The 72,089-nt window shown below is 36.8% G+C and overlaps 1 long non-coding RNA gene across 1 annotated transcript; it reads left to right on the forward strand.

Moving 5' to 3' along the window:
• Positions 1–12,683: 12,683 nt before the first annotated feature.
• LOC116448778 lies at positions 12,684–20,157 on the forward strand. The gene is made up of 2 exons (XR_004242114.1): positions 12,684–12,765; positions 19,357–20,157. It is a non-coding gene; the product is annotated as an uncharacterized LOC116448778 (long non-coding RNA).
• Positions 20,158–72,089: the final 51,932 nt, after the last annotated feature.

The raw sequence follows: 72,089 nt of genomic DNA on the forward strand, positions 1-72,089 counted from the left end.
TTTGTTTATCATTTTCAAGCATCTCTAATACATCTTCCTCCTATGGAAATGTATATATATTCTATATATTCTGCATATAATCTATGTATTCTGGTGATTCCCTGTCAACATCATGTTTATCCTATCCAGAGGAGTCATTATTTCCTATTGCTGCTACTCTGCCAGGGTATTTAAATACCATCTTACCCTCTTTTGATACAGTGACACACTGATGGTGTTCACAATGGCCTTCTTTTTCTGCCAGAAAACCTAAATTTTTTCAACCCGTTCTGGAGGAAAACCTTTGTTCAGGTAGAAAATTCTTTTTAAAGCAGCATAGATGTCTGACTCCATGTTAAAACACATTTTTGCATGGATGGACCAATGAGCTGAATATGTCCGCTCATCATCGAATAGGCTGAATCTCTGAATCACTGACTATGGTCTACTGCCTGCCAGTGCAAGCTGTATGTAAGGTTTATCCACACTTTTAATTTGTATTTCATTGCAGATGATAAAATATTGGTGAGAAATAATCCCTTAGAATCCCAGCTGAAGCATCCTACTTTGACTTCCATGCTGACAGGTAATTTTGGAATCCCTTTTTCCATCATGTTGCACCATTTAACGTTTGCTTTATTGAAGCTATACCATGCTAATTTTTTCCTGACTGTCGTGTGGTACTAATTCAAAACTCTTCCTAATTTCCACAGACATTCCACCTAAATGGTCATCTTTTACCAAACAATATTCTTACGCCTGTTAAAATTACAACAAACCCACTGGACATCATACATGCATAAGAACTATTCATAGGCTATAGAAGGTCACTCCAGTTCTCACAATATCACACTTATTTAATTCATTACTAGTATAAAAAAAATTTATAGGTTCAAATATATCTTTACAGTTGTACAGCACAGTAGTATTTTAAGAGTATGAAGCATTTGACAGCACCCAATAAAGGTAGAAATATGAACAGGGGTGGGTGACATCAAGTACTCCGCAGTACCTATACAGTAGTCTATTAAGGAGTCTATTTCCCTGAATTTGAACTGAGCAGGCTGTTCCTGTTTGTTGATACCTTTTATTTCCTGCACTTCCACCACAAATTTCAAGTTCTTTTAGTATGTGCTTGTGATGCAATAGAATATAATATATAATATATAATATAAAATATATATCCTATAATGTAATGTATCTATAGGAGTTCTTTTTATTTGTCTATTCTCAATAGTAATGTATGAACTAACATTGATGTATGTTCTAGGTGATATTAAATCAACTCATTCTTGTTACAAAGCCAGATTTTTCTTAAATTTATCAATGTGGTAATGCTGCCAAGCCATAACACTAAAGAGTTTGACAGTATAAATCAAGTCCCTTTATCTTCCAATCCATCAGTACATTTCTTTGCTTAAAATTTATTGCCCTGGCAGTTGCAAATATATGGGGGAAGCCAGCTACTGTAAAGATTTACATCCCTAACATTTTTTTTCAGGATAAACAATGCAGAAAGAAATACTCTCAGAGAGAGAAACCAGTTACTTTTTTAGATCAGTTTACTTATCATTCTATTATTTAACTTTAATTTTACGTATTTTTTTTTTGTTTTAACATTAATATTGAATATCAACTTCAACCAGCCTTTATTTCATTTTTAAAAGGACTATTCCAACCATAACTACCCTTATAATCTTCAGAAGAAACTCACCAAGATACTAGCCTGAGGATCTAAGGAAGAATGGGAAAACAGGATTGGGGATTAAGAAAGATGCATTTGCATAGCCTATGGCTATAGTCTAGGTCTTTTTTTAGTAATTAATCAAAACAAGTTGGGAAGTTCTCAATACTGGATAATCAACAAGACAATTTTTGTATCTGAAACCTAATGGGGACCTCACTCTTTGTATTACTTGGAAAAGAAATTATTTCCTGCTTTTGGTGGCTAAGGCTCATTGTTGGATGCTTACAATTGGCTTGTGTGAGAATAAAACCAAACCCTCCATCTATATTCAATTAGTTGAATCTTAATTATTTGTACTGTAGAAGAAAATGCAGGCTTACCATTGTGCAATGTGTGATTGGGGTCTACAGAGGTACTACACAGGCACTGATTTTTCAGACTAATTAGGTGTTGCCACACCCATAATTTCAAGGCCAAGGTAATTTAGGACTTAAAGTTGGGCGAGAAAGCTATTATGCTCCATTGAAGTTTTCAGGATTGCAAAATAATTTAGTTCAACAAATTGAGCTAATGACCTTTTTATTTTGTGCAAAAAGACCCCAAAGAAGAAACCCAACCTCCATCACACCATAGAGCCAACAGAGCCATATTCAAATCTTCAAGCGCTGCTGTCCTTGAATGAGTCTAGAGCTGTGAAATTCATTTTCTTTCATCACAAGTAAGTACCCTAAACACCAGAGAGTTCATCATCTTGGGGTCAAGTTTACTCTGTATGTGTAAGTCATTTGTTTCAAACACATCACAACTCTGCCTCTAGTAAATGTGTCTCCTTCATCTATGGATTCCTATCACATCAGTTGCCTATGAGAACAGTCATACCCACCTCACAAAGGACCATGGTCTCGGGGTTGCTTAAGCAAGTGATGGAACATGATCTCCAGCTTTAAACATGCAAACACTCCCTGTCCCCAGAATTCACCCCAGCATGAGGAAACCTCTTGACAGAAAAAATCTGTTCCCACAGAGAATTCCCACTATTTTTCAAGAGATTACCAACCAAATCTACTTGGTAGGCCGTGTATAGATTAATTTTTCAGCAAGGAACAGGAGTGGGATTGTTTCAGAAGAGAATGAGCCAGGAGCTGGGGTGACAGTAGTATGGGCAGGGCAGTGGCCCCACCTGTGTGGCGTAGTCCCCCAAGATCTGAGCACAGCATGTAGAGTAAATTTTTGATGAAAGGGTACAAAAACTGATAGCATAGAGTTTATTTTGACAGTGGAAATAGTGGTGATGCTCATTTTTTAATTAAAAAAATTAGTGATTATAGCTGTGAAGAGATAACAAAAAATATGCTTTCATATGTTTGGAATGACAGTTACTTGTCATATTTTAACCATCTGCCCAAAACTCAAGTAACTTGTAGAGGTTTGTCACACTACGTAGACAAGTGTGTTTCTGCTTGACCTTCTGTTTGTGTTCTGTTGCCGCTGATAGTTTATCCAGTGCTTCCTATTTATCTTGCAATTTAATTTTGACTACAGACTTTAGTTTGCAACTATAATTTGTAGAAAGAGAAAATCCACTGGGCCAGTAAGTCGTACCACTCTGCAGGAGCTGCTGACAAAAGTTTGGATATTGTTACCCAGATAACATATCATGGTTATTGGTGGAGGGAGCTATACCATGTGCCTTTCATTATTATGAGTTCTACCATTGACGTGCTGCTTACAGAGATATATTTCAAGCAAATATTAAAAAAAAATCATGAAAGATGGACTCTATAGCCTCCAGCATATAGTAGGAGAATAGTTAGAGTGTGAATAAAGACACATGCAAATGAAAACAGGCTCTGAATCCAATTCCAGCTCAGAGGCATCTAAGTTTAACAGATAAATCTTCCCCCTCACTACTGGTTTTAAAAGTCTCCTTAATTTTCCTTTTAGAACTTTTCTATAATTAATAAGATTGTTCTCACAGTTATTCTGGTTTATGTATATTCTGGTTTATGTATATTTTCTTTCTCTGGCTCTGATTTAAAGTGTTTCCATAACAGAAGAAAAATACTTATTGTCTTTAGGGAGTGTTGATCTCATTTACCATGGCAATTTAATTTTTCTCTATTGTATTTTACTTCCTCTTTGGTGGCCATTGCCTAGCCTAGAAAGTTTCATTGCTCATTAAAATTATCCTCATATTTACATGCCTCTAAATACTTTCACATGCAGTTTTTTGCCCTTTCTAGAGTGAAATCTAGTGACGTTTCAAGACTTTTTTTTTTCTTAAGTATGCAAAAAACTTTTAGAAAAGAAAATTGATTGCATAATAGTTTTTAATACTTCATTAGAGAACGTTGGCTGCTTCAGAGTTAAAACTTAGAGTGGCACTGGTTTTAACTAGAACATGCTTTGCAGTTAAGCAGACCACATCTTAAGACAGCTTTTTAATCCCTCTGATAATGACTTTTTACTAAAAAGAATCACCATTTAGCTAACTTCTTTTCATACACATTTCATACTGCAGAAATGGCACTTTCATATAAAACACAGAACTAAAATGAAACCTCTAAAACATAGAATTTCATAGATGTATTTTACTGTTTCACTGACATATCACAAAGTACATATTAACAATTCCACTACAGTCAGTAGCAAACACTTTGTACGGGGTTCTTGTGATCTCTGGTACAGAAACAAGAGGAATAACATTAATCAAATGTCAGTTTTCATCCCAGCAATGCATTTTGTACTAACCAGAGTATTCTCTCTGTGACAATTAATATCCAGGTTATCTTTTGCAATTTTGTACCTCAAAGTGTTGAACATTTGAAAGGAACAATAATAAGTCTCTGTATGTATCTGTGTGCACACCCACACCCCCCCCAAAGGCTTTGATTTATTAACAAAAATTGCAATGCAACTTTATATATCAAGGGTCTACCAAAATCATAGAATCTTTGCAATGTTACCCCAAATTTGCCTAGATTTCTCTGAGGATATTTCATCAAGGTTGTAATCAAATGTAAGGTATAACCTGCTCAGAAAATAAGAATACAAACAATGGATACACGCGTCAAAAGGCTAAAATTGTAGAAGCCTGGAAGAGACAAGCTTATAATAAAAATTGGTGTTCAAGACTTTCCCAGTGTAGTGACCTTACAGTCAGGTGCAGTTTCATCAGCAAGGGAAAAGGAGGACAATGACAAATACAGCCAGGTGGTTATTTTGTGGCACAGCTGTGTTTGAAGCTGTGCTGTGCTGAACTGAGCACCCAGTGCTCACGGCCATGCAAAACCGTCGGTGAATTTGGAAACACTTACCAGCTGTGGGCATCAGGTTATAGCCATCTTGTACTGGAAGAGATAGAGAGCTCCCAAATGTGCTGACTCATCCTTAGTTATTTTTATAGCTATTCTACAGCTGTGTTAGCTACATTTTGAAACATATTCACTTGAAACATGTCATACTCAATCGTTGTTTGACTACATAATTCTGAAAATAACTGTCTTATGAGTATAGCCACAGTCTAGCATTTGATATCTAGACCCCATAGGATGGAAAAAGCTGAAGAGGGAGATCTCCAAACTTGGCAAGAAATACAGGTTATCACTCCTCTTGGGTCTCTACAGTAGAGAAATTGTCTTTCATCTTGTTTCCCTGAGCATCCATGAGGTTCGAGGCAAACTGGTGCCAAATATTTCTTGTACTTCAGCTTATGGATTTTAAATAAGCTTTTAAACAATTGAGTTGCTGAAAATATCAGTGATTCAAGTACTGTGATATTCCAGGTTGTGCTGCCACAAGGACCAAAATGTGAACACACCCAACTTGCCTCCCAAAATTATCACGACAATGCATCAAAATTTTATAGCATAATGTGCAACACATTCATCCTTACATGGTATGAAAGATATTCTCGCTCCTGCATTATGTCCTACATTTACCTAAGATGAGAGGGCAAACTAGAAATTCCAAAGTGTTATTTACCTCCATCCTTTATTCCTTTTAGTATTGCCTTGTTTCACTTTTTTGTCCCTGCTATAGATCATATGCAGGAAACAAGTTACAGCAAGATGGCAAATCGATCTTCAGGCTTCTGAATGCTCTGTGGCTTTCTACCAGAACACCATCATTTCAAAGCCACTTTGAGGGCTCCCTGTGGCAGGAACATTCCTACGCAGCATTGCACAAATGACAGATTTTTCTAGTTGCAAGCAGGCTTCAGAGTGGGAGGAAGGGCAAATGACCTTCCCAAATGGGCATGGTCATCTCTGCATGATAGAAGTCTCTGAAGAGCAAGGAGTTTAACAGTATAATACATTGGCTACGAGAGTAATGCAAAGCAATAATACACTATATCTCTCTGTACAAGACAGGTTCTTTTCAGATGAAATACACACTGAAATAGTAAAAAGATTACTACCAGGTCAATAATAAAAAAAGGGATAACACTATAGAGACTGTTAGAGGAACTGATACAATTCATATTTGGACAAGTTCTGTGATTTAACTCCTCAGGTCTGAGAAGAGAGCCTTTGATTTATAAGAACTGGCTAATATATTTTCCATCAGAATATTTGATTCGGTTTGTTCACTTATTCTTTGCAAAACCAAAAGTAGGAGTTATGGCAACACACTGTTTATACCAAATTCAGAAAACTCAGCCAAGGAGTCTACAGCTCCTCTCCTCACACACAGCCTGTGGTATAGGAAGCCATATCATCCTGTATCACAGGAAGTATTCCTACATCAGAGGCTTCCCACAGTCTGCTTTCTTGTCCTTGTATACTTGACACAGAGCAATAGCTTTCTTACTTTTTGCTAGCTCCCAGTGAGGGTTCGATTCATAGACTATTGGGACTGGAACAGTCTAGGAGAGACCTGGAGCTGGGTATGTTAGAGTTGGTGGTTAGAGCAGTTTCCTGGAATACTCAAAGCAGGTAATCGAGCCCAAAAGTGAGTGTTCTCCACATCAAAGGTCTTGCTGGCTGGTTTTGCAGCTAGGTTTACAGAGAGATGTACAGTCCTGAAGTTAAACTGGTCATTCTGAAATTCACTTTAAGAGTAATTTTGTTGAATCTAATACATAATTAGTCTGGGGAAAGATTAGTTTGGTGTTTACCTCAAAATTATGCTTTTATGCATGTTTCTTTCATTTTTCTGATTTCACTGACAAAGATATCACCTGAAAAGTCAGAGTTAAGACCACAAGATTTTTTTAAAAATCTGACTTGGTGCATCTTAAACCACTCTGTTTAAGTCTTTATCTTACAAAGTTATAAATTATTTGAACTACAACTATATATGTGGAAATATTGTATAAAATGTGGGATTTGAGTGTTAAAATTTTCTGTTGTTTAGACTGCAGCATACTGTCTCATGCTTTCGGTAGTACAGTTCTCAAAGTTTACCTCGATAAGATTGCTTGTACTACAGATAATTGCAGGTGAAGATGTTCTTGGTCTGTGGAATTAGTTATTGCAGATTATCTTTGCAAAATATGCAAAATATGCCATAATGAGACACCTATAAAAAAAGGAATGAAGGAATGTGGCAAGATTTTATTAAAAAACCAAAACCAAAATGTTTAAGAATATGTTTCCTCTTGGAATTCCAATTTGAAAGGTAACAAATTAATACTTTCATATTTAGATTCTGATTATAAGAGAGAATTGATAACTACATTGTTATATTTCAAAAAGCATGGAACAACAAAAGTGCTGGCACATTTTTCCCTATTCTGTGCCTTCTCACTTCCCCAACCTTTCTGATGTCTTTCCAGTTTGGAGCTCCTGCTTAGATAAAACAGATGACTTTCTGGGCCTGCTTCTGCTAACAGCAGGCAGGAGCAACGGTGACTGATTGGTTGAAACATGAGGATTAATGGGTATTTATATTTCATTAAATTTTATGCTCACTGGAGAATAATGTATCACTCGCAGATATTGAAACATATGTCAACCCTATCCACTTACATATAATTCAATTTGACTTAAATGCATTGATCAAATTTTATTAAAGTCCAATATATCTTCCAAAAAGGCCTGCTAACACAATATTGCTGCTTCACATTCATCAGATAAAAGGAGGCAATTGTGTTGTAATTCCATTTATACCATTTTTCGGGAAAAGGAAGATTATTGTGAAGTGAATACTCATTACAAGGTGACTGGTGTTGGCTGAAGGACTTGAGCCTGAGATTATTAAGTGAATTCTCAAGTGGTGCCCTTTAGTTAAAGTTACCCTAGGGTGGGTCATGCCTGTTTTCATCCCCAGTGGAAAAGAGAGATCAGCATTGTTAACGATATTATCCAGGAAAGTTTGCCATGTGAGATTTTGAAAAATGCTAACATTTTGTTTATGTTTTTTTTCTCTTTTTTTTTCCCCTTGAAGCTCAGTTTATGAAACTTGCATAACTGTGATTGAAAAACTACTTTCCAGTTTTTATTCCCCTTTTTCTTTCTCTACATCCCTCCTTTTATTTTAACTTTTGTTATTATTCATACTGAGATGATTAAGAAAAATATGAAATGTTTATTTCTTCACTTCTGCACAGAAAAGGAAGGTGTTTTATATAACTCCCCTCTCAAAACAACCACAGAAATAATGGGATGCTTCTCAAGTGTTTGAGTTTAGACTCTTTCTTGCAGTTTGTACTCCGCAGAATAGAATTAAAAAGAAGAGGTTTTAGCCCTCTTAATGAAAGGAAGTAAAGATTTCAGCAGGGTCTTTTACTCCTCACTCAAACTGTCAGGGTTTGGGATGGTGGGGTTGATACAATGTGTTTTAGCAAGCTCTTAGTTTGTTTCTCATGTTTACTACGGGCTAAACTGCCTGCACTTCAATATAAAAGCGACCACCTCAACACAGGCCCTTCAAAGAAAAGGTCCACTTCTAGACTGGAAAAGAAAGAAATAGCCAGGAAGGATGCTCAAGAGTCAAAATAAGGGAGTCTGAAAGTCTAGGTGCTCTCAGGAGATATAAAAAACTGTATTGCATCATATGGGATTTGAGCACATCACCTGGATTACTGTCCCGTCTCACAAGGTAGAAATAATTTTAAAGTCTGTGACTCTCACTTCAATAAAAACATAATTTTTCTAATGTTAGTTACCCTGGAAAGCTTTCTCCAAATAAGGAGAGTAATTTTATTTTTAACTAAAAACTTCATTTTTAACTAAAGTTTCTCCTTTTAGCCATACTTTTTATTTCTCATAGGTGCTATTTTGTTCTACACTGACTAACAGACTTGTCTTATGAACACAGTAAAGATTGATGTATAGGTTTATTACAGTGTTTCTCCAAAATAATAAACAAATTCAAAATCAATACTTTCACTCAACTTATTTTATATGATCAGAATTTATTTCTATAACTAAAGAAGTGATATATTAAATGAAGTAAATCTTTCAGGACTACTTCCCCAATAGATGTTTTTCTGACCAACGGTAATAAAGTTACTGTCCTGATTTCTAGTCATCAAGCAGAACTTAAATATAATTATTCCATTCTTGGGAAAAAAAAGTGCATTTATACAAACACAGGAATTCATATTGATACATATCAAACAGAGATGAATTAAGTATATTCTTAAACAGAAATTTTATGTAACATAAAATGATGATGATATCCTCCTTTTATAAAAACCCTTGCAAACCCATTAAAAATGCTTTATGTACTTTAAGCAAATCACCAGATTCTGTCAAGATACTTGGTCCTACTCCTCTAAATACATGGTTTAGCTTCTTCCTAAACAAACTGAAAGTACTTTGTTGACTTGTGGAGAAAATTGATTGCTCCTTTTTTCATTCTATTTGCTGGTCAGACCTGCCCCAAACTGGAAACATTATAGTAGTTTGTATACCTGAAAATAATTTTCTCCGTTTTAGATAGTTAGAGACTATCTTGACAATTAGCCTGTTCCTTCATCTGTATACCTTTAGGTTATCATGCATTATAAGCACCAGGACTTTCACAGGCACATTGGCTATGTTTCAGAGATTAACTCTTTTTACCCTACCTAAATTACTGGAATTCCGTTCAGAAACATCTCCTAGGACTTTACAGAGTCAGTGGGTTAATGTGAGTTATATAAGTTCACGGATTTGTGAACACACACATTATCTTTAGAATGCCAATTTTTTTATATACACTTCAGGGAATGAAAGGAAAGGACAAGTAAAATACTTTCATCTTTCATTTCAAGAGATTCTGAAAGTAGTTACCAAGAACAACTGATGCACAGGAAGTCCCGCCTGAATATGAGGAAGAACTTCTTTTCTTTGTGGGTGACCACACAGTGGAATGTGTTACCCAGAGAGGTTGTGGAATCTCTTTCACTGGAGTTACGAAAGGACCACCTAGATACATTTCTGTGCCATGTGCTCTAGGAAGACCCTGCTTGAGCAGAGCAGTTGGACCAGACAACCCACTGTGGTCCCTTCTCACATTACCCTTTTGGTGATTATGTCATTCTGTGATATTTCTGCTACTTAGTCTCCTCTGCTTCACAGGAAAACCACTCTGACAGACCTGCTCCTCTGAAACTGTCAATATCACATAATACTGTGATGCACCTAAAAAAAGTGTGAGAAATATATATAAATGTGATCTGATTTTGCCTCTATTGCTGCCAGTTTCTGCAAAAATATTTAAATAAAAGTCAGTTCCAGACACCTATTATACAGACATTCATTCAAAGAAGGATGGTCATCTCTTCTGAGATTCCTTCATTCCATGGGGTCTGTGATGTTATTGCATTCAGGATGAGGTGCCCTTTTGGCATAAAAAGTTGCTCTTGCCTTTTAATTTTCTTGTTGCACTTTCACGACTTTTTCTCCACTCCCAATCATCAGAGCAAACCAAGCAAGCCAGTAAGTCTGCCACAACTTCTGGAGAAAGGAGTTCCATCTCCCAGTTCCTATGTTCCTCTCTGTTTGGTTTCTGGTCAATACACATACACATAACTGTTTGCAAGAAGAGAATGTCACAGTCATGCATTCTGCTAGTCATAATACATAAGGTTCAAACTCACTCATACTGGCACTTCTGTTAGATGTGCTTTTCACCCAGTCAATCAGGGAACAAAAACAGTAGCATGTGGCTTATCTATGAGACTCTGTCATGTAACATGCAAAACAATATTCAACCAGCCTCAGCCCCTCATCACTTCCAGAGAATGAATATGGAATATTATGTAGGCATGAAGAATTACCTGTGTTCATCCCATAAATTAGAAGTTTGGTTACTGCTTTTGAATAGCATATAAACATTCAAGGAATCTGATCTTGTCATTGATACTCCACAAAGAGTAGGGGAAAGGAAATTTTTAAAAAATATATTTTTTGTAAGTTATTAATTCAAACCTAATCACATTACAATAATATGAGATTTTAATTGAGCTTCATCTGTCTATTAACTGTGGAAAGATCTCACTCTTAAATTTCCTTATTGTCAATTTTTTTGTTCTTAATTCACTTACTGTCATACCACCCATGAAAAAAAATCACTCTACTGTCTCACCAAAATGACTGTAAACTTCTGTTTCCCTGCTTTCTTTGGTGACTAGCACAATGTAAAACAACCACACCCATGCTTCAGAGAATTTTTCCCCACATTTTTAGGGACTTTGAACGAAAACCCGAGAAATCACTGTTGCAGACTTGACAAAGGGAGAAGATGATCATCATGTAAAACAGAGTGAAGACCTATGAGGGGCAAGAGGCAGGTGGTACTCTTTGAAAATACAGGCTGGTGGGTTGTAGTGGTTTGGTCCAAAATACTCATTACTGTTTATCTTCTGTGAGATAAGAATTAGGAGAAACACAAAGCAGGCACCAAACTTGAAAGAATATAAAGAAGTTTATTAACAGACCTAAAAAGAAGAAGAAAAAATTATACCACACGTTCAGAACTCTCCTCCTTCCTCCACTTTTCTCCCTTCTCCCACTGACAATCTAAAAAAAACAACCGTTCAGATGTTCAGTCTGTTTACCACTTCCATAATAACCTTGTTCAGTCCATTTAGGAAGAGGAGTCTCTCTTGCTCATGCTATGAACACATTATCACAACGAGACAGCCGCCCACTTCCAAATAACTTTGTTCAGTCCATTTAGAAAGAGGAGTCTCTCTGCTTGCATGTGAAAACCTTTCCCCAACTTGCAGCTTTTCCCACAACTGCTTTCGAGGGTCCACTCTTGAAGGTTTTTGGGGTACAATTTTAAGGTTGAGTGGTTCAGAAACAAAAGTTCTCTTCACCCATCTCTGGGAGCATTTCATCTCTAAGAACAGAGGCCCTTCTCCTTCCCTGGGAGCAAAGGGTCTTCTTCAGTTTCATCTTTAGGACTACCTCTGGGAGCATCTCTAGGAACTGAGGTTTCTCCTTTCCCATTTGGAGAAAAGCCCTCATCTGGTCCATCTCTCCCTGTCCAAACTTCTCATGAAATTACAGCCGCGTCAGCATCTGCCTATCTCAGCGCAGGTGCTTTTGCTTACGAGTTGAACACTCCACCCCCCATATCTTCATGAAATTACAATGGGATACTCTGATATATCATAGCTTTACAACAGAATTTCAGCTTTAAGCATCTCCTCTTTCTCTTCCCTCAGGTTTTCAGCTCTTCACAGCAATAAAAGGGTTAATCTCACCTCGGCCTTGCAGCTTTGCAGCTGGAATGTTGAATTTTTCTTATCGCAGTGGAGAGGGGGGAGAGCCGAGCCGCTCCAGCTGCCCACGGCAAGGCAGTGGGGGGGGTTCCACGGCTGGAACAGGTCCATCGGCTCCAGGATGGCCGTGGCCCGGCCCGCTGGCCCCCACACGGGGCCCGCAGCCACCTGTGCCAGTGCCGGAAACGAGAGAGAGCTTGGGGGGGGGAGTTTGTCTATTCTTAAGTGTGGATCACAGAGGCGGTTACAACTTTAAGTGGCTCAAAGAATTGTCCATATTCAAACTGGCCACTGATAGGTTCTATCAGGTCATAGAGGAAGCTGTAAGCACCCCTTCGCAAGAACATCACTTCTGGGACTATGCTTGCTAACCCATGACATGGGTAGACTGTAATCTGTCAAGAGGAGAGGCAGAAGGAATTTCATGCAGCTCCAGGTATGCAGTGTTTATCAGAAATAATTATAAATCATCTCACATTATCCTTATGATGCTTCATTTTTTTTATCCTCAGTTTCCTATGGGGAAATAAAAAACCCAAACCAGCCAAACCATGAAAACGCATTTACTCTACAAACAATAACTATTTTGAAGCAGCTGCCAAACTCATGCAATATATCTTAAAGGGAAGTTAATTATCTGTATGAAGATATAGAAATCCTGACAGAGCATCATTCCTAGTGCCACTATAAAGAACAAAAAAAGTACAATGTAGGATGATATGCTACTCTGTAGGATTTAAATAACATGTGTTTGGGATGAATATAATACTCATCAAACATGAAGCAATGAAGGTGTTAAGCAGATCATATCATGACTTCTGAAGGACAAACTTCCTTATTTGCTTTTTTTAAAAAATAAATAAAGAAAAAATAACATTTCATGCATCTTTAACTCATGCAAACCCTTTCTCCAGTAAAAACAAGGCTATTCTATGCAAAATATATCTTTACACTTAAAGTTGGAATGTCTTAAATGTAAAATTTGCCATTTGTAGTAGCATCTTATAATAACAGAATCATGCCCACTCTAACAGATTTTCAAATATATTCATTTTAATTTTTATATTTTACTTTACTTATTCACTTGCATCCCTGAATCATATGCTGTGGGATTAACATAACATGGAATTTAAGCGAGAAATCTCAGTTATCTTAAAAAATGTATGTTATTTTTATTAAATGTGTTCTATTTTTATTTTAAAAATTAATTATTTTTATAAAAATATTTCTTATAAAGTTGTATTCATTTGAAGTGGTATTCATTTAAATCTGTAGTCACAGACTTCTCTAATTATGCTGGCTTTTCCTTGGAAGATGTGTGATGAAGACTGACAAAAATGGTTAAATTTCCCACTTCCAAAAGGCATTAGCAGTGTCACAAGCTGTGTAGAGCTGAAGTGAAGTGGAATTTTCAAAGGCTACTTGATGCAGGGAAGTGGGAAGGCATTCTGCCAGCTGCTGTGAAAAAAACAGTTGCTAGGACCAGGGAACGTCTCTTTCCTGTTAGCAGTTTCCTCTACAAGCGTGCAGAGAAAGAGCTACCTTTTCTCCCTTGAAGGCTTTCCCGGGTAATTTTCATTACTCAAGTAATCTACTCATTCTTTCCATCTTTTCTAACTCTTCCTCCAGCTAAAAATATTGTCATCATTAAAGGCAAAAGTGTTTGTCATCAGAACTAGGTGGTTTCTCTTGCATAAGGCCCATTTTCTATGGTCATTACCCCAATGATGATTTGGATTATGAGGTTACACTGTGGGGTGTTGTTTACATAAAAGTATTGGACTTTCATGGTATTTGAATGTAATTCATCAGGCAAATTATCTTTTTACATGAATCCCTGTGCACTGTCTTAATTTGCTCCAGGTGAAAAATAGGTCTTATTTTTCTTAAAAATCTTACAACAGAGCATATTAACCAAAATAAATTAGAAAACCAAATGTCAGTAAGAGTTTTCTTTAGATACAGGTCCCAGGCCACACTCATCACTCAACGTCCCTTGAATTATCCTCCAGTTTTCCGTGATTTAAATAATGCACTCCCAGTGTCCACTTTCCTATATATGCTTCAGTTTGTAGGCAGTCAACATCATCTTGTGTCCACATCCCAGCTCTTCACAGACATCTTGTTTTCTCTAGCTTCTGTCCTAATGCTGGAAACTTCTGCTCTTCCGTTGCTTGCCTACTTGTTCAAATCACTTTTCCGGGGTTTTGGACATTTTTTCTTGTTTTTCTCCTTTTTAATTTTTTTTTTTTTAATAAACTCTTGCATAATTTTTGGGGTCATGCTGACTTATAGTAGGGGTAGAAAACAGAATATAATTGTTCAGACACGCCTCTCCCTGTTGTGAAGCAGCAGAGGACCACAAGCCAACCATATGTCTGTGAATGGGTTTTGTAGCAGCATGATTCCAACCAAATATACTGTAACTTACCAGCAAAAAGTCTTAGACCCTTCCCCAGTGTCACTTAATCACTTGGTGCAGTCATAGACTTCTTTCAGCTCTTCAAGGATGAAGAAGTTTACCTCTGTTGATACACACAGAGATTGCTTACTTGGGTGCAGAAATGACCATGCAGTTGTGAGCTGGAGACTGGATGACTCCCCTCCCCCGCTTACTCCTCTTTCACCATTCCATAGAATTACAGGTGGAAACTGCTTTTTTCTTGACAGGATGGGTCTGTTTCTGAGTCAGTATTCTCAAGAGCTGATCTGTAAGGAAGAATTACAGCAGCCCAAGAAGAGCAGGCAGACCACAGCAAAGGATAGAAAACAGAGCTGACTTCTAGGCTGGTGCCAGACATGCCTCGTCTCCTTTCCATTCCCAGGTTTTTACATTTGCTGATAGGCTATGCAAATGTTCCACAATATTGCATCTCAAGCTGTTACAGGTACAAACTATCTAGATATTTAGATACTATGGTATCTAATAGGATGCTATCAATCTTTTATAGTAAGGGAATACATAAATTATAAACAAATATGTCCTTTGGTCTAGTGGAACAGCATAATGATCAAAGACACACAATAGAAATGTATTTGCTTCTACACTAAGCTTTATTCCCTCAGTGCTCAGTCTGTAGTGATGGACAGGCAGTGAGCTGTCAGTTTTTGTTCTGTCTGTCACACTACACTTACCTCCTGTTGTTTTAAGTAATCAATATGGGGGCTGAAATCACCTACCACTACCTCTGCTACCTACTATTTTGTCCACTCATAAATTATGAATCCCTGCACAACGTCAAGTCTACAATTTCGATTGCATTTGCTAATCATTGATCAATAATTCAAAAGCCTCTTCTTCTTCAAGGGTCCCTAGTTTCCTGGAACATATGGCATAAGGCTGACAGTGTTCACAAAACTATTCTTGTATTATAAAAAAGGAACCAGGGAAAACAAGTTGTTGGAAGTTCTTTCTTCCTTTCTTCCTTTCTTCCTTTCTTCCTTTCTTCCTTTCTTCCTTTCTTCCTTTCTTCCTTTCTTCCTTTCTTCCTTTCTTTCTTTTTCTCTTTCTCATCTTTTTTTTTTTTTTTTTCCTGGGGGACAAAATTTATATTTTTTTTTATTATTATTATTTTCTCATCTTTCTACAGTGACTGCACAAGAACTTGAGTGCAGTATCTTCCAGGAGTATTTTCAGCTTCATACCTTGAGAAGATGTACCATTTATCAGCCAATCTGGCTAGTTTGGTTTTACAATGATAATGATTGCTATGCTTATTTTTACTGGGACTGGACTGTATTTCCCTTTTCCAGATGGGAAATATTTCATATTTATGTTATGGTGTTTATTCACTATAAAAGAACATGAAAATGAGATAAAAAATAATATTTATTGTGTGTTCCTGTAAATGCATAACCATGAACACAGTGAGGAATAGAGTCTTTACAAGTGAATCAGAAGTCCTTATCCATTACAAGAGAGTCACAGAATGCCTGCTGCAGTATTTCCTTCTCTAAGGTTGTTTTATTAGCTATTTTACTGCTAGAGTAGGACCATGAATAATAAATATCATCATACAGAACAATTCTGATTACTTCTCCATGGAAACCTTTTAAATGGCAAGATCATGAAATTCACTTCATGAATTATCTCTGTGTTTCAAAGTAGAGAAGCTCAGGCATGATAGTGTATTTGATTATTTTCATGACTACCCTAAAAAAAGCCTCAAACTTTCTCAGTCCTTTGTCCTGTGAGCTTAATTTTAGAAGAGATAAAAAAAGGCTTATTTAGATTGTGTTGTATAAAAGCCTCCTTTAATAAAATAAACTTCTTTATTTCATTATATTTAATTGGTTAAGAATTTAAGTTAAAAAAAATAAATGAAACCAGTATGATATTTCACATGATTTTTTGAGTTTTATTGCATTTTCTATAATTATGTATTTATCTATACCTGTATTTCTTTTAGCCATATGTAACAATTAAGTAACTTTAAAAAAACAACCCAGGACTTGGGCATTTAAATACTTGTTTATAAAACTCATAATAAATTCAGTAACATAGTCATTATGTTTTTCTATGAGACCAGACACTGTATGTTTATCTTGAGATTAACTGATATAGCAGCCATAAGTATAGTTAATATCAGACTGACCACCAGTTTTATTTTGGTTGTATCAGATACTTATTGGACATTTAATGATAGTACCTTGCAAGGTGATGTACAAGAAACATAAATCACCAAAATATTGCACCTTTACTGCCTAGTAAAGCTCATATTAAAACAGAATTAACAGTAGTCCTTTCTGTTAAAAGAAAATAAAAACTCTACTTACTTCAAAGTTTAATCCTAATTTCAAAAGCTATAATCAGATTTTGAATCTAATATCCCCGATATCCTGGTTTTGTTTTTTCCTTTTCTTTTGAAATGTGGTTGAAATGTCCAAATTATAGTTCTTCACTGATTTTTCATGTACAAACAGGAGCAGAATAAGAATCAGTTTTATCTACAACTATTACGTATCATTCTCTGGATGACCAGAATTCACGTTGCATTGTCTTACCAGATTCATATCATTGAGCAAAGAAGTTAAAATCAAGGTGGCTTCTATAATACCATATATTTTGTTTCTGTGTCTGGTGTCTTTTTGACTGGCTGGGTAATATCAAGAAATAATTTCTACCCTACATTATATGCACATGTAGTTTTACCATGTATGGGCTCATGAGCTTACCAGTCAGAAGAACAGAGTGGAAGAGAAGAAGAATTATAATGAGGTGATGCAGGTGCATAGAGTGAGATTTTTCCTACATCAATAACTTGGAAAGTTTCTTGGCTAGTTCAAGTTATTGGAGTGGAAAAGAAGATTTAAGAGACATCATTACGATCACTCGGGACTTTTATGTATTTTTCCTTTTTTACATAAGGTTTTTTTTGTAATTGTAATTCATTTTCGCGTGGCTTTCTTGTTAGAATTTTGGCCAAAAAACCCCAAAAACCTTTCCAAAGACAGAGCTCATGATTATATGCCTTGTGTAGAGTGCATAGATGGAACTACAATTCTATATTTCTACGGTATCTCTTTTCTTAGCAATGCTAAGACTTCCTGAAAGTCAAAATTACTTTAGATAATGGAGATTTTGAAATAATGCTGTTTTTAAGAATCTAGTAACATAAGGAGTCTTATTTTTATCATTTTAAGTTAAGACTGGGATATTTTAGAAGAAATAAAATATTGGCATTTGTTTTAATAGTGAAACTAAATTATGTTGAAATCAAAATATTCCATAGAACCCCAAATCAAAAGATGTCAACAACATTTTGGCAAAGATGTTCCAAGCAGACTAAAATTATTTTCTGCAAACTGATTATTAATGACACTGAAGTTATGAATCAAAGTTCAAATATATAAAATTTGAAATCTATAAATAGTTCTACTTTCAAGTGCAAACTTTAATCTTTGCAGTATTTTATTTCCTACAGGCCCTCTTTTTAGCAGTCATTCCTTTGCCAATTTGGATTAATCATGCCAAACCAAGTTTTGTGCAATACACTTTTTGTATTTCTGGCAGCAACTTTCATCCTTTTCTAACATATTTCAGAGTCTGTGGTAATGGTGGTGGAAGGAGTCTGCCACAGAGCACAGCTGGAAGGTTGGCCAGCTTGTAGAAAATATCCTGCTTCTTGACAAAAATAAGTATAAAAACCTGTTCTTGTTCTGTCCTGTTTATTCCTTAACATGAGGAATAAGTTTTTTACACTGAGGGTGACTGAGCACTGGTGCAGGTTGCCCATAGAGATTGTTGAGTCTCCATCCTTAGAGATATTCAAAATCTTCCTGGACATGGTCCTGGGCAACTGGCTGTAGGTGGGCCTGCTTGAGCAAGGAGGTTGGATCAGAGGGCTTCCAGAGGTCCCTTCCCACCTCAGCCATTCCACGATTCTAAATTTGTGCTCTTTCTCTCTCCTCAAAGATAAAAAAAATCATATTATTAGCACTATATATTAGAGCTGTTTCAGAACCAGATTTTTGACACTTTTTTTATAACAGCAAATATTTTTATGGAATCCAAATTTGTTCAGATCATAAATTCCAAAAGCTGCAACTGAATTTGTGACAGTAAGGGTATAATTTAGTAAAGTCATACTTTTTTAAATTATAAGGTGTCATTTCCCAGCACGATTGCAAGATGTTTCAGGTGAATAACACTTCTGATATAACTGGTGTCAGAGATCTTACTGATCATAGCAAGTGGGATAACTTCCCTAGGCGAAATGAGCAGGATCTCACCTGGCAATCATTCTGATTTTTTCAGGCTCTTTCTTTTCCTTTTCTCTCATGGAGAAAACTGTTGTAACAGCCATCACATGAAAGTACAGACAGGAAAGCTAAGCATGAAATGCAAGTAGAAATTACATTACAGAAAAGAAGAGCCTCATGTACTAATTTAAGCCAGTGTTCAATTGATGGGAGCTAATGAACTACAAAAGCTCTGACATCTTTTGCAGCAGACGACTCAGTGTAAACTAATCAACATTAAGTCAATATAATCTAACCTTTCGTTGTTCATTGATCTTTTTTACAGGCTACACACTGCCTGGCCATGTGAATGGTTCAGAAATACATGTCATGAAGAGGACAAAGTGGTTACCACAAAGGAAGACTAAATTTAAATTGGCCAGCATGAAAAGAAAATTAAAATTATCTCCTGCGTATCTTCATTCTGCTTTTATAAAATGCCTATATTTTTCATCAATGCCTGGTAAAAAGAGCCTGAGCAGTTCATCCATGCCTGTCTGACTTTTATGCATTCCAGATGAACCTATGCAATGAAATCACTAAAAACTTGGTATGACCAAAGGCTGTTTCCTCTTAGAAGAAGATACAAGATTCACCAAGACTACAGGCTCACTACTTTCCTCATTAAATTTCAAAAGGGTTTATGAAAATTTGAATTTAATCTATGAATCTCTTGACTGTTTTGAAGCATCATTGGAGAGACCCAGCCTTTCCCACAGAAGCATGGCCTTTTCTCGTATATGTGGATATGAACGGAGGGATGTCACTAGACAGATAAAGATGTTGCACCTCTTTTAAAACCATTAATGTTTTTGCAAAAGAGAATAAAAGCCATGTTTCCTTCTAAGTGTGTTGTAGACAGGAAACTGAGGAGTTTTTGTTGTGGACATGGGAACTAGATATTTGACCTGGTGGTATGTATTTATTTTACTAATAGAGAAATTCCTTGGGCAATGAAATGATACCATGTCACCCAGACCCTAGATCAAATGTCTCTTTATGCATGTAGAAAGAAAAATAAAATATTGCTTTGAAATATAAAACAGCATATAGAACCATTAATAAAGATAATTTTTGCTAAAATCCACACTTGAAAAGATTACTTTTCTACCTATATTTGGAAAAAAAATTAAAAATGTAAAAGTAACTTACTTGCAAAGATTTTCTATTGTGTTCTGTGCTACTACACCTTTCTCCTCTCACATTTGTTCTTTCTGTTTGGAAATTTCAAAGGAACCTAAAGGTGCTGGAGACCTGACCTAAGTGGAACTTGATAAAATATATCCTTATGATTATTCTCAGCTCTCAGCAAGGAGATTCTTGAAACCAAAACTTTCCAAGACGCATCTTGATCATTTTGCTCACATGTTGCCTCAATGCAGCTAATAGGACAGCTTGTCTACCTGTCATATGCCAAGCAAGTCTTTGTCTGCAGAGAAGAAATATTTCATATTTTTGTGCTAGAGAACACATAAAAATAATTTTAATTTCTCTTTGAAGAGGTAATTTACTAGCCTTATTACATAAACAATAGATTTCTGTGTATTCCAGCTTTTGAGTGTCTTTTTTTTACTAGGATATTCACAATACCTTTTAAGTCTCTTCAGGATCAACCAAATTATGTTAGAATTTAGTTTTAAAACTTAATTTTTATCTCAGAATCTGAAATAGTATCTCTGTTTCCTATGACAAAATTAGGAGGGGATCACTGAGGAGGAGTGGAGTCACATTAAGGAAATCTCCCAAATGTCTACATCAGACAATGTTATTGAGTCATGAAACTACTAGAGCGCAAGGAGAAAAAGACATGGTGTAACTTCAGTCACAGCTTTTTAGTTTATTCAAATGAAGGACCCTCAAATGGTTTAGTTAGGAATTAAGTTAATTGGGTTTGGTGTAAGGTTGGTCTACTTCCTGCTGGAAAGTTTCCCATATTTCCTCAGTATAAGTAGCGGCTGGACTCCCATGTCACCCTGTTAGCCCAGACTTTAATTAGTTCTGGCATTCGCCTCATAATGATAAATGCTGAGATGATGAATGGAAATGCAAATGAGTGTGAAGTGGCTCAGCCATCAGTGCTGAATATCATTAATACCTTCCTACTGTTAAATCGATCAATGTCATCCCAGGATCCCTCTGTTCAGCGGGTGCAGATGGCTGTCCGCCAGAATGCCTTCCATTATATTGGCAGTGAAAACTTTGCGGGTTTTTCCTCCCCATATGCTTTTATTCATCTTTTGCTGAATATTTGTTTGGCAACTAGAACTCTAATATATTTCCAGCTGAGATGATAACTATTTAGGGTCAATAAGCGAGTGGCTAATTTAGAGCAAAATAAATACGAATATGGATCTCTTCTCACGTCAGGAGACAAATATCAAGTGCATATTCAATAAATTGGAGAGCAGTAGTATTTTTCAGGGTGCAAAATTTCATGTTGTAGCAACAAAAAATAAAATAAAAAGATGAAAAGATGTTTATTCATTTATCGGTTGTGTTGCATTTTTGTATTTTACAAGTTTCTGTGTTTGTCAGCATGTCCACAGAAGTAAATTTTGTAAGAATCAAAGGGCTGGATGATCAACATGAAGTTTTAATAGCTAAAACTTTTTTTTTTTGTGGGGTCTTTCCTCATAAGAAAACTTTCCAGTCTATGTAGATACAGATGTTTTTCAAGGAACTGTTTTGCACATCTAAACTTGGGATGTAATTCTGTTGGTTCCTTCAGGGATGCTTCTTTGCTTGCACCGAGGGACTATGGCAATTAGCCTTTGTGAATAACCTCTTCTCCATATAATTCACAACTTTCTAAAAAACTCAGAGAGTAATGAGTCAAGAGTACTTTATCATTTTAGCTCAGGAGGGAGTGTATTTCATCCATAGAGTCCAAAGGATCACCTACTATCAAGGCATCAAGAGGTTACTGAGATTCTGAATACACCAATGTGTATCTGCCTGGAGTCTATTCTCTTGTAGATGATGTTTAGCCATACATGATAACAGCCAAAACATATCATTTTCACACTGTAATCTGTGTAATCAAGTCTCCAGTTGTCTATGAATCTGCTCATCTGTGGCTTTGGAAAGACTGAGGAAAAACATTTTGTGGAGTGTACACAATGTACACTACAGTGACTATGTGAAATGTGTACTGGTCCTTCCATCCCCTTTTCTTCTCACAAATAACACAGTACATCATTCATTTCCCTTCATAAACCCTCTCACTTCATCCTCTCAGTAGGTTGGAAACTCTCTAGTGGATTGAGAAGTTACTGGAACTGGTCCAAACATAAATCACTCATTATCAGGTTCTATTCTCAATATAAATGAAACTGTCTCTTTTTTTTCTAAATGTCTATATTCCAAACATTCATTTCTATAAATCACCCTTGTATTTACCCACTGAATTTGTTTGGTAATGGGATTATTCTCTCATCTTAGGTTAAATGTTTTTTTCTATTAGCATAATGATAATTGAAAATAAAATCAGACAAACCATTTTGTTTCTTTGGAGTCTGTTAGAGCTTTGGCACCTAGAGTAGCACTGGCCAATTTCAACAATATTGGGAACACGAGGAAATAAATTAGACATTTTAGTTAGGAGATTATGTCACTTTATAGGATGGCTAGGGAAATCTGAAACAAATTTTAATAATAAAACAGTAATTTAAACAGAATACATCACACTTAAATTCTGTGTTATTTTTTCTAGGTTTTAATGTTTAAAAAATTATTATGATACCACATGCAAGGAAGGTGCTACACTGACCTTTGAAGTGAATATGGACTTTAATGATCCCTTATTATAGTCAACATCTTCATAAAGCCTGAGACAGAAAGTTAAAAACACTGCTCACTTTGATTTGAAGAAGAATAAAACTATTCTGTGGGGGAAAAAAAAGTGCTAGTGATTTGTATCCGTACAATATACAGCCGCAAGCAGATAACAGAAATTATGTCAATCAAAAGCTAGAAAGCTAACTATGCTTCTTTTATTAATGCAGACATACATCTTTATGTCTTTCAGTTTTTGCTTACCCTGTTAACCAAATAACTTTTTAATAGTGATTCCCTTGTCTTTTTAAAATTATTTTCATTCTCGTTACATACTAGCTTTCTATAATACCAGATGTTTATTTAGTACTTTGAAAAACAGTGGACAAAAAAAAATGTAACAGGAGGAGGATTGTGCCCAAAACAGACTCAATCTGAAGTGAAATTAAATGAGGTCTGAAGCACAGAGGTTAACGTGGGAAGTCTGTGACAGAGATTTTGTCAGAAGGCTGTCAGCAAATGCTGTGTCAGTAATGTGACTTCATAAGGGTTTCAGATTCCAAGGCCCTCCAGGCTTCTGGTTTTAGCCATCCAAAAACTCTTACCAAACATTCCTTGAAGCAGCTCTGATATGGTTTGAGATGAAGGTGGTCCAAACACAGCACAGCAATGTGTCTGTTTTGCATACTTTACTCCCTTTTATCCCACTGATCTCCTCATAAGCTCTGATGGCCATGCCACATCTCATGCAATGAGAATTTACAGTTATTCAGAGCTTGCTGTTTTAAACAGACTTCCTTTCTCAATTTCTTGGATGCTCATTTCAACTGACAGCTCATCTTAAAATGCATCTTTCAGACTCAATTAGGTATTTTCAATAATCTGTACTTGTGTTATTGCACAAGTACTAATGGATTTCCATTATCAAATTATATTTTTTAATACTTATGTCTTTATTATCTATCCTTATATTTTATATTTTATAGAGCATTTTTCTACACAGTCAAATCTTTTGGTGATTTTGCCATTAGTTTTACGGGAAACAAAATTAGTTTCTGCAATTTTCTTTTTAATTACCATCCAAACTGCAGGACTACTATTCTGGTTGTACCCATTGGCATACCTTTTTTAGTCACTGGAGGTGTGTGCAAAGGGAGATATTATGCAGAATGCATAAAAACAGAATTTTATATCCCTGAGAAAATATGTGACTATTATACATCAAGCTGATAACATTATCCTACTTTTCATTATTAAAGGCTGTTTTCAGTTACTTATGGCTGTAAGAATTCTGAACCATTTGGTGCATGTCTACAGCTGCACATGTGCCTGTGAGGTTCTGGCTGCACACATATGGGTAAAGCCTCACATATAATTTCAGGTATAGAATATTTTCTGTTTATAGCTAAAAAAAGCAATCAGGGTGACCAGAAATAGAGAGAGACACTGATCATACAGAAAGACTGTGGATGAAGGGAAGTTAGGTACTAAAAGCAGGACTGGGAGCGCAGTGAATGACACTGAAGTAAAGGATAAGTCTTGCTAAAGTCTGACAAAGTTGGAGACAGAAGGCCTCTGGCTGGTTAGGTCAGGGAAGCAGGAGGATTCCCATCCGATGCTGAGAAAGAATCAGGGCTCCCAGAGCCTCAGGTACATCTTAGAGGTCAAAAAGAGTTCTGTGAAAGCCCTTGGCAAACTGTAGGCCTCATTTACCTCTGAGAATGTCTCTATGCAAAGGACAAAACCTCACAACTGCTGATTGTGATGATAGAAGCTTGTGCCACGGCTTGTGCCGTGGTCTAAAAGGTTTTAGTTCAGCTAATGACAGACATAAGATCTAAGTCTTAATTAATTTCAAAGGTCTAGGAATTACAAATGAAATATGTGAACCTAGAAAAGCCAGGCAAAAGCAGAACCTATGCAAAGTCAAGGTTTCCATGTATGAGCAACCTTATCTAAGCTTATCACACTTTGTGTGATACTGAGAAATTACTGGATCAGAGAAGATTACAGGAAGTTTTGTGGTTAAAACAGCCTTAGAGGACTGGATTAAACCTTGCCTCTTGTCATACTGGTTGTTAATGAGGCTGGTCTAGTCATTTCAACCAAACTTTTTGCAGGTGGTTACTCATTATGTGCTGTTCATTTTATGGGTCTCTGATTTGCAAATTTGCTGGGTGCTCATATTTACATTGGTAAGAGCTCTGTTAGTAGGCAGCTAGAGAACAGAGAGCCCGTACAGAGAAACCAGGCCATATGCTTGCAAACAGACAAGCAAAAACCAGAGCATGAGGGTAGGCCAGGTGGACTACCAAGCTGCTGAAGATGCCATCAATATCAAAGGGGTTTATCTTTTTCACAGCTCCCTGCTGTTGCCTTTTGCTGACCAGTCAGAACACCCACTCAGAAGTTCCACTAAGTGGGAGAGAGCTACAAACCTCAGTCTGCAGAGTGCAGGGCCAAGCTCAAATTCATGATGCTACATATCAATGTTTGGGTGGTATTGCAACATGTCTCTGAGAACAGTCAGCCTACACCTATAAAATTAATGTTTCTACATATCAGATTTTCCTGTAAAAGAAAAAAAGAAACAATCAAAAACCACTCAGCGAACAAAATTAAAACAAAACAAAGCAAACCACCACAATAGAAATAGCTGCACTATTCTGCATTGCCTTTTTCTTTTGATACTGTTTGCTATGTACTTTTGTACTACAATGATGACCAGGACACATCATCACAAAATTACGATTTCTCTCATGTGGGCAAGGTTTGGATAACACTCAGAAAACATGTCATGAGCCTTCATTGAGTAACAAGGGTGGAAAGAAACACTCAGGATTTGCTGCTTTTGGTAACATCCATTCATGCATGCATGCATCCATCCATCCTTCCATCCATCCATCCCATCAGTCAAATCACAAAAAACCACAATGTGATCATGTAATTAAAGACTACAATCACACCCTGCAAAAGAGACAACCACATCTCCAGATTTTTAATATCTGAAAGCCTGACAACAAATTTAAGTGTTCTTCTAATTAGGGCTTTCTCTACATTATGAAGGCTGGAAGGAAGAGACAGTGAGCAACATTCTGTTTCCAAGCACTATTGATAATATGAAAGAAGATTAAATGTTCATATGACAAAACCTACTCTACGGGGATCAATTTGTTAATGACAGATTTACAGGCTTGTATAAATTCAGCATGGCTGCACTAAGATCAAAATACCGTTAATTTACATCGGTGTCATTTGTAGTTTGGTTTTATCCTTAATCTTGTGTTTCTCTTTAGTCATTGCAATTTTACAGAAGCATGTCATAACTCAAGAGTGAAATTTTCAGGACTAGAACATCACTGTAATAATTTTTGCACATATACACTGGGAGATTTTAAATACATATGAAGAATTAATTAATTTGAAACTGACGGAGAATTCTGTCAGCATAATTAAAATAAAAGACAATTGTAAGGTGAGTCTGGAGGAAAGCAGGACAAGGAGAAGGTTGGGTTTCTGCAATACTTTGCAGGCACAGAAAGGTGGAGGCAGCTGAATTAACAGCAAAACAAAGAAAACACAATCATAAACAAAATGAGGAATACGTATGGCATTCTCATGGCTACAGATAGATGTCGAAGCTGACTGTTTTCCTGAATCAACTTTACTCAACACCTGTGAGCATGTGATTAATTTAACCACAGAGTACACGGTGTACTTTTCTTTCAGTAAAAAAAAAAAAAAAAAAAAAAAAAAAAAAAAAAAAAAAAAAATTGACCTCTGGTATTGCAAAAGAAAGACAATCAGCTAACCTAATAGGCCCTTTATTTGCTAATCAAACCTCTCATTAACAATTAATTGGATCAAAAGTTCGCTGGCCATTATTGCTGTGTCAGTTCAACTCTGAGGGCCTCAGAGGATGAAACTAAATGAGCTGGTCAGGTTATAAATAATTTCCAGTGGCTACTCCTCTTACCTCGGGCTATTCAGGTAGAGGTCAATGTCCTGCCTACTGCAGGCAGAAAAGACAGTTGCTGCGACAAGCAAGAGGCATTCTTCCTTTTCTAAGAAGCTCATTTAGGCTTAGTAATTTAAACCTTTGTAAAAAGCCACAGTATAAAAAGCAGCTCTGTACTGCAATGTTTCTGCATGTACTTGCTTATCATGACTGAATCAAAGCAACATTTCAGATTGCTTAAAGCCTTTCAAAAATAAAAGAAGCCAGCAGTTGCTTTAATCAGGAAATCTGCTTCTTAAAGAAACCCTGCAGAGACACCTTTATGGCAATATAATTATTTGTTTCTATTCTTAACCTAATAATCCAGGTAGTGACTGACAGAGTTCAAACACTGCCCATCAAATAACATGAAAGGACCTGTCAGAAGTGAATGAAGATACAAATGAGAAAAAAGTGAACAGAGTTTGGTCCAATATATGTGCAATGCCATATTTAACTGTTGGTTTCTTCTTTTTCATTAAAAAAAGTAAGGAGGGAGGGGAAGAAAAATCAGTCTTTCTCTTTTCCCTTTAGACAAAAAGGGACAAGCAGGTACATCAATTCTTAACATACACATAGTATAAGTCAATATTAGGAAAGAGGGCAAAGTGGTATGGGCAGGATAAGTCTCAAAGACCCTCTGTGCTAACTTCAATAAGCTGACAGGACTACTTGTTCATCATAAGTGAATTAAAAGAACAAAATAGAGCAGGAGGTGACATTCATCCAGGGCCATTCCATGAATCAGACAAGGAAAACGAGTGGCACAAAATGTGTGGACAGGATGGTAGGAGGGAGGAAGGAATCTAGAAAAACCAAATGCAGAAATGTAGTGCCATGCAAGAATTTATGGGTTTCAAGATAGGGTGTAAAAGTTGCAGAACTGTGGGGCTGCTTGTATAGGTTAATCAAATGGAAGAGCTACTTTATTGAAAAGAAAAAAAGCGTGAGCCATTTAAGAGAAGAATCTTAGGAAGTGAGAGGTTCATAAGTGCTTTTAATAGGATTTTATGCATACAGTAATGTTACCTTGGCCAAATAAGGGAGCTGAGTATACAGAGAAGCTGAACTGTTCCTTGCAAAGGCAGTACCTAACAGCTCAAGCTGTCACCTAGAATACAGGGAAAATCTGAAAAGAGAGGGGTATAGAAGAGTTCTGGTCATTCACCAATTATACATGACAGTAACTCCAGATGCTGCACAAAGCTGTGTGTACACGGTTTCTTTCCTGTCGAATGAAATGATCTCCTAACTGGCCAGAAGGCATGGAGATGTGGTTAGGTCAGCATGACATTAACATATTTATATAGCTTTGGCAAGGCTTGGGAACATAACCAAGTTATCATCTGCTTGGAGCACGAACAGAGGGAGATCAAAAAAAGATTGATAGCTCTGAGTAGCTGAGACTTGGAAATTTCTAGTGCATAATAATGTTCTTAGGGACTTCTAGAAATTAGGGATTAAAGTTCTGGATACAACTACTGCTATTGCACAGTCCCACTGCTGCAACAGATCGTGTCTACAGCATATCTCCAATTCACAACCTGTGTGTTGGGGGAAAAGATGGCTAACAAACATTATGCCTTCAGACACGGAACTCTCAGTCACTGGTTGAGCTACATAGCACCACTTGTAACTGATTTTAACAGAAATTAGGACGTATAGGGAGAAGAGGGTGACTCACTACCTCGAGAATGGTATCCCAGGTCTGGAGAAGAGCCAGGAGAAGGAAACGTTGACCCTGGAGTCACCCCTCCTTATTAATTTTGCAGTTAAGTGAAAGATGCACTGGTCAGGCAGGATTTGGCTAACTCTGACAGGATTAAATATACATGATTCCATTTCAGTGACAGGCTGCTTTGCTGTCAGGCATATGTATCAAATACGATGTAGCTGTATTTGGAGATATTTTATCCATTTAGTAATGTATATTATTATATATATACATACTTCCCTCCTGATTACTTATTTTCAATACATTAGCAAAGATGTTCCCCAAAGGGCTGCAAAGGGGGCCTGGGAACCGGATAAGACCACTCTCCAAGCTTAAATTTTTAATATTAAAATGCATTGAGATTTGCTATACACTTGCTCAAGATGTATTGCCCCAAGCAAAACAGTGTTTTATAGATGGACATGCAATTTTGTTGCTTTCAGCCGAGGGTCACATTTGTTTTAGTGGCTTTGGGATATGCAAAATAATGAATGAAGTATAAATAAACATTCTATGTTTAAAAAACCCCAGAATGTTAAGTATTTTATACTCATATACTCTCATACACACATACACATTTTATGTCCCTTTATGTTGAAATAGATCTTGAACAAGCAAAAGTCAAGTAAAAATTATTATATTTTAACTTTTATTTTTATTACATGAGACTTCATCTTAGACACCTTGGGTGAATCCAGCCTCTGGTGAATCCAGCCTCTTTTTCCACTGACAAAGCACAATATTTTTAGTTTAAATCATACCAAGAGTAATCCCTAACCTTCTTACTCTCCTGCAAAGAAGAGACATCTGTTTCAGTTGGAGCATAACTGAAGTGAGTGTAAGAGGAAGTTACATTAGATCACTTCTGTCTTCCTAATTTTAAATGACACCGGTATTTGAACCATACTTCATTAAATATTCCTGAACATGTTCTATCTCTACAGCTCACTTTCATCAACACATTCAGGGAAACTTGTGTGAAAATCTTTCTCTTTGAATACATAATGTAAGATTGCTAATCATGCAATAATCTCATGTATTGATTTTGCATTATTCCTAATGGGGAAAGAAAAGTAATTCTAACAGTTCCATTGGTTTGATAAAAATTTTAGCTAAGGTTATGCTCTGACTACTCTAAAAGCAGTTTAATTCACACTAAATCCCCATTTTATCCCATGCAACTCTGTTTAAAAATATCTGTTTCAGATATTGTATGTATCAATGAGGTATCAGTGCACTTACTTCAGTAGGAAAATTACTTTTTTGTGGTTTGTAGGAAACTACTTGAGCCCTTTTTTTTTTTGAGTTATGGGCAGGAAAACAATGTTCGGAGCAGTTAGTGGTAAAATAGTGAAAATTTAGCCAAGGCAGGCATCCTAACTTCAGGTAGAGTTAAGATTTTGTAATATTATCCCTAAATTAAAATTGTCTGTGTTAATAGGGAAACAGGGGAAATACAGCATCATACTGATAAGTTTAACCATTTGTTTAATATTGAGCTTTATTTTCAGAAGGGTTGGGGAAAATCACAAAAAGGAAAAATAAGGGACAGTAGATGGGAAATGAAAAAATATTTTGCTTTCAAAAGCTGAAAATCTCAAGCATTTTTATATGCCATGAAATTAAATTAAAATTTGAACTAATGTCTCAAAACTGTGGGTGACCTTTACTGATGTATTTACTAAAAAATAAAAAGGAAATTAACATTTACAAATTTTTAAGTCACTACATAGAAAAAGAAATAATTTCTTTGTGATAGAGAGCTCTCCTATTGTATATATTAACATGTTAAAGCAAAGCCTCCTATTCATGAGCTGTTGCCTTGAGCTGGGTTTAGGCAGACAGTGTGATTGCTGGGAAGGTATAAATGAAAGCATGTGTCTGTAGGTGAGTTAGGCTCAGAACTAATTTGGAGTAAGAGTTAAGGCAGTGGTGCTGCACTGTTTGACCTTTATCAAAGGTCTCTTCTCGTGAAGACAGATCTTTGAAATTTGTTCACTTGTCCTCTTTTCCTTAGTCATACTCTGGCGATCAGATGGGATGACACAGGTTTTGCTACAGTAGCCTTACATTGCCTGAGGACATTTTCAACCTATGTTATCCAGCTTTAAAAAAGCACTGCATTAACGGCATGAAAAAAACCCCAGCAATGTCATAGGGCTGGAATGTTATCCTTGTGGTTTGTTGTCACTTCTGTAGCATGTGGCATTGTACAACAGAGGATGCCTCCTCAAACTTTGTAAATCAGTGAAGCTTTAGCAAAGAAAATTATCCACATTCTTTTAGAACCTCTAAAGATCTAGATGAAAATTTGCAAAGTTAATATCAGGTTTCTCTTTTCCTAAACTATAGATAAGGAAATATTTTCCAATGTAGATGAAAATTTTGAACATTTTAAATTATAAAAATGGGATGTCTTAAACTTTTTTTAAAACAGAAGTTATAACTAGATTCTTTTCTTCCAGATTTTGTATGGTAAGTAGAACTTCTAATGAGCTGAAACACCTGTTATAGCCTTTTTGACAGCATTAACACTGACGTAAACAGTATTCAATGTATTATTCCTAAACCAAAAATGACAATTAAAAGTTAAAAAACACAGAGGTTTAGTAAGTTTATGTGGTTTTGTTTTAATTTAAGTTTTTATTTCAGTCTTGCCAAGAATAGATACCTAGCAGGGAAATACTGGTATTTATATATGAGAACATTGTCACTGCCTCTGGAACACACAGATTTCACAAGCTATCCTTCAATTTCAGCGCTCACTGCTAATGTAGGTAAATAACAACAGCAGAGTCCTCCCTCAGCCACCATAGATGAATTTCAACATATCTGTATGTCTTTCTATTTGTTCTGTTAATAGTAAAGTAACAGTGCCTTGCTCTAAGGAAATATTTGCATTACAGAAGAAATGTACTAATTTGCAAGGTCTGTGTTAAAACCAAATGAATCCTACCAAATCACTCAGACTACAAAATGAGAGGTGAAACGGAACAAACTTTTCAGTTCTGTTTGGCCTCATCATTCTAGAAACCTGCAACATCTCCTGATTAGTCATTCACTAGCCAGAGAAGGGAGAGGTGAGGCAGAACTGTAATATAAGAGGAAGGCTTTGTAATTAATTGATATCTACTTTTTATCTTGCTGTGGTTTTTTTCTTTTCTCCTTCAAGCAGCAACAGAGTGAAGTGTTAGGAGTATAAGTCTGAGGAAAAGGGATGCTGCTTTTGTTCAAGTTGAGGGTCACTTTAAGTTATCTTTTCATCTATCTTCTGCTTTAGAACTGATCTTTTCATTAATGTCTTCTCTTGTGAGAGTTAGAGAAGGAGGGGAAGAGAGAGAGGGATTTCTAAGCATTTTTCAATGCACATCAAGTAAAATTTCCTTGATATCATCAGACAGCTTAAGCATTAAAAAAACCCGTTCAAAGGGGAAAAAAAAGAACACATTTACAAAATTCAGGATCACATCAATGTTAAATGTTTTGGAACTCATTTCTAAGCAAAAGCATTTGGGGTTCTTGTGCCTGGAGGCTTCCTTAAGTCAAGACACATACAACGAGAAGTCTTGGATACCTGCCCAGGCAGACTGTGCCAAAGTCATCTCTGGCAGTCCTTACAGTGGAGATTATAGTTAAATGTGAACGATTCACATTACTTTCTATTTTCCAGTTCTGACAGATGGAAACAGATACCAAAGAGGAGTCCAAATCTCTCCACATGTTGATCCATCTCACTCATCATGCTCTATATACTGCGTTCAAAGCACAGAGCTATTGCGCAGAGAACATTTTGAGAAACCTTTCATGCTAGGAAGGAAATAAAATCAAGTACACACAAGAAGATACTGGCAGGGATCTGTGCTCTGTTTCTGATCTAATGAAAAAGACAAGATGTAGATCTACAGCACCTGACTTTAATATAACTTATTCAGACCAAGCTGAAGGAAAATTAGGTTAATGCCATGGGTCCTTTGGTCAGACATGGCCTTCGGTGTAGCCATATCTACCAGGGACCTAAAAATGCTGCGCTGTTGTGAAGGCTCAGTTGCCTGAATGTTGCTTCTCCATTTTTTACACAGGGACCATGAGGAAGCAGATGCAGCCAGAGCTCCACTACTGCTAGGCACTACAAGATAAAGTAGGATGAATGGGGCCTGAAGTTCAGGACACTTTCCAATATGTTACTTGTATTCATAACACTGCTTTCTGGATTTTGCATCTCATTCTGACCCTAAATTAAACATTGCTAAGGCTTGTCAGGGTCTAAGAAGATAAAGCAGGAAAAGCAGCAGCAGCATGACAAAGCTTTTTTCTGGAGTAGTTCTGCTAATAAACAGCAGAAAAACACCAAGTCTCTGAAAATCCAGAAGCCAAAAATAACCCATGTATAGAAAAAAAGGAGGTGAAAACTAGAAATAATTTTTTTTATATTGATTTCTTAAGAAGATGGAACTTATGTTTATTATAAGCTGTCTGACCTCCCCCATTATTTGTTTTACCCACTGAGGAGATAGGCATCTCAGAGATTCTGTGTTTTGACAAGTTTCATGAAAATCTGTCACTAAGCATGGGGGAAAGATTCAAGGGAAGGTCCTGCTGAAGGAAAGGCTGAATCCTGAGCTCAGCCTTACTTGTTCTTTGACCACCTGGCAGCCTGAGTGCAGATACAGGCTGGCAAACACTGCACCTGCAGTTTGGCACCGGCAAGGTGTACGCTGCCCATTTGCAGCTGATGGCTTTCGTCAGGGAGAGACATATGGGGTTTAAGTGTAGGGTTTGGTGGGAGGGTATTTGAGACATCTCGAGGAATCACAATAGGCAACGTGGAACACAAATCTGTGAAACAGGGTTTCACTGCCTCTGTTGTTGGAGGAACAACTTACTAAATTTGTATGTGAAAGAATACACCACTAAAAAACTTGCTGTGTGGGGGAAAAGGCCCTTTCCACCCTGAAAGAATCAAATTTCTCTCAATAATTGGATGCAATAGATTAGAAAGCACTGCTTGAACTACTTAAAAGTCATTTGCGCTCTTTAAAAGCATGTTATGTAAATGCTGTTATTTTTACTTTGGAACACAAAGGAAAGGTAGAAAGATATTTGGGTATGAGGATGGTGCTATCCATTATCTGAATTTTACTAACACTCCCCTGAAACTCTCTGTAATTGTTTTCCATTAGGGATAAGAAACTCAGAAATAAGGGAGTGGCTGACCAATATTTTGTTCACAAACAATGTTGTCTAATAGTGGCAGTAGTAATCACGTTAAGTGTTTCAAATCCAGAGACTCAAGAGAACTGTGTAACACAAGAGAGCTTTTCAGCCTGTGAATCAGGCAGAGGATGATGTGACCAAGAAAGATTACAATCAGTATATTAAAGACAGAAAAACCTGGTTGGAGAGATCTGGGTTGTTTAATCAACTGGCATCAAATTTTCAAAACCAGCCTAAGTGATAGGAATGGCGATAAGAGAGGATTTGCTGCTCGTGGTTGTTCTCTTCTAATTTGACTTCTGCACCAGCTGTGTGACTATGAACAGTTACACAGTAATATATTCATGCATAAGACTTCCTTGTTGCATAAAGTGTGCTCAGAAAGGACAATTGAAATTAAACTTTTAAAAAATTAAAACTGAAACTGAGGACCTCAACTGAAGAATTGTGGATTTTTATTTGATTGCTTGTTTTCACATATTTCGGTTGGAGAATTGAAAGAATGAAAAAGAAATAGTTTCACATCAGGATGAAATTTATACTTGAGGAGTTTTAAAAGTCAGCTGAGCTCTCACAGACAAATTAGAAAACTATTTTAAAATCTTCTTAGACATTCTTTCTCTTTCATTTAAAACTTTTAAAAAATTCAAGTGTTGTCTTCAAGTGGAAAAGAACCTCCACATTCCATTAAAAAGAGTAAAAAAGAAGTATCTCAGATATTTTGCCTTCTTTTTTATTTTCTTAACCATAACTACTCAGTATTTTGACTGTAAATCATGAACATTTCAACTTCTGCCAAACTACATTTTTTAACAGTTAATCCACTTAAGGATATCTAGACATGGGTGTATCATAACACAGAGTTGCCCTGTCAGATTAATGCATTACTCTTAGGTTATGATGATGTTACTAAAATTTTGTCTATCCATAACCAGATGTCTTATGATTTATGTCTCTTCACAAGACTATTTGCAGTAGGAGATAAATGAAACACTAATGTTCCATATGTGGCTAATGCAAAAGTAAAAAATGCAGCTAAGGGAACAGAAAGTTATGCAAATTCCATGCAATTGCTCAATAATGTGCTGTTCAATGGAAAAAAAAAAAAAGTTGAAAATTTAAGTTATGGGAAATTCACACAGAAGGGTTGCCATCAAAGGAAGATAAAAATTTTTAAAACCATGCAAAAAATACAAGGCCAGATATTTGATGCCATCATTAGTTATAACAGAAGGAAATGATCCTTTACTAATAGGCATACGTTAAAAAAAGTATGTACTATAAAATACCAAGTATAATTTCGTCATATCAATGTGGCTAAGTGTAATTTTTTTAAAAAATTTCCAAAACAGCATGTAAAAATAAAGAAAATAACACTTAAAGCAAGCTTTTTATACACTAAAATCTTCTAGAAGAATTAATTTAGAACACTGTAATTTCTTCAGTAGAAACAAAGCCATGCACAGCACCAGTTGTGTGAGCAATAATAACCGGCAGATGTAAAGTCACTGATCTTGAAGTTTGAAACAGATACTTGCTCAAAGAGGTAAATGCCATACCTATCCCTTAAATCAGTAGGCACGGTAAAAATTTTGGAATTTGCCTTCTTATCACGAAATGGTATCCAAAAGAGAGTGCAAAGTATTTTTTATAGCAAGGGCATATATACATGCAGTTGAGTCTAAAAGGCAACAAAACCAAGGTAGACAGCGACTTTGCCGGACTCTAAGGAAACACAGGGCTGGTCTATTTTTTAAATATGTCTGACAGCTGCTATTTAGAACTCATACTTAATTTTTATTTTGAGACTCTAAGATACATGATTTTGATAAGATGTAGTAATATAGTGTTAGTAGAAAAAACGGAAAATGTCCTAATTTTCATAGACTGACTGTATAATTGAACATGTAAAGGCTTAAAGAGACCAAATTTAAACTGAAAAACTTTGAACCTAAACAATTTTTTTGCCTCATTGTAAGTGATGAAGTGTGGTGATGTGAGGTTTTTATTGTATTTTCATATGTTTTCTGTACCCCAACGGTTCATCCCTACCTTCCCCACTCCTACTCCCAGCTGGTTTGCCGCAGACCCAAGCTGCTCCCCTGGTGCTCCCTACATGGTTGTTCTCCTCCCCTTGTTCTAGCTCTTTCCCTATCAATCACCCAAACCCCTCCTGTTGTTCCCGAAAGTTCTGTGCCTGTTACCAAAGCCCTCCCTGTTTACCCTTATGTGGTCCCCATCAGTCCCCCTCCCCGAGATCCTGCCCCCTCCAATACCGCCCCTCTTGGAAATCCCCTAAACCTCCATGCCCCATTGGGGCATGTGATCCCTCTCCCTCCACCCCTCGAGGCTATTGGCCTATGTGATTGTCTATCCCTGTCCATATCCCTCCCCTTAAGATTCCTATTGGTCCCCTGTTAAGCCATCCCCACGGTAATGCCTCCCCTTATAAGGTGTTACCCAGAGCTGCTCTGGGCTTGTCCTCTGTGGATACCCTTTGATGAAGTTGGGTTCCCTCCGGTGGCAAGCCTCCTGGCTGCTTTTTATCTTTCCCCTCGTCGGGGGCTGCTGGCTGCTACAGTGCCTGGAGCTGGTGCTCCGAAGGGTAGAGCAGAGGCTTCAGAGGAGCAGCTTTAAAGCTGAGAGCCTCCAGCTGCTCCCCCCTCCTGCCGCACACCACTGGAGCTAGCCTGGGCAGTGGGCAGCAGCGGTCATTGCGACAATGAAGGTTGCTTTTAACACTGATTTTTTTTATATATTATTCTTGCTCAAGACTTTAAAAATTGTTTCAAAATGCTGACTTAAAATATCAAATTTTATTTTTAATTAGTCCTTTCTCACAGTCTCCAGAACTAACCTTTATAAAACACAAAGTGGACTTAAACCACATAGGGTGTGTATATTGAATAACAAAATAAAAAGCATTAGTGCTATTCTATTTGAGAGAAAACGAAAAAATGGTGCTGCTTCTGAAGCAAATCAGACAAAGAGGAAAGAACAAACGACATCATGAATAAAAGAGGCTGTGAGTCAGAAGACCCATATCTCTTAAGAAAAAAGCTTGGTCTGCTATCATTTCATCTGAGTGGCTGAACATCTATCACCTGTCCAGCACTGACTGAGCTCCATGTCCTGAGATGAGAGAAGATCTTACGTGTGTAGGTACAGCTATTCTCCCCTGAGCTGTAAGACCTAGAGGACACATGTCCATATTGCTGCCACTTGACAGAAGAACTTTCAGGGAAGAAAGCAGGAGCGATGAGGCCAGAGCCTCACAGTATAATTCTGACAGGTGATTTAGACCCTGCAGGTCACTGACAGGCCACCCCAGTTCAAAACTACTAAACCCAGGAATACTGCCTGTAGTAACTTCTCAATGAGAGAGCGGCAGAGGTGAGAGTCAACCTGCCTCAACCAATCCTCCAACTATCTTTAGAGGACCACATACAAAGAGCAACTCTTAAACAGGTAAAGGTCAACACTGACAAACCCTGACCTTCAAGTTTCTCCCAAGTTTTTCCCAAGTCACCCTCTGCTAAACTTTGCCTTGATACTGCTTCATTTATACTGATAGAGCTTGGGCTGGTTTTGGCTGAGGCAGAGTTAATTTTTCTTCACAGGGTTTAGTGTGAGGCTGAGTTTCGGATTTGTGGTGAACACAGGGTTGATAATAAAGAGATGTTTTTGATATGGCTGAGCAAGGCTCGCATAGAGCCAAGGTCTTTTCTGCTTTTTGTGTTGCTGCACTTGCAAGGATTTTGGGGGTGCATGGAAGTCTGGGAGGAGACACAACTGGGACAGTTGATCCAAACTGACCAGAGGGATATTGCGGATCATATGGCATCATGCTCAGGATATAAAATGCAGGAGAAAATGAAGAAGGTGGGGGCATTTGGAGTGATGGCTTTTGTTTGCCCAGTTGCCATTATGGGTGATGGGGCCGTGCTCTCCTGGAGATGGCTGAACACCTGCCTGCCCATGGGAAGTGGTGAATTATTTCCTTGGTTTTGGGTTGGTTGTGTGCATGGCTTTTGCTTTCCCTATTAAACTGTATTTATCTCAACGCACGAGTTTTCTAGCTTTTGCCCTTCCAGTTCTCTCCTCAATCCTCCTGGTGGAGGAGTGAGTGAGCAGCTGCATGAGGCTTGGTGTCTAATGGGGGATGAGGTTTAAACCACAGTGTTCTTTAGCAAGTTATTGCATGCCACGTGTTGGGATATCAGATTCAATCATCTGGAGCACTGCAATCATGTATTCAGATTTCACAGACCTGATAACCCCCTCTCTGTTGTTCATAGAACAGCATTATTTTTCATCATGACTATTTTTTGACAATATTTATTGTATCTGTTTGCTGGTACTTTGCAGTTAAATAATTAAAACTTACCTAGTTCAGGGAGAGAGGCTGGACTATCTTCTGGATTCTGAGAGTTTGTTTGCTGAGTTGCCTTACATAAATTTGGTGAGAGGATGAAAGGCTGCACTTCACCTCGTTCTGCCATAGTACCTCCTGATACATCTAAGAGCAATACCTGCTCTAAACACACTTCTGAAGAAGACCTAGTTATTTTGTCCTATATCAAGAAGCAGTCTAACTTGAGGAATTCCATGGCCAAAAAGCTGAGAAAATCCACAAAACAATCAAAACACCCGACACTGTTATCAAGTGTGTGCTTTTTCAATATCCAGTCCACTGCAGAAGCCCAAAACAGAGAAGCCCCACTGCTTCTCACAAGGGGATTTAAGTTTCTCCATTGTACTGCAGGATACTGATTTCCAGGCATTTATGAGGCGGTTTAGTAAAGAGGAAGAAACACCCTGTTGATGAAGGATATAGTGACAAACAGGCCTAATCAGAGGTTCATGCACGTCTGAGACCAGATGTACACTTCACCTTCACAGCTATCTCCCAGTGTCTTGGTCACTACAACAAACAGCTCTGGCACTGACTTTTGGCAAAGAGGAACTAAATCAGCATCATTCACCTTGGAACAGCCGCAAACTCCTTGACTCTCATGTGTTTTTTTTCTCTGAAATTAAGGGAGCAGGTCCCCCGGCAGCAGGACACAGACTGTGGTCAATAACAGTATGCCATTGCTTTCCTGTGTCCTCAGCTGCAATATAGTTGATGCCATGAGCAGGGTGACCTTGCAAACTGTCCATTTGTTTATCATCCCACACTGCAGCCATGACACAGTGTTGTGATAGTTGTCCTACACAGGCTTCTTCAAACCCAGTATTTCCAAGGTTCCTGTTTAAATTGATTTAACAACTCACTGCTACTAAAGGGGGTAATTCATAGTCCTCCTTCTCACCCTTGCTTCCAAATATGAGTTTCTTGCATCATAACTTATGCAAGTGAATTTATTTGTTAACCAAGTTAATGCATTAAATTCCAGAAAACAAATTCAACAAAACATTCTAGTGGACGAAGTCAGCACATAGATATGATCAGTGCGTACAATGTGGAAGTTAGGTCCACACAGGTAGCAAGGGAATAGTAAAGCAAGAAAAGGATGAGGAGAAAGGACAAAGAGAAGGAATGGACAGGAAAGGATGAACAGTGAAGAAATGCTTTGCCCATTGAAATGGCAGGAGGTAATTAGAAACACCCAGCTGCCCCTTACCTAGGTGTGCAGGTCATAATTCCAGTGTTACCACTAGTCCTTTCCAAGCATCAGATCCAGAGACACTGGGTTAGCACTGTTGAACTAGACCAGTAACGAGGCAAATAGAACTGACAGAATCTCCACCTCCTGTGAAATCCTGTGTCTTGGAGTGTCCTCATCCTGGCTCAGGATGAAAAGTAACAATTTTTTTTCATGCACCTGGCAGAGACAAGGCCCTTCTCCTGCATATCCTCATATATGGCATTTTAACTGCTAGGGCAAATGTCTGTCATCCCTCTTCCACCCATGTGGAGTAGGAGAAGAGAGGAGGGATATAGATGGATCATCATTTCAAACCAAGTGAAGTTTGGGAAAAACTACACTAGAAATAATGTCAAGAAGCAAGGAAGAAGGCAGTGTGAGGCAGGTGAATTTGAAATACCTGTGTATGAATGCTGGGGAAAGGCACAGTCTGCTGTCCATACCTCCTTCCATGGAGGCATTTCAAATGAGTTTGGAAGCACAGTGTGGAGTGTAAAGTCATAGCGGGGGGCTCAACAGTGTGGCCTTGTGAAACAGATCCAGTGTGACCTGTGGATAGCCTCTTGAGCCACAACAGCCTGGAATCTACTGGCAAGGCTGGATATTCCTGCAACACAATGCATGGGAGGGTCTTTATAGAGTGTTCCTATAGAAGACAGGTAGCTATTGAACCTGGCAGCAAAAGGTGTCACAGGGAAATACTGTGACTGGTCCCATATCCTCTATGGATACAGCGAGGTGAGCCACACAGGTCTTGACTTTTCTTCCTGTAAATGTTTGTAATTTTCCTGTTGTTCATTAAACAGTCAGTTTCACTGTACAAAAATATTTAAAGAGTTAAATATTTAAAGAGTTGAACAACAAGCACATAAGCACTATGTGGTACTAGAACTGGGTGACATTACAGAGAAAATGTCTTGAAATTGGCAAATCAGGGAAAAAGGGAGAAGCACATGGAGAATCTAAAGACTGTTGAGAAAGCCCATGTCTCCAGAAACATGTGTAAACAAAGGATACAAGAATGTAATCTCTTCAAGGCAACAAGTGAAGTAATAAAGAAAAAAAGATATGTGTGAACATTTGTAAAATGATCTGATCCTGTTGAGTTTTAGTTTCAGGTAACATGAAACCAGAATGTTTACCAGACAGTGCCACTGAAGTCAGGAATAATTAAATTTCACCAATGGTTGTTTTACAGGAAACAATAATAAGAAAATAAACTTTTGATGGTTATGCATGGCTACTGAATTAAGCATGCAACTGTAAAGAGATTATTTCCATTAAATCCCTAATTTGAGAACAGACCTTAGAAGACTTCAGAGAGTCAAAAACGAGAAGCTAACCACAAGGGAATTCAATTTACAGTTGGAAGAACTGGAAGAGCAGAATAAACCAGCCAAGTATAAAGACCAGCTGACAAATTTCGGTGAAAGGATGGTAAAGGTGAAAAAAACATGGGGGGGGGGGTGGCCTTCAAGCTGCATACAGAGACAAGTTCAATGAATTCTGAAATAGCAAACAGAACAACAGCAAAATACTAAAATACTCACAGCACATAAACACAAGTTTTGGAAATGGCCACCATTAATGGACACAATAAATAATTTTTTCAAGAATGCCCAAAACTTAGAAACTGTATCTATTGAGAAATAAAACCTATGTATTCTTAAGAAAGGACATTACACCACTAACATCTCTCCAGGAATTAGATTGTCCAGAATTAAGAGGATTTTGGAAGAGAGTATTTCATCTACTGTAAAAATATAAACAACAGCATTAATGAAGAGGACTTTTTTATGAAAGCTGTTCAAGAGAAACCATGTCTATTGACTGGAATACTATATTAAACAAAAATTAAACATATTAAATATAAATTGGACATGAGTGAAAAAATGAATTTGAGAGCTGCAAATGTTTTGGAGAGAAAAATCTAGTCTTAATAGGAGTATACTTGAACTATGTATGGAGGTAAAGCAAAAAATCCTGACAGATTAATTGCTGGAATTATGTCAGAAGCAGGATATCGATATTGAAGAGAACACATCAGAGACTGCAAGTTCCTGCAAAAGAGTTGATATTGTAGAAGAACAATGAAACATGAAAAAAGAAATGGCAAGAAAAAACACATGAAAAGAAAACAAAATTGTAGAAGTAGCAAAGGAATAGCCAAATTATGATAAGTATTTAAATGCCATAAAGAAAATTATAAGTGAAATAATGCAGATGCTGCTAATAATGTGGGCATTTTAAATTAAATAGATAAAATAAATAAATACATTATGACATATGAAATGAAAAAAGTCGTCTGGTGACATCCATATTAATATGTATATATTATTTTCTCATACAGAGAAATGTATATATTATACGTTGAAATTATCCAGGAAAGGGCACTATTAGAAATTATGTCTGAAAATTCTGTAAATCAAACAAGCAAAACTAACATTTACTAGACATTGTGCTATGTCAGGGGCAGACAGTGAACCACAATTTAATTACCTCTAGTTAAAAATGTTATTATGGAAAACAGTCCTACAATTGTGAGGGAAAAAAAATCATCAACCAAATTAAGAGAAAACACCCACATGAGTAATAAAAAATTCATTTTGATGCAGTGAAAATTTCAGGAATTATTCAACCCTAATCTAAAGCTGTATAAAAACCCAAAAGCCTCCCATTACTCTGCCAGAGCTATGCTAATTCACGCTCAGTGCTGGGAGCTAACCAACTCTTGGAGAACCCAGCAGCAGATGCTGTGAAGAGTCATCCCGAGTCAACATTCTTCACAGATATTGCACACATTTAAGGTGACTTCCCAGTTAATGCAGATCTCTTTCACCTGTACCAGCCAAATAATAATGTACTAATATTTCCAAAGTTCACCTCCAGTGACATCTGTAAATGAATTTAAACTGCTAATCCAACTTTTGCCCTCTCTGGCTCGTGAAAAATAGTCCTGGACAAGCATAGACACTTGTGTCCGTAACAGCCAGCACTTAATTCAGAAAAGAAAAGGTTTCTCCTTCACCCATGTTTCAAGAAATACATGGGAGATGTACCCACTGTTTATCACCTACCCTTCCGTTCCTGACAAAATTTGTAGAGGATTTAGGAATAAACATCTGCAAGGTCCCTCGGGTGATGCAGTGACCATATATTTGAGACTACACAGGCTTAGGTCATCTTGCTGAGCAGAAGCAGCTTTAATGTTTTGTTAGATGATTGCTGCCTGTCAGTGCACAAGAGCAAGAATATCACTCATCATATGGACTGGTCAGCTGCCCCTGCAGGAGGTAGTGGGAGCTTTCCTCACAGAGGTGCTGGAGGCAAGCTGAATGAATTGGAAGGATTTGCATCCTCCCTGGCGCGACATACCCAAAATATTTATGGGAAAACTCTCTTCCATGTCTCAGTCCCTCATTTATCAATCCCACATTTTTTCTCCATGCCTATCTATTTGGTATCTACTTGCAGCAGCAAGAAATGTTCAGACAATACAGGTCCCCGAGGAGGTAGTATTTTCATGATGAAAACTTTCCCTTCCCTGTCAATGCCTAAGATTGCCTAGGCTTCAAACACAATTAGTGTTTGAAGAAAGTCAGTTCATAAATGAAATAAATGAAATAATAATATTGGCAGTCAGGGAAAAATCACTTTGAGAATGATAGAATCATGGAATGCCTTGGGTTGGAAGGTGCATTTAAAGGTCATCTCACAGTTTCCTTTGGTTGAATATATATAATTTACTTTTCCTCAATTCAGTCTGTAACTTTTTTCCATGCAGAAAAGTTACAGACTAAATTGAGAAAGAGTAAATTATGTATATTTCATTTTACCAAATCTCTACTGGTAGTTTTTAAAATTACATTATGTACCAGTACATAACATTTTTGTAGCCAATCGAATGTCATTCATAAAAAGTACAGACCACCAAAAGCGCCACCATCATTCATCCCGGATGCCGGATGCATTTCCTTTAAATTATATTGGAAATAACAAGTACCAAGGCACAGATATCTTTCCAAAGCAAATTGAAACGAATAAAAATCTGGCCAAAAGAAAATGTTACACACCATATGTCACAGAAGGAACAATCCAGACATGATATATGTTCGTCATATGCTAGAACGTTCTCAGTATGAAAACAGCAGTTGAAAAGAATAAAACATTTGAAAGCCGCAACAAACTGCAAAATACTTCTGATTTCATGTAAATAAAATACCTTCTGCCTGCCTCCAATCTACTTCTATGGAAGGAATGATGTAAATCATTAATTTTATTGCAATACAGTAAAGAGCCAGGCCCTCCTAAAGCAGTGGGTATTTGTTTTTTCTGTACTTCTCTCAAGACAATGAAAATATATAAGAAGTTTTTTCTTTCTCTTTGTACATAAAAATTTATTTTATTTTGATATGACAATAAATTTGTGTACTAAAAAGTTTATGTGCCTTTTTATTGTTTAATATTTTAGTTTCCAGATTATTTGGTTGGTGCTGGAATAGAACAATTATATACAAAGCTGCTAAATCAGATGTTTAGTAAGGTTTAGAAAGTTTATTAGTCTACTCAGTACTAAAACTTTTGCCTAAATATAAAGGTACAATGACTTCCAACATTTAAGCAGCAAGTAGGGTAGACATGCAAGGTAGTAGCTCACTAATCCACTGAAATACGTATATCATTTTTAGGTGAAAAGTATGGGAAAGAAAAAGTAACAAGTAAGCATTTTGCATTCAGGAGCAAATACTTAATAGTGGTAAATCAAGTTCTCTACGGGAAGAAAATTAACAACCAGCATAGAAAATTGTATTAAGAACTCCCCGATGTATATAATTGTGTCATATTCTCCTTCTTTTTCTCTTACACAGAGAAGTAGCTAACCATATCTTAGCCTTTTCATATATTACTTCTATTAATGTAATAAAAATGGCTATAATGTTTTGCTCTCTCTTTTTCATGTATTCCCTAGAATGAACCACTGGTGGGCAGCAGCCAAGTGCAGCGTGGGCGAAAGGGATTGCAAGATATAAATGAAACTTTAACAATAATGCAAAAAGTTATGTAAACCAGAGAGATCACATTGAAGGGTAAGGGTGTTTTTGCTATCAGATGTTCTGCTTCAAAAATTTATCATACTGCTTTCTAAATTCGTGCTGGCCACTGAAGTAATTCAGAAATCAATATCATAAACATCAGAAAAAGACGCTGAAACAATAGAATTCAAAGTAAAATAGGAGTGAGTTTAGTCACTTCTGATAGCACAGTACTTCCATTTCTAAAGGTATTTTCACAAAAAATGTACGCAGAAAATAGGCAGCAAATAATTGCAACAGTCATCTGAGCTTTTTGTCACATCTTAAAAATTTAGAGGCACAGGAGAAATCAGAAAAGGAAAAAATTGTAAAAGTTGTATGAATTCAAGGAAAAATGGCAAGACACAAAATGCACTGGCATACCAGGCATTGCTCTCAAATAAAAGTGGGGAAAACTGATGACGAATGACATCAGGGAACTATTTGTCCTGCCTATTTAAATTTAAATCTCCTGAAATCCTGAGAGCTTTTACTAGTGCAATTAAAAGGTGTCCTGTACTTGAAAGGGACTGCTTGTCACAAAAGTCCAAAGTCAACAGTAGCAATTGCGTTTTCTAACTCATACTATAAACAGTTATTGCCAATTCCTTTTAGTGTATAGTTACTGGTATTATGGTTGACACTGATTTGAATAAAATTGCACTTGGAGGGAAAGAAACTTTCCTCCTCTCATTATCTTGATTTCTTGTTCTTCAGTTTAGTCACTGATTCTGATGTTCAAATGCTATATTAGGTAATTCCCCCTACAACAGCCTGTTTTAAGAAAATCAAAACCTTCCTGAGCCATGTGCAGCAGAGTGTGAGAGACATGGCATGTGCCATAGGACTGCCTGTTAAACCTAAACTGCTCTTGATAGCGATATGCTGATTCTGACTGTGTTTTCTTTAAAAGCATAAATCTCCATTCTACAATATATCAGTATCACTAGCACAGGTCACTACCTTTAATTTAAGCAAAAATCTGTTATAATTGTGTGATAATGGGTGGACCTTGTTTCTGAAGTGCAGTATTCTTTATTTATTATTTATGATCATCTAAGAAATCCCTCACAAACTTAGTAAAAGATGCAATAATCCCTGGCACAAATTCTTCTTAAAAATATGACATCAATTAATTTGACCTATTAGCTCCCAATTTTAGGAATCATTGCTCCATATAAGCAATAACATATAAAATTTTGTTTCCACTAAATAAGACCATGGCATATAGAAAATATCCTGTGAGGAAAGTTTAAGTAGGTTCTCTTAATTATTTTAATTTTAATATATTTTAGAAGAACGTTAAAATTAAAACTGTGATATTAACTGGCCAATATAGTGCATTGATACATACTCCAAAACTGAAACAAATAAGTAGTATTGCATTATCAAGTTCTGTCTCCTGACATAAAAATATTTTGTGTAGACTAACCACGATTTATCTTGAAATATATTATTGTTATAAGTTTAGCTACCCAATTCTGCTACAGAGTGACTGTTTCAAGCCTCTTTGGTACAAAACTTCTTAGACATATTAGTTCATTGATGGTTTATGTGCTCATTGCACCTTTGTGGACAACATCCTTTGCTTTACCTGACTCTTCTCCTTCCCCGGTGTTTATCTCCACCCCTTGATATGTTTATGCATAATGGTTATAACTCTTCCTTTTGCTAGACTACATATATCTATCTTATCTTGGCTTCTGTTATGCTGCAGGTCAAACATTTACCTGATCATCATTGCATATGTTTTAATGTCAATATTTTTTATGTTGAACATGGCCATTCGGAAGTAGACACAAAGTTTAAGAGGAGGGTCTCTCTGAATTCTTATATTTGCTTGTTACTGAAGGAAACCTCTCAAGATACAAAGTAGGGAACCTTTTGCAAGTGTACCTCATGCTTGCAAGTTTTTAATGTGAACAATTATTGCACTCAGATATTTCTTTTCCTCTGTTATTTCCAGCTGGAGAATTAAAAGGTTATAGAAATTCTTCGTATTATTACTCTTACTTACCTAGGTCACTTTCTGTAATATTATTTCTTTCTATTTCCATTTCTTCCAGTCTCAAGTTATTTGAGTTCTCCCTGTACGCCAGTTTAATCCTTCATCATGTTGACAGCACCTCATGCCAGCAGCAGATTTTCTCATTTTAACATATTTTCCTTCATAATAAAAACATTCAATAAGATTTGTGGTTAAAGAAACTCGCTTCAGCTTCAAAGGTTCTTCTTTTTTATTCTCTGTATCTACTGTGGTGAATCAATAAATCTCAAGTCTTCTCAACGGCTTCTTCTCAGTGTCATTATAAAGCTCTGATGCCTTTCATTTTGCTGTATTTTTTTTACTTTAAATAAGTGATTTTGTCTTACCAGTCCTTTAGGAATTCTTCTTTGACTTCAGAGCTCAAAATTATCCCACCTATATTAGGTCTGTGACTTGATAATATATTTAAGGGTGCCACGTTTGTCTCCACATTTTCTATTTAAATCTAGTAAAATAGCCTGCCTCTGGCCCTGATGGTTATGAAGAAAAAAATTAACTGAGTGTAGAGGCATCTGAGCCTGAAATCTTGAAAGAAAATCTTTAGGACCTTGAGTTACATCTCTTTTGCATTTAGTAGATACTAAACAAGTATCTTGTTAAAATGTTAACATTTTTCCAATCATAAAATTATCTCTACTGATTGTACACAGACAGAAGAGAACAGATTGTGTTATGAAGGACTCATACTATATGTAGTGCTTAGCCTGGGCCAATTGTGAATGATGTTCAGAAGAACATCAGCACCTCTTTCATCTCCTCATCCCTAGGAAAAAGCTATAGGAATGAAAAGCCACAGGGATTACTTTGCAGAGCTCATTGGTGTGTACATGCTGACACAAATTTCACCCAGATCAGCATTTTGTAAGTGACATTCAGGCCCATAGAACAGTCATTACTGAATCATTGTTTATCACTTTTTTTACAGTGAGACTGGAAATGGTCTCCTTTGAAAAATTCATGAGGCTTTGAGCCCATCTGTGTATGTGTTTGTCCCACACCCTGAACCATACCTGCTGAGCAGGAGCAAGCCTCAGGAGCCTAGCAAAGAGGATACCATCATATTTCTAACAATAGTAACTGGTGGCATCTCAAACAGCCAGAATTTAGTTTGTGGACAAAATTTGGGATGGTGCCACTGCTTTCATCCTCTCATCTCAGACTCCAGCCCTCATGAGCACATGGCCTGTAGAACATCTTTGGCTTTATCTCCCAGAATAATGCTATGACTCAGAACTGCCTTTCATATAGGAGACAAAGGTAGATCATTTCTTGAGCAGAAAAATATTATTATTTTTTTCCTCTTCCTTTTTTGTTGTTGTTGTTTTGTTTGTTTGTTTATGGTTGATATTTTGTTTTTTTTAAATGGAAGAAAAAAAGTGAGGCTTACCTAACTCATTGAGTTATGTTTTGCATCAGCATTTCACTGTGGGTGAAAAATCAAGATTAAGGAATTGTGCATGTAGTTAAATTTTGTACCAGCTAATCAAATCCCTCTTAGTTGTGAATGTATGCTTTTTCCATTCTATTTTGTCAATGAATTCCAGCTGTATAGAGCACAGTGGACTAAACTGAGATTATGACAACACGACTACAAAACATAGAATTGCTAATTTCTGTACTGCGTATAACTTCAGTTAGGTAAAGTGCATTTTCTAGCACTGAACTTTGATACATACAGCTTTCTTTAGGTAAAATAAATTGAAATTTTATTATATATAACAAAAATATTCTATCATGATGCAAAATTTTGTTGTAAGCCACTTCCAGACCAATAATTCCTTTCTCTCTAAAGGTGCCTTTTCTAAATTAACTTACATTTTATTAAATAATATTGCCTAGCTTGTCAAAAGACTAATACCAAGAATATTTTGCAAGAGATTTGTTAAGATAATGAGATCTGAAAGTGATTAATTTAGAGACATATATATGCACCTCCAGTCTATCATGAGCTATCACATTACTGTATAGAGATTAAGGAAACTATCAAATTTGCATTACAAGTGCAATCAGGTATATCATACCTGTTACCTGTTGTTTCTCTGGGGTGGGAGAGAAGAGATACTACAACTTTTTTCTTGCCAATACCTGGCTAGACATTTCTGTATACTCCTACTAACACCTTTGTTACACTATTTCAAACCAAGTCAGTGAAACGTCTGAAGTGGAATAATTCCGCTGTCTCTTCAAGTCAGATTTCCACATTAATACAGAAAGAAGAGATCTGCACCCTTTTTTACATATTGTATTTTAATTGCATATTAGAGACTACTTTGTACATGGATAGCAATGATGCATAAAACCTTGTACAGTCTAATGAATCATAAAAAATACTGTTGGAACACAGGATGCTGTGTACTTTTGCATCTCAGTGCTATTATTGTTCAAGCTGCATACAAAGGAAGGACATCAGCTTGGGAACAAAGTTATTCTCTAGTTTGGTCTTTGTCAGAGTCTTATATGTCCTGATTTTCTAAGGCTCACCTACACTAGGAAAGAGTCCAGCACTATAGGTGTAAACCTGCTGAACAGAAGAATCTGTGCTGAAGAATGACCTACGTGCTGTATCCTACAGATATTTTTGGGGTCATTTCTTCAGATAAACTCTATGACTATTGAGTAGTAGTGGCTGCAGCTTGTAAGTTACACTCCTAGAGTGGACCTAGTGATTTATCCAACATCTAGCCCATGTGTTTTGACATATGTGCCAAAGCATGGTAAGTGACTAGGATGTCAATTATTCACTTCAGATCCACAGTCAAACCTTAGTTTGTCATAAGTTACAAAAAGCCTCAAGGAAAAACAAAGATGAGTGTAAAACACATATTCATAGAAAGATTCATGTACTTTTCTCATTGCATCACAAATAAGCAAAGAATTTTTTCAGGAAATCAAGAATAAAACATCTAAGTACTTAAAAATGGATACATATTTTAAAAATATTTAAATACTTCTAATAATCACTTGATCTACTATTTGTTGCATTTCATTAAGTATGCTAAATTTAAATATATATACATATTTACTTCTGAAAAATAACCAGATTTTAGGAAGATTCAACCAGCTGAATCCTTACCTTTTTCCAGCTCAGTGATGCTAAGAGTCTACACTAAAGAAAAAATATACTGTTAAGAGTTGTTTATTGAATACTTAAACACAACGGTGGTGACCAGCTAAGCTGTAGCTTTAAAATACATGTGTTAAGCAAAGTAAATCTTACAGTTCATCTATGATCTCTGATGAAAACTTAATATATGATGTCAGAAATTCCCATGGCTAAACTAGTATGTGTGTATGTGTGTTTGCTCTCTGTGAGTACAATGCCTCAAATTAGACTTCTGTAAGCTTTCTTGCACCCAGTGCTAACAGGGGAACAGTTAGCAATGTGAAAAGGAAAACATTGCTAAAAGCACCTAGCAACTAGAACACAAGGAATACAGTTTTGAAGATTTAAAAATGTCACAATGTTTTCTGAATCCCTACAATCCCTCTTTCTGCTGATGCGATATGGATCACACAATAACAGAGCTACAGACACCTCAGTGGGGAGAGGCCTCTGTGAGTCCCCAGAACTGTTTCCTGCTTGAAACATGACAAACAACCAACAATGGAGCAGATCAACCATAGCTTTGTACAGCTAAGTCTTGCAAATTCCGTAGGGGGGAGCCTCTATACTTGCTCAGGATGCCCTGTCCCAGTTTCTGGGTCCCCCTTCATGCCATCCCAACAGCAATCTGTGGGTGGGGTGACACCACCTCTGCCAGTGCTCTTCAGGACTTGCCCTGACTGGTCTTGCCTATCTGTACAGTATTTTCAATTGTATTGATTACACCTTAGTCCTCCCCCTTTATCATTCCTGATATTGCATTGCCTACTGCATTCTTGCTTCCAAAAGCTAGGATTTGGTCTCCAGCCTGAAAGGTGGTGGGGGAAGCCCACTGAATTTTGCCACCTTTTATTAGATTATGAGATTCTATGCCATTGAATCTACCACTGTAATTACTGAACTGTGGCCAGGGATCTAGAAGCATCCTTTAGAAATTTTATGTAACTGGGCAACTGAGTATTACTTCATATTGAGGAAGAGTTCTCAAGCAATTAATTATCTTTCCTATTAAAAAAAAAGAAATAGACTTCCAACTTCAGTTTGTTGGTTCAGCTTCTAATGACTGTGACTTATTATGCATTTTTCACAGAGGTTAAACAATTGAAAACCATTGCTGCATGCATGTGCCAAGGTTTCCTCCCACCTACATCTTTGAAGGAACACAATATTTTGATATTTTACTACTCCATTTAAAGCACTGTACTCAGGTCTTGAATGATTTTTCTTCAGGTATACAGGCTGTGTCTTGCAAACCAATTATATTTTCTAATATTCCTCTCTCTATCCTCTTGTCGAAAGTAAAAAGTTCATGGCTAGTTTCAGCATCCAAAAGATATAAGATTGAAAAATAATATTCGTAAAGACTTTAAAGAAAGATTTACGAAATACGTTCCTGTTAGGATAACAAAGGCAACTCCTCCTTACTTCAACAGTACAGTCATATTTTCTCTCAGGTGGTGGGCAGAGGGATTTAAGCAGAGCTATCCAGCTATTGGTTTCTGGCCTGAACAGTGTACTAGTAAGATTTGGAAGAGTCTAGAGGGAAGCTTGACTGCAGAACATTTAGGAATCACAGGGGCCTTTTGGCTTTACATCTAAAAATTACAGAAGTACATACAATCAACTGTGAAAGACATTCCATTTCTGTGATATAAATGAAATAGCAAGAAGGAAAGCAATACCACTTCATCCTTTCCCACAAAAACTATAAGGCTTGATGCCAAAAGTCTATAAGGATTTTATTGCTTAAATACTAACTGGCTGCTGGCATCTGGACTCTGCAAAATGTTTATTCTGATGCAAAGCCAACAACATTTTTTTTTAATCTAGGAGAAATCATCCTTCTCCTAATGAAGCAGTTAACTGCCCTCTGCCTAGAATAGTCATAAAATGCTAATTTGCACAAGGTCATGAGAAAGCAGAAGAGCAGAGCCCCGTGGGCTTCCATGTCATACCAATAAGAACAATTAATTCTTTTCCCTAAAGCAAGTAGCCTCCTTTTCTTAAGTGTCATTGAGCTTCATTTGTTCCAACACAGGCGTGAGATTTGAGGGTTTCTTCCTGACTGCAGCCTTGCTAACATGCTTGCAGTGTCAAGAAAATGTTTGTATTTCCATCTTTAACATCAAAGTATGAGGTCTAAAAGCAATTTTTAAAATGAAAAATTAAACATAATCCAAGATTCTGGAGGTAACATTTTGGGTATAGGTTTTTGCTTTAACCTAGCCAAATTCGAGAGTAGAACCAAATACTTCAATAAAGAATTATGTAAATCAAGCATTTGCCACTGGCACGGTCTACCCATCATTTGAGGGATGATCATATTATAAACACCCACAGAAAACCTTTTCTGTATGTCAAATCACTTCAGCTTCACAACAAGGTGGTCATCAATTTGTAGAAAAAATTTGGCAGTGTGCTTCTACCTATTTTCTTTCAATACAAATCCCATGAGGAGAAAAATCTGATCCAGGACGAAATGGGTGTCTAGAGTCTTTATAACTGATTCACTTTTTTTAAGAGAATTCCATATTAACCAGGCTGTCAATAGTCAAAGTTAAGCACACACATTTGCAGGTCAGGTTATGTTTTACTGCTTCTGCCTTTAGGTGTTAATCACAATGAAGCTCTAACTTCTGTTTGTGCAGGAATGTATTTTAGCAGAAGGTACTCGTCAAAGCAAATGACTCAGAGATCTTTACAGACTGAAACAATTTCGCTGATTGAAACTTAAAGCCACGGCAAGTGGTACAGTCGCTGGTCATACTGTTGTTTCTGAAGCAGCTAAGCAGTATTTGCCATGCCCTAAAGTGCTCACACCATGAAGGACCAAGTCTTTGAATTCATAGCTCAGACACTTCCACTATCCTGAGCTGTGATCTGCACATCTACCCACCTGCATCCTGCGTTACAGCAACAGGACTACAGCCAGTAGGCCTAGGCAAGTTATTTTTTCTCTTCACTCAGCACACATTTCCATGATACAGAATACTGACTCCAGTTTTAGGCTCAGAAAATAAAAACTGTTAAAATAAAGTAGGTAGAGCATGGGAACCATCAAGATGATCAGAAGCTGGAGCACTCACCCTTTAAGGAGAGGCTGCGGCAATAGGATTTGTTCAGGCTGGGAAGGAGGCAGCTTTGAGGGGACTCAATACTAATTCTAGCTCCACATCTTAAGAGCAGTGATCAAGCCCCAGTGATGCACCGTGGGAGGATGAGAGTCAAAGGCATAGATTGAAACAGGACAGGTTCAGTCAGGCAAAGATTGTGCAAGCCAAATCCTTGAGCATTTCAAGATTTTTAAGACCAGCTAAAGCACTGAGAAGAATATCCTGACCTCATAGCTGATCTTGCTTGGAGCAGGAGGTGAGACTAGAGCCTCCTAATATGCCTTTGTACCGGCCTTATCCCGTGAACCTACCATCCTGTGTTGAGATTCAGATTTATTTTTTCTCATCTTCATCTTAATACCTCTTATCTGTACAAAAATGGAATAATTGCTCATGTCACTGCAGTCTGATCAATAATGATTACAGCTACATTGTTCACAGAGGGTTTCTTTATCAGACTAAATTCGGCTTCTTAAAAAAATCGTATCAGTTCTTAAAGATATAAGATGCTATATTCTGTTTAATATTCTGATTTAATTCCAGGTTTGACCAACTTCTCTACAACAAAGCATAACTAAATTCCTGGTTTATGTGTCAGGACTTGCATAAAAAACTCAAACATCATCACAGATGGTGAGTATGTTTTTGTGACCATTTGTAATGTGATAGTTTGTGGGTCACTCCACAATAAATGGGCATCTGGAATGGCCATTAAGGTTTGTCAAAATTATTACACATCTTCAAATGATGGTGAGAATGGGTGGGTTAAAACTTAACCTCAGTAATAAGATCCATCCATAACTGGCAGAGACTGTAACAATGCCACAGCTGTGCCAAACCAAGAGTAAGAAACATCCACAGTGCCAAAAGAGAAGCTTGTTGAGGATCTTCTCTCAGAGGAGGAAGTCCTTAATTAGGCAGGATGTGAAGGAAACTGAGTAGCCTTAGCAAAATAAAGTTTTTCCCTAAGTAAAATCTGGCTAAGTAACATGACAGACAAAGTAGGAATAAATAGTCACTTTTCAACATGAAGAGGAATAATTTGTGGAGTTCAAAAGGGTCAGTACAAGGACTATGTTGTGTTCAGATTTGGTATAGAGGAGAGGGTAAACCCTGAAGAGACTTGTGGTTTGCTGATGCCTACTGTCTCACGGGAAGTAGGTGGCAATATCCCTGCTCCCCCTTGTAGCCACTGACAGAAGACAGAATTCTGGCACTAGTCCTGTGGTCTTATCCAGTAAGACTCTAAGGAGATATCATGAAAAATAAACTGTAGGAGACAAAAACAACCATAAACTATTGCAGACCCAGACCAGAAGAGCAATAAAATGGAAAAGATTGTCAGGTATGTACGGTTCCAAACATTAATATTTTAATGTGTGCTCTTTTTGCAGTATTGGCAAACTTTCTGCTTCAGCTATGCAAAATGGCTCCTGCCATTTTGGAAGTACAATGTGTTAGAATCCAAGAACACTGAAACCATTATAAACAACTCATGAAAAAAAAAAAGAAAATAAGTCCTCAAAGAAGCAGAACTGTAAGTCAAACCCCGTCAAGATAACAGACAGAGATTGCAGAAGATAGCTGCTTTCTGTGAAGGCTACAGAGAGGTGTCTCCATTGTCTGATATACACTTGGAATAGAAAGGAGAGGAAAAAAGGTAAAGATGGTAACAGTGGCAAATGGGGCTGCAAGTAGCATACTAAGGAATGAGCAGTACATCAAATCGTGAGACATGAGCCCAGAATGTCTGTCAGCATTCTTATGCCATTTCCTTGAATGTCTTAAGTGAAGCCATCCAAACCTTTCTTAGAGAAATACTGTGTTCTCGTAGTACTGGGTTTTAGTGTTTTCCAACACAGTGAGGTCAGCAAGAAGGTGTGAATATTTTCAGAATCTGAACACAGCTATGCAAGGAGAACTTTTAGTTCAAACCTGACCCCAGACATGTCACCAGCAACTAATGCAGGGTGGTTTTTTTTTTGTCTCAGCAGCGACTCTAGATTGATTATTCCTTTTTTTTACAAATGTGGGGAAAAAAATGTCACCAGCTTATTATATGCTATTAATGTTAAATAGCAACAATGAAAAAAGCCACACCTCATTTGTTAATATGATACCTTTTGTACACCTGTCACAATACTGGGAAACTGAAGGGCTTAATCTTTGATATTACATATTTACAAGCCTTGCAGATCAAACTCAAATGGTGTTTCAACTGTACTTTACCTAGAGCAAGAAATGTCTAGGCAGATAGCCCAGAGCATATTTAGAGGTGCCCTGCAGTCAGTGAGACACATGAAGTGAGTATACAATGTCAAAGTACTGCAAAAATAAGTCAGGTACTACATAATTGGCTTGGATCATAGGTCTACAGGGCTAAGACACCAGAGCCATTGGTAAATTACACAGACACTTTTACTTGATTTCCTGTTTTTTCAGCTCTGAAGTGATAATTCTGGTGAAGATGATAAAGACTGTTGAAGAGGTTTTATTTAATACAGATGGACATGTTAATGCAGAGTGATCTACCCATCCCTCCAATTAGCCTACTAGGTGCAGCTTGATATAAAGCAGAGACTGAAGCCCTGAGGACATGAAGCAAGACAGGGAGAGCAACATAGCTCAGCATGTTTTCAGGAAATCCAATTATTTGTCTGAAGCTTTGAATTCAAAAGTGGATTCAGAAAGTCCTAAAGCAATTATGATTTGCACTGAAAGAGACTGGCTAAAGCCAGCAGCTAAACGTTTGTATTGTTTTTGGCTTGTGTGCTCCATTTATACAGTAAGGCCCTTTAGCACAATCACTTCAGCATGTAACTGAAATGAGTTTAGTTTTCAATAGGATTCTTCTTTCAAATAAGTTGATAAGAAACACACACACCACTGTTCTTATTTTTACTGCAGACAGAAGGGCTCAGAAAAAATTCTAGATTCCAAAAACTATTTGAAAACTTTTATGAGCTTTAAATACAGTGTTTTGTTAGGTATTTTGCACAAGATGATAATGCTAAAACATTTGCCAGGGTGAGTGCCCTTCAGTTAGTCTACTGACTCTTCCTGTGTTAGCATGATGTGCTATGCCAGCATGATCTGAGGCAGGAAACATTCCAACAAGATATGCAAATCTTTAGGCTTGATATGCTTGCTAGTCACTTTGGTGAAGAAAAAAAGTGTAATGGTATTCTGTGCATATCTTCATGCTTTTGCCATCACCAAGGGCTCTGTATTTCTGAAAATGTACTTACTAATTTGTATACTTAAATATCCACAGTTATGTATGTTCTATACATAGTCCATATAGATTACAACCTTGAACCACCTTATTTATTGTATCAAGAGATACCTGAAACCATTCTAATGAAGCCAAAGTATGGAAAAATTATCTTCTAAGATTTTATACATTTATCTCCTGAATAGAAAATGACCCTGAACATCTTAATTTAAAATCGCTGTACTCATAATTTATGTGTGCAAGAATTTATGTTTTCCCTTTATATTTTGGTAATGAACACTAAGTAGGTAATTTTTTTTCAAAATTCACCAAATATAGCAAATTAAATGCTGTGAGGCAGAAATCTGTAACACTAGGAAATTTATTTTTTGCAGATATATATTTAATGCATACATTCTTTAAATGTCAGTTGTAGGTTAATTTTTTTTAATTTCAGAGAATCTTGAGAGATTATAGCAGAAGAACAATGTGCATTTTAGTCATATTCTTCTAATTTTAAATCATTTATGTGTCACTTCTTGAAGATAAAAATCTATTCCATAAAAAACTCTCTCCTGAGCTGTAGCTGCTAGATATCTTTTTTAAATAGCAGTAAAAATACCTCATAAGCGATGTTGGTCCAAAACTGGGATTCCAACTTCACTGGAAGTTTCTTTTAAATTTATTTTTGATCTGCCCTGTGGTGGCTGTTTCCAATGTCCATAGCCCAGGCAAACTCTGCAGGAATCCAGGCAGGGCTCTCTTTGAACTCTGTCTTGGGTTTGCTAAAACCTCATTGAACCAAAGATGTTTTAAATGAAAGACTTCAGACTGTATGAAGTAGCATTTTTTGACAAAACTTTGTTTCCTTTGATAATTTCTGAACACTTCTATTTACAACATGCTTTGATTGAAGACAGACTGCTATGATGAAATGACAGACGTTTCATAATTATTCCCTTCCAAAGTCTTTTGGATGCAAGCCTCATCATAATTCACAAATGGGTCAGTCTATTTCTCTTTGTGTTTTCAGTCACTTAATAAGAACCAATGTCTACTTGAGCAATTAGCTCAACATATTTTAATAGACTTCTAAAACGAAATCACAATGATAACCTTGTGACTAATTTCCAAAATTAGTTATCAGAAAAACTGAATTCTGGCCAGTCTTGCTGCAAATACTGTCATGGGTTTTGGCCTGCCACAAAAAACCTCCAAGAATGTCTATAGAAGCTTTTGTGATGTATCCTAAGGCTGCTTTCTGCGTTAGATCTCCAGTCCCAAACCATAATCATCCTTTTCTACCATTCCAGCAATTTCCTTGTCTTTTCTGATGATTACTTAGGCCTGTTGTTCATTGATACCAAGTTTGGTTTTTGTCGACATTGAATATCTGACACAAACCATCCCAATGTGCCTGGATAGTTACCCAGCCCTGTCCCAAGTTGTTTTGATTGTTACTGTGGAAAAAACAATGCTGTTAATCCTCTCCCTTGTATATGAGTAGCTAACAACCAGTGTAACAGAGACTGTGTTGGAAAGTGCTCCAGGCACACCACCCCTCTGATTTAGCATCTCTGGGCAGCTGACCAGACTGGCTGAAGGATGGGATGATCCTGCTGTTAGTTAATTGTGCATATGTAAAAGTTAGAATCTGACTGTCACGCTGCATAACTGCAATTAAGAAGCCGGTCTCTATATTCAGTGGTTCTCACGTGGGCTTTCTGAATTACGAATCACTCTTGCTAGTTAGTTTACTTTCTGAAGTGTTTGCAGGGAGTAAACATATATGTCAGGAACTATACTTCCATATGTATACACTCATATAGCTGCACATAGGCATAAGTGTAAATATTTGTGCACGAAGGACACATAAAAGCTTTTGTGATATTTTTAAAGTGCATAGTGAAACAATAATTCCAATTGTTGCAGGGTGCTTTGCACATTAATGCTTCTCTGATTATTTAAATGTCTGAGAAATTCTTAACCTGATCTTCATTCTTGCTATGAGCTGTGCAAGTCAGTTCTTATAGTAAATCTTTTTCTTTCTCTGCTGGGAATCTATAGAAAAAAGTCTGAAACTCCCTTGTTAGGAAGATGCCAAATCCTTAATTCAAGCAGAAATTGTGTACAAAAAAATTAAATATTTGGTTCAGTTCTTATGGATAAATCTGGTATCATAAGCGTGACCAATCTTCTTCTGTATCATCCTCAGTTAAAAATAAACCCCAACATTTTCATTTTTTAAGGAAAGAGTAGGGAAAAAAACACAAATTACAAAAATAATAATAAATAAATGGATAATAACTGTATAGTATACACAACAGAAATGCATTATGTTAGCTTAGCTTGTACCAAAATGTGGATTTGGTTCATAGAATATTATACATCTTATTATGTTTCTGTTGTTTTGTTTCAAATATATTCATACACACACACATACACGTATACAAACAGAACTTTTTCTGAAAACTATTTCAAAATGTCAAAATATTCCAAAATATCACTATAGATACCTATACAGCATAAAGATGCTTCATAGATGCTTTAAAAATTACATGTTTCTAGCCCTCTTGAAGAGTAAAATACTGATTGTCAGATTGTGACATAAGAGAATCAGAAGAGTCACTGGTATAAAAACTTCTCCGTTTGGGGCCATAAGTAAAGCTTGTTTGGAGAAACCTGTAATCAATATCGCTATTTTGATTGCATTTTTTAATGAAGTTGCACCTTAATAATATTTAAAATGATGAAATAGCTGATTTCTCTTTCTGAAAAGAAGATGCAAACAGTGAATATAGTGCAGAAATCTGTACTTTTTGCTTCCCTGGTGGAACCTAAGACAGAACTGACCTATGAAGTCCTAAGTGGTTTGGTTTGGGCTATGTAAATGCCTCTCTAAATACATCACATTAAGTTTAGTCTTTGAAGTAGATCTATCTACCTCAAGTAGATTTCTCTTAAGAAAACAAGACAAAGAAGCATTAGTGGGGTGTTCTCCATTAAAAGCCTTACCGAGCTGCAGCTTTGTTTCATTATGTAACTGAAAAGTTTTGTTTGGTTTTTCTTTTCTTTTCATACACCTTTCCATACTCTTTACAATAAGAAAGGTTTTAGGGTTGATGGCACAATGATGCTTTGGCAACACCAGTCTGTGGTGGAAAGAAATTTTTGACTGTTATTAAGCAATAAGGCAGATTTCAGAAAGAAAACAGTCCTTTGGAATTCCAAGAATTAGAATAAAATTTATCTTGAATAGATTTTATTGCTCCTTTTATTATTCTGAATATTAAGTGCACGCTTTGGGCAATAGTAATGTAAAATTATTTATGAACTGTGAATAAACTTCTCATGAAAGTTTTATCCAGTGTAAATGGTGTTGGATTGACTCCTTTGTGAGCATATGGAAAAAACCAGAACAAGTGTATATTCACAGGTGTACAAAACTCCACTATTGACATTAAAACACAGCTAAGCCTTTACAAATCATGATTTAATGTTTTCCTCAAGCTAGGTTTAAGATACTGGTAAACCCTGTATTTAATGCCCTTACAACAGATGTACTTATAGAAATGGCATTATGATGGTAGATTTTCAACCTTTTGAACATTTAAAGGGCAAGCCACAGAAAAGCTCTGATGGCTCTATATTGCTAAGGAGGGCAGCTGAGGAGGCAGCAGGCCAAAACCAGTTTTGTGGAGCTTTACGGAGAAGCTTGTATGGAAGTCTGTGCCCTGTGAGTCCTTTCAGTTTCCCTTCTCCAATCACCACCATTGCTCAACTGCTCCCCTTCCCTCAACTCCCACCCTCCAACACCTTGAGGCTCACCTTGAGTTTTAATTTCTCTGTGCCACAGAATCACAGAATCACAGAATATGCTGAATTGGAAGGGACCCAAAAGGATCATTGAGTCCAACTCTTTGTGCTGCACTGGAACATCCCCAAGAGTCACACCATGTGCCTGAGAGCATTGTCCAAACTCTTCCTGAGCTCTGTCAGGCTTGGTGCTGTGACCACTTTTCCAGGGAGCCTGTTCCATTTATATCTTCATGTTCAAAATTTTAAAAGTTGTTTGTTCCTTCTTTTTTCTTCTGTCGGTGTAAGTGTTACTGTCAAATTAGATTACACTGCAGGAAAATACACCAAGGAAGCAGCTTGTGCATAAAAAAAGACTGTTCCATTAAAAGGTTATTATATTTCTCCCAGCTTCCTGCTTTTGAAGTTAATTATGTCTACTGGATGTGGCTTTGTTGGGAGCTATGCCAAGCTCCACCACCTTATAAATCGATCTGAGAGGCACATCAGGCTAGAATGATAAGGATTCTATGTCTTGTGACAATAGGGATGCCAAAGATTTTTTAAATTCAGCTTCCTGAATTCCTGATCTGGTTAAAGATGCAGAAATAGGTGCCTAAGAACAAGACCCCAGGTGCTAATATTTTTTCTGGGGAGCTGATGAAACTACTTACAGACACCAAGGCAAGAGAAGAGCATATAACACCTGGCCAAGTTATGGCTGAATACATTCGGAAAGAATAATGCAGGATATGTTTTGGGGACAAGACCAGTCTCAGGGCCTGAGTATATTTATAATAAGTTTTTATAAGCTTTTCTCTGCCTTACTTGTGGGTGGAAACTATTTCTCTCCTTAATAGAATCTGGCTTCTGAGGAGGGGAGTTATTCGTGAGCATTTCTGTCCCTCTTCCCCTGCATCACAAGTTGGTTGTACTAGATACTGAACAAGGAACCTGTAATGCAGGACATCAAACTATAAATAACTGAGGGATCCTTCACTGGGGCTTGATATATCAAGAAACACTGCCCAGAATCTTCTTATACAATTAGGCTATTTAGAGAATTCATTCACACCAGGTTTTACAGGTGCAGAAGCAGCAGTCAACTTCTCCTATGCAATAGGATACAACAGACAGCTCATTGCTATGTTTTGACTGCCATTCTCTACCCAAGCAGTTTTCAGCTTAAAATACAGATTTCTCAAGTGAAAGCCGTAATTACTCACTCATATGATTTGCTGGGGTAAGTGTTCTGTCATTGTGTTGGAAGCTGTGTTTGCAGAGACAAATCAACATTAGTAGAGCTGGAGTGGAAAAAATGTCCTACTGGACAAAACACTTATAGAGAAAGAAGTCATCTGAGCTCTCATTCCTGATCCAACAATTCTTGAATTACACTGTACCCTGCAGCTTGAAGTTACCCAGCTCCAGGGACAGCTAAACTGAACTCAGACTCCAAAGTCCTGCAGATCTCCTGCATTGCCCTCTGGACAAAGAGCAGTGTACCTACCATTTCTTTGAGGTTTTTTTAATTTCTATTAATTTTTTTCTCAAATTCTTTTAAATTTTCTTTTTTTGTTGTTAATTTCAATTAATTTTTGTTTATGTGGCTATATAGCTTAAAATATATTCTGATTCCTGGTGTACTACAGGTGGGGCATGGCTCATTTTTTAGGGTTTTTGTTTCTTCTTCTCCCTCCTCCCCAGGATTTATACTAAGCAACACTGAGATGGAAGCCATCACTGTATTTAAAATGTGCAAATTCAGAATTACTGTGTTTTTTCGGTAGCTAAGCTGTGCTCTATTTTATGTGCTGGGGAAAAAAAAAAGGCAAATAATACTTTTACCAAAATGTTGGTGTATTTTAAAAATGGAATTATTTACTGCAGTTTGCAAACAGTTTCTTTATATATTTCTGGTTTCCATGGATAAAATTCCAAGAAACAATCAAGAGCCTTATGGGAATTTCAGAAGCAATTATCTTCCTTCTTCATGGCATGGGGGGTCGACTTCTTTAAGTATCTCTGAAATCCTGCCTCATTCTTCACCCTCAGAAAACGCAAACAAACTACTGTAGTTACAGCAGAGAGAGACAAAGTGGTGACCATCTTTTCTACCACAACTGCAGTGGCAACATGCCCCAGGAATTCTGGTTTGGACTGTGATTCTCTGAGCACCGTCCCTGAGGAAACGTGGTTGGTCGTTCATTGTTCGGCTCCTCCAAAGTGATGTCACAACTGCCTGACAACAAATCTCACTGCTAGAGCGATGGTGCACCCACATCCTATGTTTTCTAATATTTTTGCATGTTCTCAGAGGGATGAGATGATTGGTGTGAAAATGTGCTCTTTGCTACATCTTGATGTGCTGTATGAACACACATCGATATTTAACTCTCAATCCTTAGAGCAGCATCAACAAGAAGGGAGCTCACAGCAGTGCTTTGCCTGTCCTATACCCCTTTTTTGTTTGTTTCTTTCAGAGTGTTAGTAGGGAGCGAAAAGGATTTATTTATTTTTTATTCATCAAGAGAGCAAATTCCAAACCACAAGTCCCAGGAGTCCAAAGCAAGGTGCTCAAATCAATTGTTCTGCTGCTGCTAAGTTATAACTTGATTTTCCCATCGGCAGGCTGAGGCACTTTACCTCTGCATATTCAACACATGCTTGCATTCCTGCTTTGTTGAGCTCATCAGAGATGCCTAAATTCTCTTTCACATAGCAAAGAAAAATTTTTTATTATCTGAAAAACTCAAGCTGCTCTCCATGGTGCAGCCTTGCAAGTTAAAGGGGAAAACATCCTCCAGATCATGCCCTTCTGAGTATACCAGAGCTCTGTAGGTAAAAGGATTGTTGGTGTGGCATCCATATACACCTGGCAGGCCCACACAGACATTCTCTGGAGCAATAAATGTGCACAAAATTTAGTAAGAAGAGTCCTCACTCCCAAACAGTATTTGGCTTTAATAATTAAATAGCTGATCGTATAAAATCTCTTTCTTGAGGTCTTGGCTTTTATTGCTTAAAAATTTTACTTAAAAGTTCACTGAAATAAATGTAAAAATGCATTAAAAATGCCACCTTTTTCAACATGTGGCTCCATCACCAGAGAACCATTGCATTGTTATCTCCAGGTATTTATTTCCTTATACCACATCTGATACTGAGATACTTGGTAATGTATATGATGCCTGGTTTTGCTTCATGGTTTGCCCAAATTTATAATGGAGAGTTAGTCAGCCCTACAACATCTGAATTGAGTTTATTACATTAACAGATAAAAACAATGCAATTTGATCCCGTAAATGTGCAATATGTCTTGTGTTTGTGATCAGTGGTTTACATCATCTTAGAAAAACTGTGTTTGGACTATGTGGTCTAATAGAGCTTTCCTATGGCTACATCTTGAGATTCTAAGCTCCCCTTAATTCTGGCAGAAAATAAGCTGCTGAAGATTTATTTATATTCTGGTATAAATGGCATGAGACCATTTATTTTAAAAGAAAACTCTTATTTAAAACAAAAAGTGCCCTATCCTTGGTGAGCTAGTACCCATTACAAATAAAGATTGTCCAATTCAGTGTGACATAAGGAGTGTACAATTTGCAATGTACAGCCCTTGTTATTGGATGGCTTTAGAAGGTCAGGTGCTTACTCATTAAAGGGCATTGCTAGCTTACAGGTTATTTGTAAGAAGCATCAAACTAAATTGAGGTTTCTGGTAGAAATGCTGGCAATGGCAAAAAAAATGCACTAATGTTCTGACCTCACAATGTTACATGCTAAAAGACCATCAAGACTGAACAATACAAACAGCCAAGGGTATATTAAACTAAGCAGACTTTTTCATTTACCTCCAAGTTAGACTTATTTAATTTAGCTTTTAATAAAATGCATTTCTGTCAGCCATCACTTCACCCTATTGTCTGTACAGCTTCAAATGACTGCCTTTTAGAGCTATGAAGAGCCAAAGTAAAAATCTATAGTTACATTAGTTGCAGGTTATTGGTCAATAAGAGTTCATTAAACACTAAACTTATTCTTTTCAATTTACAGTATTATTTGTTTTCTTATTTCATTGGCTTTGATAGGCCTTTTAAGACTTACTGTTGTGAAAGTATCAGTGCCTCTGACAGTAGAGCATAGACAAGCTCTGCTACCTGCAGCTATAACTCTCAACTCCTACCAACTCTCTTGAAACTTATGGTGATTGATTGCTCAAAATATTTGCAGATAAAAATTACTTTGACGCTGAGAAGAATTTTGGTACCTGATTTATTTTAACCAGGATTATTTAAGGTTGTTAATTTTTTCTTATTTAAATGGATCATGGAAAAGCCAAATGAAAGCATAGAAGTATTTATGGTTGGGAAAAAAGATATTAAACACAATTGTTAAGCTTAAATGCAATATTATAATCTTCTAACTTTTTAAAAATACCTTGAGAATCTAATTTAGTGTCTAACTGAATTCATGGCAGTTGATTTGAAGTTTATATTCATTTACTTTGTGACAAACATGGAAGTCTAGTCTCAGTAAACACCTCCCAAGATGGTTCCCAAAGACAGTGACTTTAACAAAATTGCACTAGTTTTAATTTTAGTTGTGGTTAAAATAAATGGAGAAAGTGTGAAATAAAGAAAAATCGATGCCAAAATTTAAGCTTGAAGGGATGTTAAGTTACAAGGAAAAAATTTATCTTTAAAGTAAAAGCTTTCAGTCTGATGGCAGATAATGGGAGGAGGGATTTAGAGCTACACATATCTAATTCATATATTCATATTCTGGTTACATGAGGAAATGATGATTTTCTGAAACTAAATTTTATAATAATATATATAGAATACTTTCTTCTGCTGCCGACAATAAATACATCTTAGTGTATTCAAACACTGACAACAAGAAAAAGATATTTGTATGAAAACCAAAGATTTGTGATTTTCTATCAGGGAAACTATGACTGTCATCCTACCAAAAAAAAAAAAAAAAAAAAAAATATATATATAGAGTCTGGGGCGGAGGAATACGTGCCAGTTAGTTAATGGAACTACCGGAGAAAAAACCCTAAACATATCTGCTTGAAATTGCAAATGGATCATCAGGACCATATAATGAAAATCTGTCAAGGACTGTTAGGGTGGCTGTCTTGATCCGTCACAGCAAGGTGTTCATCAGTTTAAACAAACATTTGTTTATTAAACCAGCTCTGCATTGATAGCTGGAAAGATCTGTTATATTCTATATAGAATGTATCTGGGTTTTACAGCTTCTGAAACAAAATGTTCTACTGCATTGTGCCTTTTGAAGTGGGGTCCTTGTTCATGGCCTAATATTGTTTAAGAAAAATAGGGAAGAAATTTAGAAAGTGGTCTTGTAGTAGTCTTCAGGTGCCTTCCATATCCTGATAATCTTACTGAAAGAGAGTAAGAGGATTGGAAAACTCCATGAAGAAGATATGCTTTGAGAAATTAGATATGTCAGCTGATTATCGAAAATCTACTTCAATTAATAGATTTTTACATTGCTCTTTTCATGCCTTGATTTTAGTTTCATACAATGATTTCTTACAGATTCAATACAAATACAGGAATAAAAAGGAATGTGGCGGGTTCAGTGGGGCAGTTCATGAATATATGTGAAATAGTCTTTTTTTGGTACACTATGGAGGTTCACTTCTATATCAAATGTTGGTTTTTGGTTTTTGGGGTTTTTTTTCATACTGACATAAGGACATTTCTTTATAATGGTAATAATTTATTTCACTTCTAGTCTCATTCTGCTCATCCTACTCATTCCTTCCCGAGAGAATTCATGATCTGTCCTTGTGGATTTTACCAAAGTGCTTCCCAAGTCAGACTGAGCTGTGTCTTTTCTGCCTTTTCTTCACTGTCACTTCTTCCGGTATCAGCTCCAACAAAACAATTAATAATAGGTTACATTTCTTAAAGAATAAGTAGTTTAGTTCAGTGACAGAGGAAGAATTTTTTAAACCATCTAAATGTTATATTTGAAGAGGATGTTGTAGTGAATGAGGGTTTGGGCTGCTTTAACAATCACCATAAAATGGATTGGCAAAAAACAGGTTTTAATATGAATTCGTGAAAGAACAGCTTTACAGAGTTCAATCTCAAGGTTCACTCTATTACTTACTACATGGATGAAACATACAAAGGGAAATTGGATTAGAATCAATTTGGAATGATTCACACAGAGACCAGAGATTCAAAAGGATAAGGGTGCAAAGGATATGGGTGCAAAAAGGTAGCGATGCAGAAGGGTATGGTAACACTTAACCACTGCTTAACTTAACATTTTTAAAGTGATTCAATAGCATTAAATACAATGACAGCAGTTACTAAATTACAGATTCAAGACAACAACATTTATGACATAATCTATTTACATTTACACACATAGGGAAAGAACTGTATACACATATCCACATATGTACCTATACTATATCCACATATGTACCTACCAAAAATTCCCAGGTTCAGTGAAGTATGTCAAATTCCTTTGTTTTTCTCGACATGTGTGCGTTACATCTCAATGCATGTGTGTGGACAGGGAGTATCAGATTAGATTTCATCATCAACAATAGCCTTTTGAGTATTGCAAACTTGGAGAGCAGAAGGATGTATCAGAACAGATATTTAATGACAAATCCATCAACTGATGAAGCTGTCTGATAAAATTTTGAGGTTCTACCATGCCCACATGACTATGTGATAGGAACATAGCCTGGGGAAAGTCGTGAGGGAGTTTGTTCTTCCAGGAGCTGTCCATAGTCTGTGGCTGAACCTACTGCCAGAAAAATGTGATTTGACAACGATTGTTTGTAATTAATGTGAGCTCTCCCCATATCATTATGGTGAACTGTGAACTGTTAGAGTATCATGAGTATTTCCTTGTTGAAGAATCATTGTATTGTGTGAAGATAAATGTTCCAGTGCAAAACTGAGTAAAAATCTTCATTTTAATTTATTTTGTAACTGCTGTGGTGAGTAATAGTTCATCGAGAGCAATCTAAGAAATAAGTGTGTAAGAAAAGTCCTACACTCTTCTGAGCCATGCTGTTAAAAATGTCTCATGCTGTTTTAAGTGTCATGTATTTTCACTCTATGAAACATAATTTTTTATAATATTCTTGATTCTGGTTTCAACAATATTGATAATTCTTTAATTCTTTCAATGGTATAATTCAATCTGTTATCAAAATTCTTTTTATCAAATATTTCTGAGCTAGCAAATGGGCCTTGTGTCCATGCCAACTAACAGGTGATAGTTCAAGCTACTATTGAAGATGGTTAGTTCGGATGGACACTTCAGTCATAGAACATTAAAAAAGTGTTAGTTGATTACCCAAGCACAAAACTGAATGGTCTCAAAAAAGGCCAAAACTAAGATGCAAATGCTTAATTTAAACATAACTTAAATCTTTCTATGTGGTAAAGTGTCTGACCTACAATACTACTAGCTAATCAAATTAGTCAGAAATGTGTTCTTAGCATTATTCATTTCTTCTAGTAGGAAAGTAGAACATGTGATATATATAAAAAAAAAGTAAAATTTAAAACATAAATTTAAAGAGCAGGGAAAACCCACTTATTAGAAGGAAATATATAAACCTTTGTTTTGCTATGACAGAGTGTGAAGGGAAGAGAAAACAGTCTATAAAGACACATTGTAAATTTGGGATAGTTGAACTATGATTTGACCCTTCCCTTCCCTTCCCTTCCCTTCCCTTCCCTTCCCTTGCCTTCCCTTGCCTTCCCTTGCCTTCCCTTCCCTTCCCTTCCCTTGCCTTCCCTTCCCTTGCCTTCCCTTCCCTTCCCTTCCCTTGCCTTGCCTTGCCTTCCCTTCCCTTCCCTTGCCTTGCCTTGCCTTGCCTTGCCTTGCCTTGCCTTGCCTTGCCTTGCCTTGCCTTGCCTTCCCTTCCCTTCCCTTCCCTTCCCTTCCCTTCCCTTCCCTTCCCTTCCCTTCCCTTCCCTTCCCTTCCCTTCCCTTCCCTTCCCTTCCCTTCCCTTCCCTTCCCTTCCCTTCCCTTCCCTTCCCTTCCCTTCCCTTCCCTTCCCTTCCCCTACCTTTACCCCTATCCCTTTTTATCTTACAGTTTAATTAAGAGAGTTTCATATATTCTTTTTTCAAATTCATGCAGATAATTTTCTTCTGCTTTAGCTTATCCTTTACAAAGGTTGCCAGTGTTGAACTATGGTACATCTTGCATTATTTTCCTTTTTATTTCCCCTCAAGATCAGTTTGTCTATCATGTGAGGCCTTGATCCAAAAAAATAGAAAGCCATTTTTAAATATGTGCGTAATAATGGCTTGTAGCCTTTCCAGAAAGCCAATTTTTTAAAAGCTAGAATAGGACCAAAATATTTGCTGTAAATTTCCCCTTAGCATCCAAGCAATTAGCTCATTTTTTTTTTTATCTTCCATAAGCTCACTACTCTTTGATGTTTTCAAAACTGTCAGGGAAGTGGCCTTTGATGTCTTCAAATCAAAACTAGATATCCATCTGGAAGATACACTTTAGTCAAGTACACATTATTCAGCTCAGCGCAAGGATAACCAGGTGAAATTCTACAGCCCATGTTTCAAAGGTAGTCAACCAGATTAGCTAATGGTTTTTTTGCCATTACATTTTATGAAGCTATAAAAAATGGAGCACTATGCATCTTTATACAGAGCCTCAAAAGGAGATCGTAAAAAGAAGTATGAGAGAAAGCAGACATTGTTACAGAATGATGAATTTTAGATCATGATAGGACATAGAACAGAAAGATCAGGGGTGGACAAGTTTTTATGCAAAAAACGTGCATTGCAGATAGAGATGTAGAGCTTCCATTCTGCAGTTACTCTTACTGAGAGTAGCAACATAAAGTAGAATAAAAGATTCCCAAAAGAAGAATAGCTAGCCAACAATAAATATCTGACCATGGCAGAGTTAAGTCTACCTTTTCTGTTGCCTACATTCTTGTCTGGACAAGTTAATAAGTTCCATCTCATTCTTATGAGATGTCTTCAGCAATACTTTGCAAATCTGAAAATATGAGCATAAAGCAGCAGGTAGCAGTAGAACTGTCTCTTTGACTGGATAATTATTTTTAAATTTGTTTTTAGAGCTCCTTCTTATACAATCTGTATAATATCAGTAGTCCTATTTTCAGAGGTGAAAGACCTTCAACTTCTAAAGGCTCACAATATATACACCATTTATTTACCCAAGAGTCAACACAAGCCTGCTGTCACATCATCACAAATGTTCACACTAAATACTTTTCCATTGGTGCTCCTAAATATTTTGAAAGTAATTTCTCATCTATGCATTTTTTAATATGTCTTTTTCCAAATAATGAGCTGTGTTTTAAAAAGTGTTTTATTTAAATAGGTCCATGTAATCTTGTGATTTACATTGCTTAGGGGAACTTCTGCCCTTCCTTGACAAAGGTGCAAGTTTTTGGAACATGATATTTCATCTTATCTTCCACTGTTTTCCTTCCCTTTTCTTGTTGTCATTAAATTGCTCTATCAGAATTTATTAGCTTTGTAGCTCTGTTTTTTCCTGAGTTTTTTCCCACACTAGAGCATATTCCATTTAAATGTGCCAACTAATGTTTCTGTACACTACTTTTCTGAGAAAAAGAGCCTGCTTCCACCATTTTATCTAAACTAGAGGAAGTTTCCTAAAGGCTGAATTAATGAAACAAAGTTCATAAACAAAGAATCTAGTGACTGTACTAACTCAATTTCTCTTTGCACTTGCTTATTGTTCTCATTGTTCTTTTGAGACAAGTAAAGGGACTGAAGTTATATTAAAGAGCTTCATTTTTTGCCTGGGTTCTTTCTAGACAGAACCCTAGCTAAGGGTACATACTTGGTGAAAAGTTTAACGTGCAAACTGACTCTGTCTTCCTGTTATACTTACAAACCATTTGTTTCCCAATCAGGGTAATGCTCAGGCCTTCAGATATTTTGGAAAAATTTCCTGGGATCTTGCAGTACAGCTGGCAACTCTAGGACAGTGTTACAGAACAGAGATAAAATAAACTTCTAAATGTACATACACGTACCAATATACATATCCCACCACCTTGATTGTAAAATCAAACTAAATAGCTGGTATGAAGCACGCCTCTCTACAGGATTCAGTTAATTTCTTATATGTATATTGATTCACCTGCCATTTTTCTAGAATTAAATGACTGTAACTAAGCAGAATTTAGTTGTCTTCACATTAAGAATAAACTCTGGATACTGCATCAGCATTTCAGAGAAAAGTTAGTCAGAATATGAGCCTAAGTGCAAATATTTAAAAGTTTGCACGTAAAAACATATGCAAAACACTTGGTGAGTGCACACAAGCTGTAAATGTATACAGATGGAAAAATGTGGTTTTTAAATAATGTTTTTAAACATGCTGTCCACCATACACAGAATGCCTCATGTTAAATCTACAAATCTTAAGAATTCTTTTTAAGGAGTTTTAAATTACTAAAATTCTTCTCTAGGAATAAAAAAGAGAGAGCTCCACTCGGTATTTCTACTGGCATTTTGTTCTCTTCTGGCACACCTGCAATTGTTAAGCCCTTTATAGAGCCCTATAGGCTCTATATAACTTCGTTCTAATTCTGAATTTTTGTCATGTAATCAGAGAAGAAACTTATTTTTAGGGGGATTCTTATCTAAGTCACTGTACCAAACCAACCAACCACACAACCAACTCCAGCAAAGTAGCTTTTATTAATGTTGAAATATAAAAAGCCCCTTTGTGAGAAACATTCCGGCACTCACAAGCTTCTCTGAAAGAGGCTGCTGTGTACATCCCTTTTGAAACTTTTCTCTTAATTTTTTCCCCGTTTCCCCTGAATTAAGCCACCATATCTCAGGTCATAGCAAAGGCAGCAGCAGGCCAGAGTGAAGGCTGCTCATGCTGTTGCACATTGAAGAGAGAGTGTTGACCGCTGTGAGAATCATAAACCTCTCAGTTTGATGATCAACTGAGCAGTAAATTAATTAATCATCATTTTATGCCTCATCAAGCACTTTGCTGAGGCTCTCAACAGGGGCCAGCTCAATTAGCCAATGGGAAGCAGACTGTTTTGTTTAGCTGGGTGAGTCTTCCATAAACAGAGGAAGCTTTGACAAGCTAATAAATATGTCATCTGTCTGTGTCACTAGCTGCAATGTGGCTCCACCTGTAAAGTAGTGGGATTATGCTTGGTATGTTGGGTAGCAACTTGAAAGAATGAGAGTGAGTTATCCTAACTCCTTCTCAAACAAAGCACTTCTCATAGCTTACCACGATCCTTAACCACTGAACTTTGGCTTGATTTTTAGGAATCAGATACTTTTTTTTATTACATAATCAGATATTTATATCCTTTTATCACAGATTCTTGTGTTTGGCACAGTAAAACCAGTCAGATTTATAATTTTAAAAGGCTTCTTTTATTTTATTTCCTCCCTAGGTAAAAAGAAAATGCCCTCTCTCCACAATAAATGCTGGTGATAACAAGCTTCTCATGGTAAGAGCTTTTGATTAAGTGGCAATAATGCTTCTGTCTAAACAGACAGGTTTGAAAAGTCCTTGTATCAAATCCTACAGTTCCACTGAAGTTACCAGAATTACATCAATCTAACTGCAGCCAGAATTCAGCTCCTGTCACATTAAGCATTTCATCATTCAGAATGGAAAACAGAAATCTGCATTTAGAAGTTTCAGCCTTGAACCAAATCACTGACTGTTGCAAATTTGTGCCACTGACTTTCATGTACCTTTATGGCCATAAGGGCCCATTATGAGTTTCTAATCTGATTTTCTGCATGACATTGCCCATAACCTCTGGCTGGACAAGAGATAATCACTAACATATCCAGTATTTGCTGAAAGATTTCAGGTGGTGGAAAATCCAGCACATCGTTTGATAAGGAACTCCTATAATTAATTATCATCACTGGTAAAAATGTGCACCTTATTTCTGATTTTATGACTTCAAAATATTTCATATTCCTAAATCTTGTTCCAGGGGAAGGGCCCTTAGGTTTCTTTTAACCCATTTTTCAGAAGAAATAGTTCCCCCAAGTTTTTTGCACTCCCCTTCCTTGAGAAAATTAGCAGTGCTCTTGGGAGGCTGAATAACAGTTTCATTCAGTCAGCATCCCATAGCCTTGTGCATCACACTGATGTATTGCCAGAGCTGGGCAGAAGCACCTTCTCCCTCCTTGTTCCTGGCCATACACACTCAAACTTTAATGAGATACACGTCACCTTTCTACAGTTTTGTGAATTTTATTCCTATCTCTGGTTTTGGACCACACA

Source organism: Corvus moneduloides, chromosome 1, assembly GCF_009650955.1.
Source record: "Corvus moneduloides isolate bCorMon1 chromosome 1, bCorMon1.pri, whole genome shotgun sequence".
Taxonomy (NCBI): Eukaryota; Metazoa; Chordata; class Aves; order Passeriformes; family Corvidae; genus Corvus; species Corvus moneduloides.